Consider the following 72,089-nt stretch of genomic DNA (forward strand, 5'->3'; position numbering starts at 1 on the left):
TTGGTCGACCCGCGCCTTCAGCTTTCAGGACATTGCGAGTCATACGGATATTGTACTAAAACTATGCCTAATTTAAATCATGTTTCTACTTAGGTAGACGAATAATGATACTGGATACGCGTAGCTATATACCTAAGTATCTACTTATGATGGTCAGAAAATTAGTCAGTCCCAAATAAAATAAAATTGCTCGCCTGCCCCCTTCTTTTATTTTTCCTTAATCTTTTAATGTTTTGGAGTAGGGCATGCAAAAGTCTGTATAAGTATTTTTTATTTCCATTTCTTATTTAATCTTATTTCCTATGATATCTAGTCTATAGTGGTTATTTGTCCAACATGCGAGCTTTTTCTTAAATCCTTTTTAAAGTTGCCTGCTAGGCAGAAACATTTTTTAGGCTTTAAGATGCAATCAAATTAAATACTTACAAGTATGTGAAATGACTTAGGACTAACTAACTTTACGTGGCCTAAGTATTCACTAGCAATAAAACTTGTAGGTGGTATGCCATTTTCCCCTCCAACTAAACGTAAAGCTTGTGCTAGGACTAGGTAGGTTATAGATACAACAATAGTGCAACGAGTGGGGTTCAGTTTTCAGTGGGACCTCTCAAGAAGTCCACATTGAGGCTCGATTAGTTGAGTGTCTATAGCGCAAATATGACTTGCAAGCGCTTTCTAGTGGACTCTTAACTTTAGATCATGGATAATAGGCACTAGTATATCTAGTATAGAAATAGATATTTGCGCTAAACGTGTGCAAATGCTATTTCCTGAAACTGCATTATTTAAATCCATGTAGCCCGAATTCTACGCGGACATTAGGTAAACCACGGAACTACTCGTATGTATTAGGTACTTAAGTTAATTTAACTAATGGACTAATGGACGTAAATGCGCCACTAGGACATGTAAATCTGACATATCTCACCTTTCCCAGTAATGAGTCTATTAATCACACGATACGACCCCAGTCTCGTCTTAGTTTAAGTAGTTAATACTGGCTACAGTGGCTACACTCGCCTAAGAAGCTTAAGACCGGCATCTGTGCCAAAACTAACGACCTACGATTTAAAAACCCTTTAGAAGGGTGTATTTTCTAACTGATCGATACGGTTTGACGATTTAATATGTTGATTTCAATATTAAATTATCGTTTACCGATTGGTAAAGTAAGGGAAACCCCCAAACCCAGAGCAGAGATGTTTCTTAAACTGAGTCAAACATGTACCGAATTTGGAGTCTCTTTCTTGCATGACATTAGTCAAATCCGTCCGTTATAGTGGACAAATCCGTCCAGTGGTTTTTGCGTGAAGGAGTAACAAACATACACACACACACACACATACAAACTTTCGCCTTGTGATTTTATATAAGTCCTTAAGCATAGCTTAGGTTACAAAGTAAAGTATGAGCCATAGAAAGTTGATGCCCGAGTGACTATTTATAAACATTTTTCGAATGAAATGAATTTTATCATATTGCTAGCGTGCGACAAAATAACTTTGTACCGAACCACATTTTACAGAGCGATTGCAAAATATGCCCCGTTCCGAAAATTGTGTAACTGAACCAACTGCATTGAAAGCAGGAAGGGCCGCGTCAAAAATTACTATTATGCCCCCAGCACATAATTAATGAACTGCTTATTCAAATACTTTTAAAACTATTATTCATGCCGTTTACGTTTGAAACGTTCCGACGATTCCTATGAAAGGGCTCCTTTCGCTTGTTCATTAAAAAATGTTACCTTATGCGATTTTTAAATGGCTCTCGTGTGAGGCGGAACGGATCTGAAGTATAAATATTTTTTGTGCCAAAATTCTTCATCATTAATTAGGTTAACATTATAAAGATTCTTGATTTGGTTTTATTAATACGTCTTCTCTACTCTTGATAGAGAAGCTGTAAAGTTGAAAGTGTAAGGCCCAATTGTACAAGGACACCTGAACTGATTAAGTTAATTTTTGCTAATGCTTTTTGGCAACTGCTCTATATGCTCTTACCAAAATCAAAAAGTATTATAAATGTTAACTAAATCAGATGCAAATGGGCCTAAATTCAGTTTTTGAAAAGCAACGCCAGTTTACCTACTCTGGCTTAGGTAGGTACATAAATTATGGTATTGTGCTTATCCAATATGGTAAATTCAGTTCACAAAAACCATAATCACAATAATTTATCTTCAACGATCCTGTCTTTTGTATTTTTGTGTATACTTACAGATAATTATTATCACATAAAATATTACATTTAAGTAGGTACATCACCCTGCCATTAATAAATTACTTTTCTACTGCTATCTGTTCTTACAACTTATTACTACGAGTACATAGACGAAAGCAATAATAGGTACTTATAGGTACATGAGTGGTTATTGTCCTCAGAGGCTCGTCTCGGAACTCATAATATTGCAGTATCCATATCGAAATCCCATTGCAACATTGCACAGCGAACTTTTAATCAAGTCCTGGAGAAACGATTTACTATACCCCTAGAGCTACGAACTTCGTAGACAGGTTACGAGAAATTTTGTTTAGGTTAAATTATTACGTCCATGTTTTTTAATCTGTTTCATCAAAAAAAGAAATATTTTGCTATATACTTACTTATTTAAGAAATCATTTTAGGGTTACTCACCAAATGATGCTAACCCTATTACTGAGGCTTCACTCTCCGTTCGTCCGTCCGTCCGTCCGTCCATCCAGCTCACGTTTTCTGATCCGGTTGTGTGGCTGTATCTTGTTGACTGTAATAGGTTGAGAGTTGAAATTTTTACAGAAAGTGCATCTTTATTGCCGCTATAACAACTAATAATAAAAATTCCAAAATGAAAATGAAGATCATGAAAATTTTAAAATGTTAAAAAGTGTTATTTCTTGTGCGATCTATTTTATTTGCGGCTTTAATCGATTCTTGTGTCTATAGCCCGAGCACGCCCGCAGTCGTCGGCGCCCGTAGGCAGCGCACCATTAATCACTAGTTTTAGCTGCAGCTATACCCTGCTCTGACTATACTGTCTATACAATAATATTTCTACATGTAGGTTGTGGATTAATACCTAAGCTAACTTTTGTTACGATACCAAGAGAAATATTGTTTACGGCAAATAAATAGGTGGATTTCTTCCTTCTCTTAAGTTAATGTTAAAAATCTAAAATCTAATCGTAACTACACCCAAAATGTATTTAGAGATGTCAGAAGTTTTGTAAAGTTAACATGTGCAGTTTCGAGTGTGTCGATTTCAATGTGAAAGGTGTTTAGTTCTATTGTAAAAATCTGGAAAATGTGATCTTAATGTTTTTCCAATTTATTTGTTTGCTAATAGCGCACAATCACTGAATATCCTAATCGAGCTATAATACCTAATATTTGTAAGTAGGTATGTTTTTTAGGTTAGATATTCCTTCACGCCGCTATAACAGAACCGCTTTGGCTGAAAAGAATGGAAATTACTTATACGTTGAATACATACCTACATACACTTCTTTTTATCCCGGAAAATTACAAAGCTCCCACATGATTTATAAGTAAAACGTTAGCCCACGTGAACGCATTCGCGTTGTAAAAACTATTATTTTTATTTACGTACACTTAGTAGGTAAAGCAGTAGACGTATTCTTTCATATTGTTCGAACCCTCATAGAATATTTCACGACAATTGGTACCAACTGATTGGGTACGAACTACGAAGCACAAAGCTCAATAACATTACAAGGGTTGGTGCTGAGTCATGTTCGTGCGGGAATTGAAGGCCAATCTAACAGTAGCCAACAGTTGCTGCTTGTGAACCATATGGGGTTCATTACAATACAACGATCGGTAGATATAGCCTATAGTAAGCACTTTATTGACACACTATTTTAGGTGGATTCTATGGATGTTTGATGATACACTATGTTAAGTGGAATCTATGAATTTTCGATACTACCTACCTAATAAAGCCTCAATAGCTCAACGGTTAAAGAAGTGAACGAAAATCCGAAAGTCACCGGTTCAAACCCCACCTATTGCACTATAATTATTGTCGTACCTACTTCTAGTACAAGCTTTACGCTTAGTGGGAGGGGAAAAGGGGAATATTAGTCATCATGATAAACTTGACTAATATTCTTAAAAAAGAAAAAAGAAAACAAAAAAATTGAAATAGAAAGATTTTTATTCAAATACATTGGTACAAGTCCTTTTGAATCGTCAAATGAATCTAGCACTGGGTTGGAATACCTTCCTACCCTTTTTACTCGAGAAAAACCCGCAAGGAACTCGGCGGTTGCTCTTTCCAAATAATTACCTAGTTATACCCATGGATAAACTTTTTAGTTCGATAATAAGTTAGCCCTTGACTTCGATCACTTGAGCAGACTAAAGCAAGTGACATTAACTAAGTGTACTTTATTGTGTCTAATAATTTTATGTGTGATTGATTACGAGAGTCACTCTTATATTAATAGGTACCTATATAATAGATAGTTATTCAACCTATCATCTAACTCGTAGAAACCTATTCAATATCTCGTCTATGAATAATTCACTTTTTAAGTTATGCCGCCTTTCCATGAGATGCAGTAATGCCTTGCATAGCTCTTGCCGGGGAGTTCTACAGAATTGCTCCGTAGTCCGCAATTTTCATAGTTATACCTATTACACGTAATATGCTAAATATTTCTATGGTGTAGCAAAAGGAGCGTAATTTTTAATAGGTATAGTGCGTTTCATCGAATAGTACCTATGGCGTTATGTTGGCTCCCCTGTCTGTCGAAGTCATTGGCACCATATTTGCATAAGAAGATGCAGATTTTGTTTATTTTCATTTGATTTTCCTGAATGAATGAAATGAAACGCTATTCGATGAAATGCACTCTACCGAAAAAGCGTATGACATTAGGTACCTACCTGTGAAATTCGTTCGCATGGATTACATCAAAGAAAATCTGATGAACTCAACTGAGCAACTGAGACGAAGTGGATCAACTGTTTTCAATTTCTTCTGTCGGTGGCCATTTTAGTGATAGTGCAGAACTGACCTTCAATTGGTCAGGTCATCTTGTTGGTAAGCTGTCTCATTCTCTTCCGTCCTCAGTGTTGCCTATAACAATCAGATTCTCTAGGCTATCATTCCCACGCTGAATGATGTACCCAAAATAAGAGAGCAGCCGTTGGTAACAAATGGAGGAAAGTCGAGTAGTTATGCGACAGTATAGACACATTTGTGTGCTTGGCCATCCACGTATTCAGAGCATACGTCTTTGTACAGCTTGCATGAACACAAATAAAATTACAAAAGAAGGAACAGTATCTTTATCAGGATTTGCAGTTGTAAATAGCTACTGATTTATTGCCTATACAACAATAACAACCCTTTTGCGAATTTTGTCTACTACCGTTTTAACTGTTACAATTTAAGTTGCATGGAGTAATTTATGGGGGTGTATTGGTGGTCTGCGACAGTGGCTAATGGTTCTGCAAGTCACTGGTCTTTGTAGGTCAGCTGCTGGTCGCTCCCTATATCGATATTGTAATGCTAGTCGATAAGCAGTGCTTCCCAAAGATTTTTTGTTGACAAAATATCACAGTTTATATCACACTTCACACTAATATTATAAAGGCGATGTGTGTATGTTTGTTACTCCTTCATGCAAAAACTACATGACGAGTAGATAATATCCTGGATTAGCACATAGGCTACTTTTTATCCCGGAAAATCAAAGAGTTCGGGATTTTGAAAAAGCTAAATCCACGCAAGCGAAGTCGCGGGCATCGGCTAGTTTACAAATATTTTAAATGCCAAAGTATGTCACTCTGTAAGCGCACGAGTAAATATCTGTTAGTCTATCTGCTAGCCTTTCACAGCTCATCCGTTTAACGAATTTCGACAAAAGATGCAGATGTAGCTTGTATTTCGGAGACAGGCATACTTAGCCTATTTTGTGTCCCGGAAAATGAAGGAGTTCCTTCAGGATTTTTAGAAACCCAAAAAAATATGGATGAAGTCACGGGCATCATCTATATTCTATGTGATACAAAGATAGCTTGCATCCCGGAGATGAACATAGCCTAGGTCCATTTTATCATAGAATTTTTAAAAACCTATATTCATGTGAGTGACGTCGCGGGCATCAGCTTCTGTAAAATAAAACAGTGGCATAACTTTTCAACTTTTCACAGCTTATCCGCTGAACCGATCTTTACACAGAGCGCTTGGAACTCGGATACGTAAAAGCCGACTTTTTATCCTTTTGTTGTTTTAGTCCCGCTAGTGACAGCTGATTTTTCATACCATATTTTTACCAATTAATTGTTGTTATATGCACTGTTGATTCCATGTAAGTAGTTTCATTTAAATGTGGGAAACTATGGGCCTAATTTACTTTGACCACTGGACATTCTGCATTACTTGTAAATATATTGACTAAAATATACCTATATGTTAAGAAGGTATAGGTATACCATGCCGTTAAATAATTAATTATTGTGTTAAGGAATAACTTTGAAAATTTAAAACTCCAACAGGAGCAATAAAGTTTGAGGGCCGCTGGCTTGAAGCTCGCTGGCATTTTGGACAATAGCTCACTAATGATCGTCTTAACATTCAAATCGCCCACGCACACCTTTTGTCTCCAAAAACACTGATTTTTTATTCGCACTGATTTTTTTCAAAACACGATGGCAAACACAAAACAAGTAGGTACCAACTTATAACGTGATTGAAGGATGTATGTAGGTCGTTAGGTTATTTTGCGAACGACCGAATTTATACTTACGCTAGCTTAAGCCCGCGACTTCATCCGCGTGGATAACACATGATATTTACCCCTTTAGGGGTGAATTTTCATAAATCCTTTCTTAGCGGCTGTGTATCGGATGATACTTAGATGTGCGTTGATATATACAGTCTATAAGTCAGTCGAGTTTTCCTTTTAAATATAGGTACATATTTACTTACTAGCTGTGCCCGCGACTTCGTTTGCGTGGAATAGCTCTCAGCGCGCTTTATATAGCCACGGACGCTCAGGCGCGAGGCGTGTAGTACGTACTCTGTACGTTAAAAATGTTCGCCGTGATTCTTTAAATTGACATAACTTTTTATTTATGAACCGATTGACATGAAATAAACACTAAATGTTAAGTGAAGCTTACTACAATATATTAGTGAAAACCGTATCTAAATCGAATAAGCCGTTTCTGATATTAGCGTGCACAAACACACAGACAAACAGACAAAAAAAAATTAATTACAATTTCGGGTTCGGCATCGATATAATAACAACCCCTGCTACTTTTTTTTTATATATTTCCATTGTACAGACACCACTTTTCTACAATTTTATTATATGTATAGATTTACAGAAGGCTAAAGCTAAGTACTTAATATAGTTTTGTATATCAGTTTTGTATCTTCGTCGTCTTAACCAATCCCATGTCCACCGTAGAACATAAATCTCTTGAAGGGATTTTCACTCCTTGTGATGCTTGTGTCCAGCGACTTCCTAATCAGTTTAATGCTTATTTCATCATCATATTTTCTAAGCCTTTCCCAAAGAGAATCCTCAAGTGATGACTTTACGATATATTATCTATTTGTACAACTCCCCATTGCAGAAGACTTACGTGTTACTTTAAAAAAAATCAACTTTCACATAATGTTAAGATAACATGTGTTATATGCGAGCGGGAGTTTCATTTCTGCAGACGAAAACCATTCTTTAATCTGGCATTACTTTGTAAATTAAATAAAACATTAAATAAAGTTTAATCTTTTAACTTATATATTCGTATTTTCATGCTTAGAATAAATGTCGCCGAAGCCACATGACACGCGAAACTATTAATCACAAACTCAAACTGTGTTGGCTTACGAAGAGAACCTAAATATAATTAGAATTACGAAATACCGCGTTGTATTGCCTCATTGACAACAGTTTTTTTTTAATATTCTCTAAAAATATAACATTATGTAGGTATTCAAAACGGAAACACGACGTGTCAAAACCTTGAAATAATGACTTATAATTTAATGGAAACTAAAATAATGAAAATGTTTTATGTTGTCATGTATCTCATTGGTAAAACAGTCCATAAACTGGCCTTACCGAGGTTACGCACCAGGAATAAGTAGCTTCTTACACTCAGTGCAAACTGCAACCTATCAACCCGTCCTATGAAACTACGCAAAATACCTTCAAGGCAAAAGTGAATAGTATTTTCTAGACAAACGAACTCCAACTTAGACCTGATCATTACTTTTTATTGTCGTCAAGCGCAAGCCTATCTCGTAATAAAAGTTTATTGTTTCCAATTTCCATTGAAGACTTATTAATATTTCTTGAGTAAAACGAATCAAAGATAAAGAGATAAACTTTAGAACAAATACCTATATCGCTATCAATTAAAAAATATCATCAATATTGCACAAAAATATTGCTTTTGGCTAGAAACACTTCCAAAGGTAAACACATGAGTAACAAATCCACCAAACAATACATCGTTAAAAACTTCCAAAAAGCTCTCCTGAGAATAAACGTCAGCGCAATCATTAACAACAGCCATCTAAACTGAATTGTATTGTTGGTGTGAAAATGGAAAAATCCTCGGCCCATGTGCAAGAATGTATTGAATTGAATTGAACGATTTCACGCGCCATAAAATGCGTGCCGTTTGAAAAATTTCACGAACGAAAAATACGAGGAACGAAATCAAACTGTTGGCAGCCATGGCGAATAAAATTAATTGATTTGTTTTTTGGAACGTTTATATTTTTGTATTTCTTTTTTTTACCGTCTTAAAAGTCCATCAATAAAAGTACAGTTCCAAACTTGACATTTTATCAATAAGTAAACTCAATAAGCATCTCTACGAATGCTTGTGATTTGGTTTCATTTATTTTTGACGGTTGCTTTTTTCCCAGTCCCTTCCCTTTTATCTTATCACAAAAAAAAACCAGATTAAAAAAAAAACTTCGTCTCTGCGTGGATTTAGGTTTGTACCTCTATCGAGAACTCTTTAATTTTCCGGTATTGTATTATATTTATTGTTATATTTACTGTTTATATTAAAACGAGCTACTGCTTGTCCTCTCCATGTCTTAAGGTCCATATCCATGCAAATCTATTGCTCCATTGCGACGTGATATAAGGACAAACAAATACACTTTCACATGAGTAATTCCTTGTTATATACATTTGAGATTGAATCTTCTATACCTATGTAGGATATGTAGTTGAAAACAAAGGCCAAACTACAAATGTTGGATGCAGAAATCAATAATTTTGTCCGGTTTCCTTTCAACAATAACTAAGCTCAGCTGAAACGCGTTAATTCTGCAAATCCCAAGGCGAAGTGGTCATCAGGCCCTCTGTAATCCAGTGCGCCGGACCAATCAACACAGCCATCAAAAGGCCTCGAGGGCCGGAGGGCCGAAGGGTCGACTGCATTGGGGGAAAGAGGGATCGCATGTGTCACGAGAAACTTTATAGATGTTAGAAAATTATCCTGTACTCCAATATTTGGTGTATGGATTAGGTACCTACGAAGCAAATAAGAATTCAAGGGTAATAATATTTATTTTCTAATTTTTGGTGTATCCTTTACAACGTACCTATAAAATTAACTTTTATAGCTAAAAAAAAACTTCTTCCTTCATTTATTCACAAAGAATTCAAAAACTCCTTTTGGAAATTGGTTAAAATATACGAATCACGTGTGGAATTGTTTTGGTAAGTCGGTCTGCTGTTTAGCAAGGAATTTTTATTCAGAAATTATTTTGGAACAATGGAAATAATAATAAGGACTTCTTTTAATAATACTTTTTTAAGGACCTGTCATCCCGTCTTGTGGAGTCCACGGTTGACCGGAAATCTGGCAGTTACCTTGGTCAGCATATTAGTCTGGCCAAAGTGGCCATTCAACGAGGTAACGCAGCCAGCGTTCTGGGCACCCTGCCTCGTTACAGTGATTTGAATGATATTTTTGTTTTATAATTTTTATATTTAAGTACTTATTTTTAATAATTGTGAAAATCTGTATTATTACTTTCTAAAATAATAATTAATTACAAGTAATTAATTAAGTCACGTTGTCATCAACTTGGGTTTTCGAAAACAACAATAATATTTTGTCATTTCTAATTCACTCCTATTCTATTATTGTAATGAAAATGAAATAGGTAACATTAGATAGTAATGGATAGAGTTAGAAAATTAATACTTGTCCAATTAAAAGCAACTTTCAACTTTTGCTACCATCATACACTATGAAAGTCACGAAGGGTGTTACAAACTTTTGATCAAGGTATTAATTAATTGTTATAGTTCCAAGGGAATACCTTTGTAGTCCATTAACTGAAGGCTTTTGGGAAGGGAATTGCTCCACCCTCTGAATAAAATTCCCCAATGTCCGGCCCAACTGACCATTGACAAGAGACTAGGGAAAGTAACAGCATATATCCTGAGCTAAGGTTCTCCTATGAGTGGTCATTTGAACCATGTCTTTTGTTTTATTCAATGGGGTATCGTTTGTGAGAGGTGGTCCATTTGATCAAAGGTTGTTGATAAGGGCTTTTAATTCGTACATTGGTCGTTGACATTTGGATAAGGGATGTTTATTGATCTTTGCTTCTATCCCAACATCCGGTCATAACATGCGCACCTATAAAATATGTTCATTGTTCATATTTAACTAGATGATGTCCGCGACTTCATCCGCGTGTATTTAAGTTTTTAAAAATTCCAATCCCAGCTCTTAGATTGTTTGGGATAAAAAGTACCTAGCCTATATATCCGTATATGGATGCAAGCTATCACTATTAAACCAAATAAATGAATATGTGGAATAAGATTTTTAAATATCCTGTGGGAACTCTTTGTTTTAATAGGACATAAATTTTGTCAAAATCAGTTAAACGGATGGGCCACAAAAAGCTAGCAAACAGACAGACCACACACTTTCGCATATTTTATAATAAGTATGGATTAAAAACGCACTTTGTCTTGTAAATCCGTTACGAAGATTAGGCTTCAGATTGGAAATTAATACTTTATCAAAGGTCACGCCTTTCACACCTCGCGATATGAACTAGTTCTACTTCGTTGGAAAAAATTGTGCTGAACGGAAACCGTGCGAGCACAAATCTAAAATTAAATGTTGAGAAGCTTACAGACCTACCCAACTATTTTATTTCAAGTTATTTTGTAATTCGACTTTAAATTTTCTCGTATATTAAAAGGTGAGATATTAATTATAGGTTTTTAATGAACCCTTTGTTTTTTTTTCATCACAACGTTGCTAAAATAAAGCATATTTCTGCTCTACTCTACTCCACTCCACTCCACTCCACTCCATTCCACTCTATTCTATTATATTCTAACTCCACTCCATTCCACTCTACTCTACTTGATTCTATTTTATTCTACTCTGTTCTATTTTATTCTATTCTACTAGCTATACCCGTGTCTAATACTCTTATTAATATCTAGTGTAAGTACCTAGGTGGGTTAAAAATTCTATGCAAAATCAACGAATTTATAAGTGTAAAAGCATCTTTAGCTGTCTTCGCACACCTTAACCTACACTAAAACCGTCAATCATAATGATTAAAGCGCTGAATGGCATAACTCGTTTATAACTACTGTATGATTTCGGTACAGTTAAAAAAATCGATTCATAACAAGCGCAACGCTGTATCTACCTCGTAAGCTTTGATTGCTAAGTCAGAGTGAATGGTGAAAATTCGCACAAAACGGACTGAGAGAAAAATAAGGCGATTTCCACCAGTGAAATTTTAGATGCCATTAAAATGCGACAAATATCCTCAGCTTGCACTGGCTAAAATTTGGAATAAATTCAAATTCAAAATATTTTTATTCATATAAACTTTTACAAGTGCTTTTGAATCGTCAAAATAATCTATCACTGGTTCGAAATACCGTTCCTACCGAGATGAACAAGCAAGAAACTCGGCGGTTGCTCTTTTCAAGTGTTCAATTTACAATAATATGCCATAAAGATAGCTCCTAGATACCCTGAATTATTACCTAAGCTACTTTTATACCGTAGAAGAGTTTCCGCGGAATTTACTCTATTTCATCATCTTCTTAGTTCAGAAATACTTTTACTGTAGTAATTATAAATGTACATATAATATAATAAGTGTAGGTACCTATATTGTGCATTATTTAGTAATCAAACGATATTCTATACAAATTATTATACTGCCATCAAACAATGTAATTCGTACTTAGGTACCTACGTATTCAGCTCTCTACCACTTTGGTTCTACGTTATACTCCATCAACTGGGCTAGATTGTGAAACTTGAATTTAAGGCTTAGTATTATATACGGATTGTGTTTCAATACACAATGTATTTACCAATCCGGTGCCGGCTCTCCGGGCGGCATGTCAAACAGCGGGGGTCGCCGGTTAAATTGAAAAACAATCTCCCACCATTTTCGCCGGCGAACGTAATAAATCTATGTACAAAAATTCTACACGTTATTTATGAAATCTATCCAGCGATGCCGATCTATCCGATTACAACGTTGGCCATTTGAATTGCAACCTCGAGTTTTATATTTTAAAATTTCTGGTTACAAGTCTTATGCGTCGTCTTTACTGCTGGGCTGATTACTACACTTACTAAAATGGTTACATCTGACGTTTAGTGTGCGCGAAGTAAAAACTACACAAAACTGGCTCATTTCTGATTCTTACAAAAAATATAATAAAAATACCTTCTCCCTAATACCAGAAAGTTGTAGAGTATGGTTTTCTGTTCACCGCTAAATCCTCAAAAACACGTTTCAAAAAGGATATCTAACTATGGAGTAAGTCGAAGAGTTCCAATGAAACTTGAGTATAACTAATTAAAAATAAAAAACCTGTCAACTGCGAGTCTGACTTATTCAGGAAAAGTTCCATAACATTGTACAAAAAATTATACTTTTAATTTTTACGGTGATACTAAATAGGTACACGGTTTTCAGATTTTTCCCTTTAGGCCCTTACTTGTGCTATAAGACCTTCCTATCTGCCAAAGTTCATGATTCTAGGTCAACGGGAAGTAGGTACCCTATAGGTTTAATCACTTTGACGTCACACATCATAGTGATCAAAACCTACACTTAATAGGGTACGACAGACAGACAGGCAACGACATTTACCCTTTTGAGGTACAGAAACAATGACTTAGAAGGTCATTGTACAGAAAAGAAAATTTTAGTTTCTAACTTTTTGGTAATATTAGATGAATCCATATTTTAGGGCCTACAGTGTAACTACGTATAACCGATGTGGCTATTGTGGAATTAATTGCATTAATCATAGCCAGTGACAGCTATTACATTTTTGGTGCTCGACTTTTGCTTGTCCCGGCCTGAAACACGACAATTTCATTTCGACTAAACAATACGACTAAGTTAAATTTTCATACCTAGTACGAATAAAGTGCTTTTAAAAAATTAACGTTTTTTTCAACTTTTTAATCTTATAACAACATGAATATTTTCGGAAAATTAACCCAAGTTAGGTTTAAAAGTGACCCACTACATAGCCAAGGCTAAGCCGTCCTTTTTTAACCAAGATGTAGTTTGTAGAATCAGCTGAGCTTGTAAGTAGAGTCATTTGTTATTTATTGTTATAAATCTGATACAGTCAAAAGCTCTTAAGAACTATATACTTTGGACTTGGATAGGTCCCATGGGTAGCACAAATCTAAGCTCAGCTAGGGGCTTGGCTCTACTAGAGATCTCATAACTTTTTAACATTATGAACTTGTGAGTCTTGGCAACCTTTACATGAAATGTTTTTAGTGGGATCGGTCTTAAACTGGAGTGATCCGCTAATTCAATGGTCAACACTGAACTATAGCCACCGAGCACATTCAACATTTTATTTTTTAGTATATTAAGTTAAGGGTTTTCTACGAAAAAATAATTTTAATACAACTCAGTGAAGCAGCAATATAGAACCAACCGATGTCAAATTATGCCTTACTTCTTAATCATTAGGCTATCACCACTTTTTCGTTATATTATTTATAGTTTTAAAATTTTAGTTTTAGCAGAAATAAGTTGTGCAGGTTTAGTGCAAAGTTTCATAGAAAATTGTACAATTTTGCAATGGCGTAGACAGAACAGACAGACAAAAGAACCAAGCCGTTCGAACTAGTGTCAGAAAGTGCGTAAATGCAGTGAATGTGTAATAGTTTGGGCTACTTTATTTTTATCTAGGTCACAATTATTAACATAGTGAACTGTAAGCATATTAAAATAAACTAAGGACAGTTATTGGACTGTAAATTAGGTTTAGAAATTATTCATAAGTAGAAGTTTAAGCTAGAATAATATTACTTATTAGCCCATAGGCTAGATGGTAGGAGCAATAAAGCTGCCATTATACAATGGAACTTTATGGAAAGAAAGAAAAAGCAGAAATAAGTTGTGTCGGTTTACTGCAAAGTTTCATAGAATTGTACAATTTTGCAGTGGCGTAGACCATCAATGTAAAGATGTATACTTTACCTTTAACATTCTGCTAAGATATAAAATTTATCAAGACCTACACTTTTTGTCACACACTATGACATTACATTATATATTTTGTGCCATCACATCATCACTTTTGCATGTAGGTACGAGTACCCTAACGTTAAAGTAATCTTGGGTTACAAGCGCCAGCAGTTTTTATGATCAAAAAGTAAACGCATTATAGTGACTTAAAGAAAATTAAGTCTTCATCTACTTACATTGAAATTTTAGACATAGATAAGTTTGTTTGTACAAAAAGAACGTAAGTTTTATTTATTACAATATTTAATGTAAGTAGGTATATACAAGTTATAGGTAACAAATGTTAATACTAACGACCGCTGCCACGTGAATTTCGAAAAATATTCCATGTTTATATTATAAAAAGGAACTTCCGTGCATGATTGGGCTAGGCATGAGTCAGTCAGTAAGTCAGACTCTTCTTTTTATAAGTACATATAATTTACTAAGTATTACCTATAGGTAAATTATATGGCAGCTGCAGATTGTGGTTATTTTGTATAAAAACTATTCGTAATAAAAATGTGCTTGAAATAATAAAACTAAAGAAATCCTACCACTCTACAATAATACCGTGTCTGCCTGTTTTTTATTTTTTCTCGGCTTAGGCAGAGCAAAATAATTTAACTTGCACTCTCCACACTTGTATCTATCTTATATTCTGAACATAGGTACTTTATAGATAAGACTAAAGCCTCGATAGCTCAACGGTTGAGGAGCGGACTGAATTCCGGAAGGTCAGCGGTTCAAACCCCACCCATTGCACTATTGTCGTACCCGCTCCTGGCACAAAATTTACGCTTAATTGGAGGGGAAAGGGGAGTATTAGTCATGATTAGCATGGCTAATATTCTTTTTTTTAAAAAGAAAAAGGTTTACGCTGGAAAAATTTGTTAGTCCAATTGGGTAGGTATATAATCTCGAACAATGGGGGCTGCGTAGAAGAAGTAAAGCGGCGTATGGCGATAGCGAGAACTGCAATGGACAAGCTAAAGAAAATATGGAAAAACAAAAACATCACAAAAGCTACGAAGATCAGGCTCGTTCGGACACTTGTTTTTCCCATTTTTCTATACGCTGCGGAGACGTGGACTTTGCGAACAGTCGAGAAGAAGAAGATTGATGCTCTGGAGATGTGGTGCTGGAGGCGAATGCTAGGAGTCTCATGGACTGAATTCGCACCAACGTCTCTATACTCCAAGAACTCGGCATTAAACAACGTCTTTCGGCGTTAGTACAGGGTCGCATACTAAAGTTCTTCGGACATGTCTCCCGGCGTGAGAGTGACTCCATTGAGCGTCTTGTGGTGCAGGGCAAGGTGGAGGGTACCAGAGGGCGAGGAAGGTCGCCTACGCGATGGACCGACCAAATTAAGTCCGCTGTGGGCGGTGCCGTGCACGAGTGTACCAGAATGTCAACCAGCAGGGAGAAGTGGCGAATGCTCGTGAGGCGTGTAACATTTGCCCCCCAAAACGTCACTTCATGATGACCACGACCGCTCTGCCAAGAGTGTAACGACAAAGAAGATAAAAATTGCATGTGAATGAAGTCACGGGTAATGCTAGTTTCATGTAAAACATAGAGTAAAAACTGTAGTGCAGAAACTGCAATAAAAAAGTGATCTCATGAAGATCGATTAACTTTTAAAAGCGTTTATCCATTACACTGATGGCGCTACAACTTCATTACCTACCACCATTATTTAGATTGCTCAGGAAAATTGAAAATGACATGTTTTTGCTACGCGTAACTATGAACCTGTCATTAAATTGTGTAAAACTCTATCATTAATAATATCAATATTATAGGCTATTAAATTAGTAGTCAAGAAGGGCCAAAGTAATTTGTGGACCTAATAGAAATCAAGTCAAAATAATTATAGCCTGATAAAATGACTTTTAGGTAGATAAGTAGCTAAAAGTTATTGAAGTAGAATAAAATAATGCAGTTATTAACTGACTGACCCACCCAAGCTTCGTCCGGGTAGAATTTTTGAAACCTTTCCTAATAAGGGCAAAGTAGGTACCTACCGAAAAACTACAAGGAAATTTTCAGTTTCTGGACCTAGCGATTTGAGTTGTAATTAGGTTGATTCTTTTTATTTTATAGGTTACTACTTACCTATCTAGATTAATTTTTTGTCGTAGCTTCTGGTCTAGATAATATCTAGGAGATTTTTTTGCATAATACATATTATCATTACCTAGGTACGTCGGTAATTATACTAATTATGTGATATGAAATTCCTGGTATCTATGATCTTAGATCGTCGCTATCTATCAATATAGTAATATATATTCTATAAATTATTATTAATTAATTTAGTAAGAATAATGTTCCTACTCCGGAAAGTAGTACAACGCTTTTCAATAGGTACCTATCCAAACTTCGAGTAAGGCAAGGCAATGCGCCGGCGCACGGGATTGGTTTCACCACGATCATTTATAACGGCCGATTGTAAAGGAGATCAAAGCCGCCGTCTGCGCAACTCGCGCGTAAATTATAATACTTTGGGTTGCATAAATTTTTGATTTTATTAAGCCTCTTGTGCTATCGGAGCCCTGCTTTGCATGGGCGCGCAAACAATGAAAGCGGATATAGGTACCTACTTATGTAGTTACGGATTATTATCATAATAGGTACATATCATGAGAGTTTAAGACGTCGACCTTCTGAACAGATCGGAGGTTCCATCTCGGGAGAGCGAGCACCTCTAATTTTCCAGATTTAGGTAGGTATGTGCGTTTAAAGTGTTAACCTTGCTTTGACGGTGGAGGAAAACACCGTGAGGAAATCTTCATACCTGAAATTTCTCCATAATGTTCTCAAAAGTTGTGTGAAGTCTGCCAATCTGCACTGGACCAGCGCGGCGTGGCAGACGTTTGCCTAATAATGGCCTAAAAACCTAAATGCCTAAAAACATGGCCTGTTGTTTACTCATATAGGTACCTACTTATCTACTGCAGGAAACTCGTGAAATCTGCAAAGCACTGGTTTCTCAAGAAATACCTACGAGTACGAACAAGGTAATGCGCTTGCGCGCCGTATTGGTTTCGCCGCTGATCATCAATTACTGCCGATTGTAACGGAGATCAAAGTTACCGCTTACACAACTCACGTGTAAACTACCCATATTATAAATGCGAAAGTGTGTTTGTTTGTTAGTTTGTCCCTCAATCACGTCACAACAGAACAACCGATCGACGTGATTTTTGTATGGTTAGGTATATCTAAAGACCTGGAACATAGACTAATTTTTATCTCAGAAAATCAATAAGTTCCTAGGGGATTTATAAAACCTAAGTCCACGAGGACGAAGTCGCGGGCACCAACTAGTAAGAAGTATTTTACGTTGCATTTTAGATTTTCAATATGCCTGAATGAAAGCTGAATTTCTCATATACAATGATATGGTACCTACCTTATGTCTACAGTGATAACGGCAGTGTCCGTCGACGCTGCTGTTTTATTCAGCGTTGTTTTGCAATAATATTATGTACCTACTTAGGTATTCGTATACCTGACCAATATAGATACGCGACTGGTTTCTTTTCTACATCAGAACACTTCAAGCAGCGTCAGTGCAAACACTTACTTTAAGTTTACTTACTTGAAGCTTTACTTTATTTACTTAGTACTCACTTAATATTACCTACATTGTAGATAACTGGTATGTACATACCTACCACGATTAATTAAGTGATATCAACTGCCGATATTTCGACTCAGTTGCATGAGACGGGACTGCAGTGCTGCGAGAGAAGTTCGAGCTGTCATGGGCTGTACCGATTTACACTTACTTACCTAATGTCAAAAGTTCACATAACGCCTATTGTATGTTATATGTAATTCTTTTCAAACTCTTTTTTTACAGTTTAAGTTTTCATAATCATAATCATTTATTTGCTCAAAATATGTAGGTTAGCATAAATTTTACAATTTATTTTAGTGTCACTACACTTGGCATGTAATGGCGGTAATGGCGTGCAAATATTTTACATAAGCAATGTACATTTCTATCTCAAACATCCTAAAAAAGATTGAACTACGGGAAATAATTTACTTTTTAGTAAGCATATCTAAGGACATAACTTAAAAATAACCCATTTTATGTCCGTCAAAGGTGTTAACAATAGGTATACCTATTAGAATCGTTTAATCTGAAGTAATTTACAAAACAAAAGCACAGACAAAGGCTATACAAGCCGATCGTGAGGCACCAAGCTGATTCGATAAATTCTATACTGCAGAATCGTGTTTCCAGCTACGTAAAGAACGTTCTTTGATTTATTAACTGTCGATGCACATACCGAGTAAGTGAAGCAATATTAAATTAAATTTCGATATATTCTCCAAGCGATTTTGCTCCTTATAACGAAATAGAAACAGGGGTTTTTATCGCGTAGTGAAAAAAGTTACATATCTGCATCCTGCGCATCCGACCGAATTTTCACAGCATCCTCATTCCATTTTCGAATAGCTAGTGATAAATATATAACAGTTTTTCGAAAACACGCGTTAATTGATTAGCTGAATTGCGATAATGACAGGTAATAAATTCCGCTTTGGACACGTGTTTTCGTTGGTGAATGATTGATTTATTATATTTTCGTGGCGTGTGTACGTACGCAGCAACTGCTCGCGTTACCCGTTTCCAGTATTATAATAAACATCGAAACTGACCGATTTAAATGGTAGCTTATCGTAAAATTATTGTAATTTATTCCTTATTTTTGATACTGCGTGCCGTAAAATAGGTCATGTTTATGTTGCTACAACTGAATTATCGCTAACAGAAAATACCTTCGGTATCCAATATTTTTTATGGTAGAGCCTTATGGATACAAATATAATTAATTATCAAGGTATTATTAAGGTAAGTAAACAATTATTATGTACTTATTTTATACTTGCCTTATGAAAAAAGTCGGCCAAGTGCGATTCAGACTCGCACATGAAGGGTTCTGTACCATTGTATAAAAAATAACAATTTTTAATTTTTAATGCTAAACTGCATAATGTCATGATTCTAGGTCAACGAGAAATGCCTTATAGGTGTTTTAACAGATACGACAGACAGACATAGAACAAACCATTTTTTTGTATCTAAAAAAGGAAATTCGCCCTCGCTGCGCTCAGGACCTGATTTGGTATTTACTTAGGTATAACTTACTTTCAATTTTTTTCTGTTTTTTTTTCAATAGGCTAAAACGAATAGATATGTGGGTAAAATAGACCTTGATACCAAAATGTTATCCAAGAACAGTTAGGTAGGTAGACCCCAGCTTTACCAGCAACTGGCCAATAATCTAGCAACCGAAATAAATTGCCTATAGAAAACAAAAAGCATGAAAGGTTTTTTTAATTCGTCACTTGACCTACTGACCAGAGCCTTATCAAGCAAACGGCTTGTTTACAAACATCCTAACCTAGGCTAATGATGAACGACAGGGCAAGGTGATCAGCGGGCCGTTGACCCGTGGCTGGTAATGACTGCCCGATGACGCTGCACGTCAGCACGTGCCTTGGAGTTTTTTCAGTGTGACAGATGTATGGCTGTGGTTTTTATCATTAGTAATCAATGTTACGGGTTATCCTCGAATAATGTTACTAGATCGTTTAGGTGTGGATTAATGACAAGTTGCTTATCTTTCTCTTTTATCCCACAACTACAAACTGCATTGTAGAAAATAGTGGTTAAATGTGTTAGCAACACGACAGAAACAATACTTAGTTAACAGGGCTCTCTCCGTCACTCGTTTCATACAATCGTAGTTCCAATTTCATTTGAATATTAAGCAACCAAAGTCCATGAAATTTTGCAGACATATTCTAGAAACTAATATCTGTGTCTGTGGTGTTTTAAATTTTTCTAAAAATATGTAGTTTTAAAATTACGAGGGCTCAAAGATTTGTATGTAAATTTTTAAGACCGCGTAACTTGGAAACTGAATATTTTAACAGAAATCTGGAAAACCACAGACATAGATATTAGTTTCTAGAATATGTATGCATATGTTATATGAAGCGAGTGACGGAGAGATCCCTCTTAAGAAGGCTCTCTCGGCTGAAGGAAGGTAAATATTTTAAATATTTACAGTGAAAAAGCAGACATCTAGATATGTATTTCTCTTCCAGGGTTGTTTCAGGTTGCAATCTTAATATGATTTCTATTTTTAACCCCCGACCCAAAAAGAGGGGTGTTATAAGTTTGATGTGTGTATCTGTGTGTCTGTGTATCTGTGTATCTGTCTGTGGCATCGTAGCGCCTAAACGAATGAACCGATTTTAATTTACTTTTTTTTGTTTGAAAGGTGGCTTGATCGAGAATGTTCTTAGCTATAATCCAAAAAAATTGGTTCAGCCGTTTAAAAGTTATCAGCTATTTTCTAGTTTTCTTGTAGAAAAGAAGGTTAGATAACCCTTAGATTCATAATATTCAAGTGTCAATTGACAAATGTCAAGTTGTCAAGATGGACGTTGCCTAGATATACATAATTATTTATTTGAAAATGATTTGTCGGGGGTGTTGAAAATTTTTAATTTACACTTGTGAACTATTTTAAATAATTAATTGGTGATTTGAAGGTTGGTAGTCCTCTACAATCCACCAACATTTTGTTTAGTGTCGCTTTTATAATACAAGCGATTTAAAAAGTCAAGTTAGAATTATGACGATAAAGTAATACCTAGGTATTTTTTTTTTTTTAATTTAATATTTAAATAAAAAAAATTGCCTAATAGAAATACAATTTTTGTCTTAAGACGCATCTTCATTTTTATTCTAAAGTCAAATTTTCATCTCAATTACCATATCAAGTCAGCAATCGTCAGATTTCTGGTGCTGCTGCTATACCAACAAACATTGAGACCAGCGTTGCCAGAATGTTACTTTTGTAACATTTTACGTTACTTTTGACCCCCTCATGTTTCCTCTATGTTACACGACTCAAAATGTTACTTTACGTTACTTTTAGGACTTCATAAAAATATTCAAATTTTTCCCAGCAAACCAAAAATAATCGTGAAACGGAACGCATCCAAAACAGTTTTCGTTTGTCGTAATTGGCCCATTTGTTAGTTTATTTCACTTTCTCTAAGTTATTGGTCTAAGTTCACTTTGTTTTGTAATTACTCTGTGATTAAAAAAGTGTTTTGTTTGTTTTTCTCTGTGACTCAACTTTGTTTTGGCCAAGTTTTGGCTAATAAAGTTATTCGTGGACTTCGTCTGTGGTGGCGTTTGCTGGCGCGCGTGTTGTGACTTTTTGGAGTGTTTTTTTGTTAGAAGTGGCCGGTTTTTGTGTTCTGCTAGTGTTTATTGGTGGTGGAACTGACCAAGGAACTGACTGGGAAGCACTCTAAAGGGGCGCCGCGTGTATGTTGGCGGGCGCCGGTACAGACGAAGTCCATTCTTATACATATAGTTTTCCTAACTTGTAAATAACTACAAACTTGACATTGGCTAATCAGTATAAAGCCAGTCGAGAGAAAAAAAAAAAAGTTATTCGTTGCGGGGTAGTGATATTGTAGGTAGTTAGGTATCTAAGTACAAAAAAAAATTGTATCTTTATTTCGTCAAAATTCGAAAGTGATTGGTTTGTTCGTTATCCTTATCGACTGTGTATATGTGTTGCTAACACTACTTGCTTGGTAAGTAAATGTTGTATACAATGTAGTTTTAAGTAAATAAGTAAGTAGTTAACTAATTAGGGAATCAGTAATGCAAAAACAAAGTTATAGTATTTGCAACTGAAAGCAGTTCGTTTTTGTATTGACTGTCATCTTATTATTAAGTCACATTAGTTTCCAGAAGTTCATTTAGCTATTTACTACTTAGTTATTGTTGTAGGTAACTTCGGTTTTCTTTACAGGAATGAGAGCGAGCTGAGTAGATACCGGCCGGCGTAACCTAAAATTTGAGTTTTGCTATCGAATCTATCGATCTCTTTGCTGAGACCAAGGTAAGTAGTTAGGTACCTATCTAGTATTGTTCAGTTAACAAAACGAATTTGAAATTCCCGCGTAATTTTCTTCACTGCGTACCTACCTAGTGCGGTTTTTTTTATTCTCTCGTCTGGCTTTACAAAGATTAACCAATGTCAAGTTTGAAGATATTTTTAGGTTAGGGAAACTATATAAGTAAGGACATCGTCTGTGCCGGCGCTCGCCGACATACGCACGGCACCCCTTTAGAGCGCTTCCCAATTAGTTCCAGCATGGTTCTAGCACCAAAAACGCCAGTGAAACACAAAAACCAGCCACTTTTAACAAAAAAAAAAAAAAACGCTCCAAAAAGGCACCACACGCGCGCCATCAAACGCTACACAGACAAAGTCCACCTAGTGCGTAGCCTCTCAAACTCAAACAGTCCTGTGTTGCCAGATCGCCCGATATAAGACGATTTTAATCTTTTTAACCCCCGATCCAAAAAGAGGGGTGTTATAAGTTTGACGTGTGTATCTGTGTATGGCATCGTAGCTCTCAAACTAATGAACCGATTTTAATTTAGTTGTAATTTAGTGGCTTGATGGAGAGTGTTCTTAGCTATAATCAAAGAAAATCGGTTCAGCCGTTTGAAAGTTATCAGCTCTTTTCTAGTTAATGTAACCTTCACTTGTTGGGGTGATATAAATTTTTAATTTAAGTACACTTGTATTATAAATTGATTAACAAAATAAGTTATAGCTATTCAAAGACATTTCTAAATCCATTGGTATATTATTATTTTACATATTGATTTGTTTTTCTTTTTCAGGATCAGCAGTCAATTTATTCAATCAACAATTATTATTACGATTCTTTTTAAGCTTAACTAATGGGACAAGAAAACTGTTTAAATTTTTGTATAATAAAGTGCCATATTAACCTGTGTACCTTATTACTTTTATTTTCCACGAAAAATAAGGAAATGTTACTTTTCTCGTGAAAATGTTACATTTTGAGATGTCTCGTGTTACAATTGACTATCTGCCACTGGCAACACTGATTGAGACGTCAAATGAATGAAGACTAATACTTTTTAGCGTGACTTTCAAAAAGAAAGTGCTACGCAAATTGGATAAAGTGCACATGATGAGCTTATGAAGGATAATAAATATCTTCATTGCTTGTACGCTTGCATACTTACACAGTTTATTTAAATATATAAAAGGAAAAGGTGACTGATTGATTGACTGATCTATCAAACTCTCAAAGTACCTACTTACTAGATGGATCGAGCTGGGCATGCAGATTGCAGATATAGGCTATTATGACGTAGACATTCGCTAACAAAGGATTTTTGAATTGTAAAATAGAAGTTTGAAATTTATGTGGTCCGAACGTGCGGGTACAAGCTACTAATAAGAATGTAATGATACCTAAATAAGTACAGCTCAAAATAATTGAATTAATTTTATTCCCATATGTGAAAATCACTAGAGATCCTACGGTCTACTTACCTAGGATTCAATTTACGCAAAAAAATTGGAAGATATTACCTAATGGCTACGTGGCAGACATTAAACTGTATATGTATAGCCACAGGTATAGGGTGGTTTATTCGTACGTAAGAAGCGTGAAAATTACTGCATGAATTTTATCAGCCACATAAAAATCTCTGGATATAAGTACCTACCTAATTCATTAAAAGTAGGTGAATTCATTAAAATTTCAGGAAAATTACTGGATGCCTCCTATTCAGGTAGTTCAGGGTTCGATTCTGGGCACACACTTCTTAACTATTCTTAGTCATATGCGTTTAAAGTAATTAAATATGATTTGATTTAATGGAGAGGGATAACATCATGAGGGAATAGCGAGCTGGCGATGATATTATAGGTGATACATAATATTATGTACCTACATATTTTAGTATCAAAGTATTATCACATATTCGAGGTTCGTTGACAGTGACTATACATTAGTAGTTACTGGCACAAATTGACATGTCCATCTTCATAACGGGAGCCGTCGCATCGGATGGAGTCCATTCCAGCCAGTCACTACATGATATTTCAAAGACCTTTTTTAACCCATTACAGTGAACAGACGATACTTTATATTCTTATTTGGCTTAAAGCTTAGGTTCACTTACCGCCTATTTTAACTTTAGCCTCGAAATTTTGACAGCTATAAGTAGGTACAATGTGACGATTACAAACACTTCTGATTGACTTCGACACTCTGCTATTGGGTAAATGCACAGTTTTATCAGAGTCATACAAAGTCAACCAATAACAATAATTGTGGGCCGTTTGTGAGATGGCTTTGCTAAGTACCAACCTGATACATTTGGATTCTGTGGATCGTTGCACTAGAAGAATCATTGGTGATATATTAAGCTTCAAAGCTTGGAACATCAGCACAAAGTATAGCGGTTTTCTATAGGATATACTACGGAGAGTGTGCCTAAGAACTTTTCGATCAGGTTCCTTCTTCGTCTTCTGTTGTACCGCAAGACATCCGCGTCCAAGTCTGCATCCGTACGTTGTCGAAATTTCTACGATACGTGTCAGTGAAGTGATTTGCTTCCTCGTTCCCAATTCAAACCTCTAGGATATAGACCCTTCCACCTTCAGTTTTCCCTTCTACTTTTAATACATGTACCTACCTAGATACTTACCTACTTTTGAATCAAGAGTGAATAGGCATATTTTAAGCAAGCGCGTTCCACCTTAGGCTGCATCACCAGTTGCCAGTAAATTTTATTACGGTCAAGCATTAGTTTATTATAAACAACATTAGGTATATAACAATTTATAACCATGCACGTGAGTACGAGAGCAACAGACCGTGATATTTAAAGTTCGTCTTAGCATTGATCAGAAAAGCAACTAGGCACATAATATAAGGTATAGTGACTTTGTATTGTTGTTCTTACCTTAAAACCTATGTCGCTAAGTTCTTCCGTATCAGCTTTTAAATGCCAAGGTAAAATAAAACAAGTATTACCATAACATAATACATTTTTTAATTCCTCCAAGTAGGTAAGGTAACTTATCTACGATCAGTTTTTTACAATTTCAATGTCATCTTAATACCAAAATAAGCATTATCGCAATCCCATATTCTAAGAACCATACGTAAACGATGACTAGCATTAGAAAAGTGGAACATAATCGGATATCAAGCGGTGCGACTGACATGTAAATCGTGATCAAACTGAGACTCGAACCCGCTACCACAAACTACCGGTGCCACTGCGCTGAGTCAGCACTTTTCTGAACACCTGCCGTCTTTATAACCAGCATTATAAACAGCTTATACTACTCTAGCATCATAGAATTTTCACCTTTGCATTGTCAAGTAAACGGACCATTTTCCCACTTTACCACCAGAGCTTAAGTTCTTTAGGTTTCGGTACTGTAGAGTTTTAGATAACAATACGATGTTTTTGTCAATTACAGATTCGATAAACTTGTTATAAACAGATGCTTCTATTTTAACAATTAGTTGATCTTGTTACTGACTAGGTATGTGACAATCAGTTTAATTACCTGTTTTTATAGCCTTCTGGAAAACTGCTGATTTAACTCTCATTTTCTTAGGTTCTGCTGTTATATAGAGCCTCGTGTATTGAAGGTACAGTGTGGTTATTCTACCTACAACGCGTTCTTACTTTCAGGATGTTTTCATTCTTTGAGCCTACATACTTAAAGATCTTGTTTTTGTTTTTCTGCTCGAGTTCCCGTGTGAATTCTAACTTTATGGATAGGTATATAAGTACATATATATTTAAACTAACATCATGTTTAAAACTTAGACTCACTCCAGGTAAAAATCACAATACATAGTCAAAGCATAGCCGTCTACCTTCGTCAAAACTTTATCTAACGCATCCATATAATCATATTCGTTCTCTTTTTTCCCAAGAAATATAATTCCTTGATCCCTAATGCTAAAAAAAGTAAAGATGTTTTTAATCTACCATTTGAGAGATTGACAGGTCGGTTCCCGCCGCGGCGAAGGATCAGGTAAAAACCTTGATTAAAAATATTTCAGCGAAAGCTTCTCAGATGTTATCGCATTTTATATTTTTATGTTCATAATAATAATAAAGTTTCTTAGGTACTTTTCAGTTATTTTTCAACAGTTGTATCAGAGTGGATTATGCTTGTATGGGGCTTGAATTTGACGTAGCTTTCACATGTTTTCAAGAGTAATTTTTAGTTATTGTTAGTTGCTAAGTATTCACTTACTCGTAGGTAGTAGGTATATATTCTCCATGGATCTTCTTATTCTGTGACGGTTTATTTAACGTGACGTTGTAAGAAATATTTCAGCGAAAGCTTCTCAGATGTTATCGCATTTTACATTTTTATGTTCATAATGATAAAGTTTGTTATTAACTTTGTTATGGTAGCTTTCAGCTGTTGGGTACTTTTCATGGCGCATGAATTTTATGTAGCTTTCACCCCTTATTACAGTCGGGTTCGTTTTGACTTGGTTTTGAGAATATTTATATTCGCCACAAGAGAGGTATTCTGACTCTGCGACGATTTCCTATAACGTGGCATCTAATTCTAAACGTAGTTTTTAGATAACATACTACGCTAACATACTGGCAAGCGGCGTTAGGTCCTTAGTATTTACCTATGGTATTTACATACTTATCTTCACGTTTTTTTCAATAGAGAATAGGTAGATATAACATAAATAACTCGTATCAACCTGTCATTGTTGCCGACGTCTCCACTAGCGAATGCACCCTAAAACATCCATTTCTCAAATTGCATGGCCGGCGTATTCAACAGAAGCGCGGTCGAGGACCCTCAGAAAAAATATCGAAGTAAAACCATCCCCTAAAATTATTTTAGTGAAAAGAAAGGAACTTAATACACCCCACCATGCCTCCCTATAGGCGCACCCCTTTGGTCTGCTAGTGTGAGTATGACGTATGTACGTGTGTGTGAGTGCCCTCCGAACCAAGCAGCTGACAGCCGGATATTGAAACGCGAAAGTTTTGTTCATAACTTTATTATGTTTCTCATTATTCTGTGAAAATCCGTAGGGACCACACTTAATAATATTATGAATGCGAATGTGTCTGTCTGTCCGTCAGCTTTTCACGGTCCATCCGTTAAAACGATTTTGACGAATACGGTACGGAGATAGCTTTCGTCATCCCGGAAAAAGACATATGCTACTTTTTACCCCGGCAAATCAAATAGTGGGAAAAGTACTCCTTATTACAATACAAACTATTCATACTTTTTAAAATTAATTTTTCATAATAACAACCTTTTATTTTTCCAGAATGTAGTAGGTACATACTTATGCAACATAATATTGTTAATCCAAATTTTCATTAAAATCAAAAATTTATAAAATAAAATTAATAAAATTTACATACTTATTAAAAGTAAAGCATCTTACTAAAGCATCTTATTATTTTTCGAAAATCCTGCAAGTATGAAAAACGTAATACCCAATTTTTAAAACTTAAAACTTCCTTTCTACCCCACACCCAGAACCGTACCGGGCGCGGCGTTGTCGTGAAATCAACACACACACACACGTCAACGAACCCCACCGAAGGGCACAAAGCTTGCTGGGAGTTGGGACTACCGAGCCAAGATATGAGCTATGTCGTGATGTTCAGTGTATAGTATAGGTACATATAGGTAGGTACTATATACCTAAGCATGCGAAGGGTGATTTTGTACTGGGTGAATTTTTAAAACGAAAGAATTGGTAGTCATTTTATGTTAAGATTTTGACTACATATACTACCTAACTCACTTTTTTGCAACAAAAAATGCTTTTCTGGCCATAATTTTCAAGTAAGGAAAATATTTGGTTTACTTATTTAAACAAGTGTAAATTAAAAATTTATAACACCACCGACAAGTGAAGGTTACATTAACTAGAAAAGAGCTGATAACTTTCAAACGGCTGAACCGATTTTCTTGGATTATAGCTAAGAACACTCTCGATCAAGCCACTTTTCATACAAAAAAAACTAAATTAAAATCGGATCATTAATTTGGGAGCTATGATGCCACAGACAGAAACACAGATACACACGTAAAACTTATAACACCCCTCTTTTTGGGTCGGGGGTTAAAAATTATTACCTACCTACCTAAAAAGAGTACCTAAATAGAGTAATTATAGATAATACGATCAATAAAATTACTCTACATTTTAGGAATACATAATATGCTTTCTTTTATTTGCAACCAAGTGAAATATAATACAACACAATTTATATCGCTAAGCCTGCGATCGAAACATTACAATCCACTCCAGATATTATCCCCTCCTTGTTGTCATCTCACGTATCTGCAGTTCTCAAATCGACTCTACGGATTACAACCTCCTGACGACGCTCGCTACCCCAAGTAAATAAGGGTCGAGTCTAAGATATAAGAATACTAGAGGATGCCCGCGGCTTCGCCCGTGTGGATTTCGGTTTTTTAAAATCCCGCAGGAACTCTTTGATTTCCCGGGATAAAAAGTAGCCTATGTCCTTCCCCGGGATGTAGCCCATGTCTGTACCTAAATCCATCAAAATCGGCTCAGCGGCTGGGCCGTGAAAACGTAGCAGACAGACAGACAGACACACATTTTTCTTTTCAACACAGATTTTCTTATTTTTTATCCGACTATACGGCAAAGTCAAAAGGAAGGGTGATGATTTTACCAGTCTATGTATGGATGTTCTATGATTGTACATATATTATGTTTGTATTCATGTAGGTATGCTCTAAACTACTGAGCCAATTTTGATGAATGAGCTGGTGTCAACCGATTTGTTATTATGGTCTGGGTTACACAAGCTACATTTTTACCCGACTACGGCAAAGCAAAAAGGAAGGGTTGATTTTAGCAGTCTATATGTACCTATGTATGTATGTAGGTTTGTATTTGTGTGTTCCACCGTAGCACCTAAACTACTGGGCCAATTTTTATGACTGAGGTGTCAAAAGATTCGTTAGTATAGTCCGGGTGACATAGGCTACATTTTGTACCAAAAAAGACCGGACGGATGTCACATCCAGAAAAGTGGGAGTCTCCAAATTTTTTTTTGATATTGTGGAATATCAAATTAAAGACGAGAAAATTCTGAACTCATGTATTTAAATGTACAATAATATTAAAATATACCAAGCGACAGAAAAACAATTTTTCTCTAATATTTCAGCGTTTATCGCAGTCGGGTTTTAGTTTTCAACTTTATCTTGTTTATCGTATCGATTGAAATGTCAAACGAAAGAGGAAAAGTCATCATTGTTTTTACTGTACTCATGTTGAATCTCGCTATAAGCTTGTCGTTTGACAGGTACATCATGTAGGTACAGAAAAGTTACAGGAAAACGTTCCAATGTTTGTAGGTACAAAGTTTTATTAATTCAGATTTTCTTTGGAGATGCTTTTCTCATGAACTTTTTTACTTAAGTAATAGATACTTACCTACTTACCAGGTACTTCATCCATCCATCCATCAGCCTGTATGCGTCCACTGCTGGAAAAAGGCCATTTGAAGAGCGCCCCACTAAACACTGCTTGAGTACCTACCTTCTTACTTGTTTTTTTACCCAGCTGCGGCAAAGCCAAAAGGAACGCTAAAAAAGAGTTTTTGAAAATTCAAGTTCTAAGGGGGTAAAATAGAGGTTTCGAGAGATCATATCGCGGGTATAAATTAGTAGATATATATTTTTAGGGTTCTTTTAAAATATTATTCAAAAGATACCGCTATCTGGGCAACGTTAGATGCAAGTCATCAGCCACTTCCTTTACCAGTCCCTCGGGAGCCTAGCCGGGAACTCACCTGCCGATTGAAACCTTTCTACTCACCGCTACGTTGTTTCACCATTTTATTTTAGGGAATCTTTAGGGAAAATATCCATTCACACTGCCGATATTGAAGAATAAGAATGCTGTGGTAAGTGCACTGCTTTAGTTAAGAACACATAGATATTATGTACAAGTTCTTTTTGTGTGACCAGACAAAAATAATATTATTTTACTTGTAAATAAATGGTGACCAAATAAAAGAAAACCATTTCAAATTAACTTACAGAAAACAACAGTACAATTAGCACTTAATTACTTTATGTATTACAAAGAGCTTGCTGACATCATATCTCTGACTTGATGGAATACATCAGAGGACAGAGATATCAAGCAACCAGTTTGTTGCACTTTAATTGAGTGTACCTAATCATGTAATGACCAACAAATGACATGCGAGTTAACAATATGATGTATCTAGCTGCACTAACACAACTCAGTTTACATCCTAAAATATATATTTTTTTAAGAATTTAACGAAAGTATGATTTGAATTACCTTCCTGCTTAATAATATAATCTGTGATACCAATAGGTAATTTGGTAAAGCGGTTTTAATATCAAGGAAACGCAGGATATCAACATCAAAAGATATCAGTATAATTATAAGCAGTTAAGTATTTTTTTCATCCCAGCTAATCAATTGTGCTAATCTAATCATTACTTAGTTATCAAATATTGTATAACCTAGTAAATATATTTATTATCTTGGCATATATATATTATATATAATTTGATATTGTATATCTCTGGGTTTTATTTAGTTTCACCAAGAAATATTAAAAATATCCCAAACAGAGGCAGTGCAAACTTTTTATAACAGCTCCCAATCTTTAAAAAGCTACCGTTAACTACTTACTTATAACATCCCTTAGGGACTCATGGACAACAAACTTTGAACAAAAAATATCCACAATAAATCCATCAAACGGAGACGGTAGCATAATCCTGTTATTTGCATACAAATCTCCTTACAATAAACCCTTTTGTTTATTTTCGGAAATCTGCAAGAAATAACCCTTTTAACGCTTTGGCGCGCCGATACGGACGATGCAAAAACCCTTTGTCACTAAGGACGTCTTGAAAACCTTTTGAAAACTATCCAATTTGCCAATCTTTTTTTTTTTTTGTAAACAGGATATCAACTTTCAAATATGTAGTAATATTGACATCCCACTCCTTATCTACAAGATGTAATTAATCATCTTTACATAAATTAGGTAGGCACGTTCAGCTCTGCCAATACGCACTTGGCAAGCGTGTGGTCTGTGGCCAAAACTTTTTTGATTCTGAAAGGAGACCCATGTCCGAGGTTGTGATTTCTTCGTCAGCCTCAAGCTCAAGGTCCAACCTACGTGTGCGGGCACTCGTTCAAGACATGCTCAACTGTTTGCTTGGTATATCTGAGGAGCGAAAGCATCCGAATGTGGCGCGGTGCTTGAAGCGGTGAAGATGTTAGCATGTCCACCGTGTCCAGTCTGCACTTGAGGTTGGCGTAGGAAGACCTCCTGGAAGCCATGCCACGATACGCCAACCTTCCCTACAGTAGGTAGATACAGTAGGTACTACAGTAGTAGATACAGTAACGGTACAAATAACGTAGATAAAAACAATTTGATCATTTTGCCGTGCCAGGTTTTCAGTCTGCTAGGCGTGAGTTCAAGTTGCTATCAAAAATGATACGGGCCATAGACACTATTCAGGGCTCCACTCCACTCCAGCCAGTTGCTTTTCTTAAACATAGGTAGGTGAGAGAGAATGGGCAAGATTTGTACTGCAGGTAATAATTAGATAACGCTGTAGCTTTAGAAACCTAATGTGGTAAAGGACGATAAAGCATAAAATTGTAGAAAAAAAGCAACAGTGAACCTTTTATTTAATTTAACACTAGATAGGCCCACTCCGCTCGCCTGGATTTAGATGTTTTGAAAATCTCGAAGAATTCTTTGACTTTTTATGTCTGTAACAAAACGTTTCATCTCTGTAACAAACGTTAACGTGGGAACTCTTTTATTTTCTAAAAAAGCTAGTAGACAGACAGACACGCTTTCGCATTTATATATTGTTAGTATGGATCATTTTAAGACCAAAACAAAATCGAAACTACATTGGCTTTGTATCAGAATGATAAAAGTACGCGTCAAGGCCCGTGTAAGCGCAAGTACGGGTGGAAGATACGTAGCGTGCCGACTCCGGCCACACAATGAGGGGACGACGTTGATTGATGACTTCACATCGAAGGAATACATTACGATTTTTGCTTTCATTTCGTTTGATTCGAATAGCGCAAGGTTACGATATGATACGATTGACTGCTCAAAGGATGCTATTGCAGTACAAAAACCTTTTAAGAAAACTTGGCGAAATTGTTATAGAAAAGATAGTTGTAAAATAAAGTGACAATAGATATAAATTATATCACACTAGCTAATGCCCGCGAAATCGTCCTCTGGGATTTAGTTTTATGAAAATCCCGTGGAAACTCTTTGATTTTCCGGTATAAAAAGTATACCCATGCAAAAAATCAAGTCAATCCGGAACTCCGTTGCGGCGTGATTAGAAGAGAAACCAATAAACCGAAGGAACAAATACAGTTTCGCATTTATAATGTTTATTGATAGAGGAAGCCGCGGAAAAAGCTAGTGATAAAAAAAATATAAAGCCGTATAAATCTCTCGTAAGTATGTAAGTAGAATGAGAGACCAATCAACTGAATCAAAAGTTGGGAGCATTTTGTAAAAATAATCCCAGTGATACTTTTCTTGGAGAGTAAGTAAGTATGGAAATAAGAAACAGTGCGTAATTTTGTATTTAGACTATATTATTTTATTGGTTTTATATTCACATTTTTTTCACAATAATCGTAGTTACAAAACAATGTTTCCGTTAAAAATTATACTTTTTATTTTGTACTTAAGCCTAAGTCATTGTCTAAATCACATTTTAGCTAGTACATATAAAAATGTTATTATCTCTAAGGAGTAGTAAAGTGTAGATTCATGATTAATAAACAAAAGGCAAAATGAACACAAATTGTACTTGATTAAAGGCAACAATGATAGAGAGAAATGAGAAATAGAGTTATTACTAAGAATAAATATTACTAACTACAGTATCCCAAATCGCTGACATTGGACATTTTTTTATAAAAAATAGGTAGAATTTCAGAAAAGGAGAATAATCTTCTTGATCATTCAAGGAAAAGAAGAATCTTTTTATTCGTTCACTCTAGGTAGAGTAGTCGTGGTTATGAGTTATCTTTTATTGCTGCGGTTCTAGCGATCAGAATCAACAAAAGTCTCTAAAGAGATTCAAAGATTTCTGTTGCTGGCATTACATGCATGATACACAGTCGGAGATAGACGAATTTGTTGAGGAAAGTTGTCTACTGGGGAAAGTTTGACCTATATTTTTAAACTAACAGGTATTTATTCTTGTTGACAAAATTAACAAAATTATAGCAATTTAGACAATTTAAACAGACACAAAATATGATGTAATATCCTTAGGTTATTTATACCAGTTCAGGCATGTCATACTCTGACTCTGTATTGTATGTAATACTTAAATGCTACATTTTTCAAATGAAATCCAAAATACTTAAATAACAAACATATTTTGTAGGCAATTGTTAGGTATATTTTTGCATAACTATCAATCATATCCCTACGTATCGGTAACTGATTTATTTTACATCTGTAGAATATTTTTATTTTTTATTTTTAACAGTTATTGTAACTTAGTTGACAATGACTTAATGAATAAAGTACAAATCCAACACTCAGCCCAAATGTCTTTCCTATCCTAAAATAATCACACTTTTGACATTGTAAAGTTTTCCACTTAACATTATCCAAACATCCAAAATCATGACTGGTATACACTATTATTACTTACACAACTTAAATTAACTTAATTTACTGTATAATCATCAATTTATAACACTTTTTTAACGCGTAGGAATGGTAAGAATTTATTCAAAGTCCATCAATGAAAATATAGCATCTCCTTTAAATACTAAAGATTATAAGGCGGTAAGACCATAGTCTGATTTTATAACTGGTGTGTTTCCTGTACCAATACCTGTCCCACAGCTAGTGTTGCCAACTGGTGACCCATGGGCTGATAAGTTCGCAACAAGGGACGGATCCATGCCTGCATGAAGTCCCATCATATGCAAGTGATGCGCCGTCATAGAATGGCCTGGATTCATTTGACTGCCTGGATGCGACATAGGACTGATCGCAGGATCATGCGACATGTTCTGCTGCGCTCCAACACAATGTAGTTCATTCATAATATTATCCGTTACATTTTCTATGCTATCAGGCCGTCCATTATTATTCGATTTCTTCTTATCATTATTATTGGTATTCTTATTCGATCTACTCTTTGGTGCACCCTTAGTTGTGGTCGTTGTGACGCCAGCCGGATTAGTTTTTCTTCTAACATTTTTGGTATTCGGTAATTTATTATCTTTTTTCCATTTCATCCGTCTATTTTGAAACCATATTTTGATTTGCCTCTCGGATAGGACTAGAGTATGAGCTATTTCTATTCTTCTTCTTCTCGTTAGGTACCGATTGTAATGGAATTCTTTCTCCAGTTCTAATATTTGGTGCCTCGTGTACGCCGTCCGCTGTCTTTTGGGTTCCATTCCCGGTTGATAGGTCCCATTAGCTGTAAAAAAATAAAACATTTTAATTTTCTAATTAAAAATATGTACCTAACCTTAAATTCTACGTCGGTAAGCGACACTAAGCGCTGATAACTTAGTGGTTAAAAAGTCGGCTTTCTATTCGGGACCTCTAATTATGTACTTTAAGAGTTACAAGTTGCGTTTTGAACACATGGTGAAGGAAAACATCGTGAGGAAATCTGCATGCCTGAGAGTTCTCCATAACGTTCCCAATGGTGTGTGAAATCTGACAATCTGCACTTGGCCAGTGGACTTGGCAGATTATGGCAGAACCCTTCTCATTCTAAAAGGAAACTTGTCCTCAGTAGTAGGTCGGCGATGGGTTGTCGATCATTATGAAGAGACACTAGATAATAACACTATCCTTGCCAAAATTGGTCTTTAAAATTGCTCTTCGAAGTATCTACTCTTTTATACTCCTGAACGTAAATATATTTGCTAAACATGACACCGTGAACAAAATGTTCTGATTACGAAAAAAACCAACTAGAGATTAATGGCTATAAAATGAAATAGTGGGTATTTTGTAAATATCTAACTAGATATAATTTATCGTGTACTTCATATAAAGCAGTGTTGCGTGCCAGGGACGTTACTGAATAATGTATGTGGTAACAACCTCTCGGGGCACAGTTAATTAATGTGCATAATAATTACACGTGTACATGGGCTTCCTTTTCGCTTTTGATTAATTGCGTTTTAGCAAATTAGTTTATATAACAAGCAGGCAAGTAGACTACACTTGCGTGGACTTTGTCTTTCGATTAGTTTAAGATTATAAAATGTTGGCACGTAGGTTCCTACTTGTAAAAAGTACAATTAAAACCTAATGCTAATCGCTATAATTATGTGCAATAGCAATGGGAACTTGCAAAAGTTGTTGTCATTGTCATGTCAATGTCATGTTCCACAATTAATTATACCTACTTGACAAAACTAAGCTAAAATTACCAACTGCTGTGCAAGAGATAGCAATTGACTTGCCAGAGCAAGTTTCTGTATATTTTATTGCCAGTGGACATTTGGCCTAACACTACAAATGAAACTCAAAATGAAATTCAATTATCATAAAAGTCAAGTGGATCCTGTTACTGAAATAAATATAGCTCCCTACTTTAATATTTTTATTACCCAACCTTGAACCTTAGAATTTGGTAAGATATTGATTTAATTTGATTTGATTTTATGTTATCCCTAAAATATTTAGGTACTTTAGAGTCGCTATAATATGGTACATTATATAATATAGGTATGTAGATTTACTATTAATAATTACCTAAATACATAATTTCTATTTACTAAAAATACCTACTTTCTATTACAAATGTAAAGAACCATATATTACGAACAATATAACCATTGTCATCAAAGTTTTGTTCCCTTTATATGCATACTTCAGTAAAATAACAAAGGACTTTTGTCATACGAATACGAAGGTATGGAACTCGTAACATAAAAATATATAAAGACATTTTTCAAATTTCATACAGCCCCTCTATCAAAAGCCTAGTTCTAATTAATCACAAAGGGTTTGTGACCTTAAATATTTATAATAGAATTCAGCACAATAGTTACTTAGTAAAGAATCAGCGAAGGCATTGTATGAAAATTCTTAATTTCCTTTCTAGTAAATTGCTTTTGTACCAAACTTAAAAGCACCTTCATGGAACAGCTTTTTTATGAAAAGCTTTATTTAATAGGTACATGCGAAAAATGTAAAGGAGGTAAAACTCAATTTATTTTGCTTGTCTAAGATCTAAGTAAAGAAAATTAATATCTAGACCCTTAGGTTGAAATCTATCAAGAATCTATGAACAAAGCTCAATCATCCAGCGGGATGATTGAGCTTTCTTCTTCTAAATTTAAAAAAACTTCTTCTAAAAAACTGACTTACTTACTTATATATCAACGCACAGCTCAAACTACTGGACGGATTGGGCCGAAATTCAGCATGCAGACAGCTATCATGTGCATATGCTATATTATGACGTAAACATCCGCTAAGAAAGGATTTTTGATAATTCAGCCCCTAAGGGGGTAAAATATGGGTTTGAGATTTGTGTCGTTTACGCGGACGAAGTCGCGGGAATAGGCTAGTTAATATTTAATAAGCTCAAAGTTAGCGATCATGTCTTGGAATCAGATGCATTATGGCAACACGCACTGTTCGAAGACTTTGGTCTTCAAGCACTGAGGAATTTTGTATACCTAAGTACCTACTTAGGAATAGTTGATTGGTTATTCTTGCATTACGAAGTTATTGGCAAAGCGTTTTGGACGAATAAGATGACGGAAAGAGCGATGAATACTTAGAACTGATTGCTATAGTGGCGACAAATTTGTTACATAAATGTGGTAGGCCATTGGCGAACAGCCACTTATATTTCAGCGATTCTATAAATAGAGATTGAAACATATTCTTTAAAATAAGTATATCGGGCGTTTTGTTTAGAAAGATATTTTACCGCTAAACTGCAACTGTAACTGTTTATTTATGTATCAAGTATATTTTCTATCTTCAGTAGCAATAACTTAATGATATGTTGTTTGCATTTGCCCACTGAGATTTAACCTAGCTTTGACAACATAGATTAAAAGCACTAGATACTACACAACAACACAACGACTACAACAAGTACAAGTAGGTACAAGTAGGTACACACTTGTTTAGTGTTTATCTCTAAGGATTAAAAGTATATCATGCATTAGTACTACTTAACATTAAGAGGGGTCTCTCCGTCACTCGCTCCATACAAACGCAGTTCCAATTTCATTTGAATATTAAGCAACCAAAGTCCATGAAATTTTGCAGACATATTCTAGAAACTAATATCTATGCCTGTAGTTTTCCAGATTTCCGTTAAAATATTCGGTTTCAAAGTTACGCGGTCTTAAAAATTCAAATACAAATCTTTGAGCCCCTGTAATTTTAAAACTACATAGGTATTTAAAAAAAATCTAAAAACAGATATTAGTTTCTAGAATATGTCTACAAAATTTCATGGACTTTGGTTGCTTAATATTCAAATGAAACGGGAACTACGATTGTATGGAGTAGGTAAGTCCTGTTAAAATAACTTTTAAGAACTTTAAAATTCAAGTATAAATTAGTAAAATAAGCACTTCTGAAATGAAAGCAATATGACATTTCATATACCTACCTACCTACTTAATAATTATACCTAAACGACTTTTTTTATATACCTACTCTTTTAAAATTGTTGCATCCTAAGGTTTACAAAAGCAGAAATGAAGTCGGTTAGTATAATACTTAAGGTTAAAATGACTGAGAAAATCCTACTTTTGCAAAAGTATACCTAGTAAGTAGGTAAGTATTTGATGAAATAAATAGAAGTTTATTCCAAGAAACAATACTGACACTAAAGACATTATTCTGAATATTATTAGATAGTAAAATAAAATAAACTAAACTTATGAAACTTTCACTGCATGGTTTCTATACAAGCTGTAATTCAAAGACATGAATTTACTGTAATTTCAAATGGACGCAAGCTGTAAAAATAATATATGTGCGTCAGAATCGTGAACCACAAGCACCTAAAGTTCAAATAACCAAGCAATAAATTCAGAAATTATTTTGCAGAGGTTTGATCTTAGTCTTCGAAATTAACCACTATGGTCAGGAATGATATTATGTACCTACGTTTAAATTAGTTTTAGGTCTTGCACTGAAAAATGGGCTAGAATTTGATTTAAAAACAATGAAGTAGGTAGTTAGGTACTTTGTAGATACACAGTTTTTTGGATTTTCAGCTAACCATAGGTCAGATTTCGAAGTAAATAGTCCCTATTGAAAGATATTTTTGCCTACCAATTTTTGAACAAGGTCAAAATGACTAAGCAATAATACAGAAATCATTTTCAGACGATTGCTTTAAATCCGTATTATAAAGAATTCTTCGAAACTGACTGCAAAGGTAAATGATAATGTACCTGTGTAGACGGCCTATTAAATTAAATTTACCCATAAAAGTGAACTGTAATAACTATTGAGTTTTATGTTTTCTAATAAAAATACACTTTTGTGTTTTCAAATCAGGTAGAGATAGGGAGGCTTTTTTTATTGACAGCCAGAATATGGATTTAAAAGTTCATATGAACTCATCCTATTGAAAGATACTTGCCTCAAAATCATTAGACAAGGTCGAAATGACTAAGCAATAATTCAGGATTGCTTTTGCAAAGGGATACAAAACCAGCAAAGAATTCTTGGAGACTGACCGCAGAGTGGAATGGTATGTGCGGTTGGCGGCTGGCCTCTGAGATTGCACCTACCCGTGACAGGGGATGGACAAATATAGATTGAAAGCGATACACACAAATATTTTTAACCCCCGACCCAAAAAGAGGGGTGTCTTAAGTTTGACGTGTGTATCTGTGTATCTGTCTGTGGCATCGTAGCTCCAAAACTAATGAACCGATTTTTATTTAGTTTTTTTTTTGTTTGAAAGTTAACTTGATAGAGAGTGTTCTATAATCCAAGAAAATTGGTTCAGCCATTTGAAAGTTATCAGCTCTTTTCTAGTTACTGTAACCTTCACTTGTCGGGGGTGTTATTTAATTTACACTTGTTGTATGAAGAAAAATGGCGTTCAGCTTTTCACGTCCAGTTTAAGAGGCACATCAGATGCAAACAAAATGCGCTACAAATCCTATGTAGCCAGTGTAAGTCTGCATGTAGGTACATAACTACGCAATGCAGTTTACAGCACTGTGGACGTGCATTCGTAAAACACGCGTAGACTGCGTCTGAAAATCGACGCCTGCAAGGAAGAATATTAATTGTATCTTAGATTTTAGCGATATCGAGTTTTACACTTTTTTAATTAGATTAATATTTAATCTAAATATAGGTATTAATAGTCCAAGTAGAGCAACATTTTAACAACTGGCTATTTTAAAGCTGTAGTAGGTAAATCAAAATATAACATAATAATATGGTCCTATTTCCATGATCCTATTCCACAATTTTAAGAAAAAAAATATATCAAGAAAATAAAAAGTGAAAATTAGTTATTTAACCCAGCACAATCTTCAAGACAGCTTGCAATCTGAAGGATACAATTTCATTGAAATATTATGTTAGCCACTCAACTTGAAAAACCGGCCAAGTGCGAGTCAGACTCGCGCACTGAGGGTTCAAATCAAAAACAATCATACATAAAAATAAATAAAAAGCTGTTTTAGAATGTATACGTAAAGCCCTTTCATATGATACCCCACTTGGTATCTTACTTTGAAAATTGAAACACATTTTTTTTTTAAATGATGTAACCACAAATTCACAGTTTTCAGATTTATTCCTGTACTTGTGCTATAAGACCTACCTACCTGCCAAATTTCATGATTCTAGGTCAACGGGAAGTACCCTATAGGTTTCTTGACAGACAGACAGACAGACAGACAGACAGACAACAAAGTGATCCTATAAGGGTTCCGTTTTTCCTTTTGAGTTACGGAACCCTAAAAAAGCTTAGAAGCTTTTTCAAGTCGAGTTACGACGCGGTTCACACACACATACACATTACACACACTCACCGATAGATAGAGCATTTGTATTTGGAGGCTTTAATTAATTTTTAGAATTTAGATCAAAGCTCAGACTCACCTCTTCACTTAAACGTGAAGTAAAGCAAAAACAAAAAAAAAAAAAAAACTGTCTATTTCTGCAATTTTAATTATAATTTATGATCTACACACAGCAACTGGTAATTAGTTAACAATTATGCTAATAACGGAATCCAGCGCTGTAATGAACCTCAAGTGGGGTACCTATAGCTTTAATTACTTATTGTTTACAACGCTAAAATTGAAACCCGTTAGGCTACCGGGCACCGGACGCAAGTACCTAGTAGGTACTCGATCTTCGCTTCGTTAGCCACTATCACGTCATCGGACGATGACAATCTGAATTGAATTACGGACTACCTGCGAGCGTGTGGTCTCATAAGAGATCTTTTAATCTCAGGCCCATCTCGCGACGTACCCTATCAAACCCACTCGGTGGTCCTTCATTACGGCCAGCTTACCATCTTGTACCACCATTATGGAGTGAAAAATGTTGCTGCAATGACAGGTGTCGATAAGGAGTGCACCACGATTTTGTATTGCGAATGATCTTATATTATTGAACACTAGTTTTACTCTCTGACTTCATCGGGTCCCATTTATTTATATCCTCTTGTAACAAACCATCTTGAGCTCTAGCGAGTCACGTGATAAACCTGCATACACCATAGACTTATTACCATACGCAGAAAGTACATTTGACTGTATGTGTTGTAGTAGTAGGTAGGTACTATGACTACTATGCTATGCAGCTATGTCACGAATGTTACTTACTAATGACCAAGATGATTTGCATAGATTTTATTGATTTTCAGTACAGTTGACATACGAGTAACTAGTACCTATTTGTTGATAAAAAAAATTAATTTAAGAACTAACAAGTGTAAATTAAAAATTTATAACATCCCCGACAAGTGAAGGTTACAGTAACTAAGTAGAAAAGAGCTGATAACTTTCAAACGGCTGAATCAATTTTCTTGGATTATAACTAAGAACACTCTCGATCAAACCACTTTTCAAACAAAAAAAAAATTAAAATCGGTTCATTAGTTTAGGAGCTACGATGTCACGGACAGATACACACGTCAAACTTATAACACCCTTCTTTTTGGGTCGGGAGTTAAAAAGAACATTTTTGCACTTAAAATATTAAGAAGATTGATAAGCTAAATCATTTTATAACTTACTTAAGTAGGATATAAGTTAAAAAAAATCCCTATTGTTTTCCCTATTGTTTTGTTGTTATAGAAAATTGTCTCTTATTTGAGAGGAAGAGTATGAAAAACCTTCTAAAAGTTTCCTAGAGAAATTGTGCCATTTCATACTTAATATTAAGCGCTCTATTCTATATCCCTATTAATAATTAGTACCAAATAAATCTGTAGTAGGTAAGTACCGACTATCATACACATTACAATATTGTGATAACTATTTAAGATAATAATTAAGATTAAATCTTTCACTATCATCGGCTTAGAAAAGTTTCTTGTGTGGCATGCATGGCATCTCTATGTGTCGTAGTAACTTGCACAGTAGCAAAAGTGCTAGGTCATTGGCCATTGCTATTGAAATAAACTAGTTGAGTAGGTTCCTATAGATCCTAAGCAACAAGTGTTATTTAAAGCTCATAAGAAAACTCTATCTATATCCAATATCCATACTATACTAATACCTATTATATAGGTTAATGGGAAAGTGTGTCTGTCTGTCTGCTAGCTTTCCACGCCACAACAGCAACAGTTCAATCGATTTTGAGGTAAGTACAGAATTAGCTTGCATCCCGGGGACGGACATAGGCTACTTTTTATCTCGGAAAATTAAAGAATTCCCACAGTATTCTTAAAGGCCTATCCGTTTAACCGATTTGGTAATTTGGTAGGTAAATAGGTATAGCTTGCGTCCTGGAAATTGATATAAGCAACTTTTTATCCCGGGATTTAAAAAACTTAATTCCACGCGGACGAAGTCGCGGGCATCTTCTAGTTTAAAATAAGTTAGAGCGCGCAGCACTATTACAAGCACAAAATATTTCACAAGCAGACGACAATCATCTCTACATAGTACCTATACCTAAAATAAAGTCGCTTCCCACCGTCTGTCCGTGTGACGCTTAGACCTTTTAAACTAGGCAACGAATTTTAATGCTATTTTCATCAATAAATAGAATAGGAAGGTTTATAGGTAGGTATAATCTCATAAGTTTCTCTACATAGTATTAAAAAACCGGCTTCCAAAATCACCCTAAAAACTAGAAATCAAAGCGTCAAACTCGACTTCAACATACATACTTAGTACACGTGTAGAAACACAAATTATTTTTTTACTTTGTAGTTAGTGGTTTGGAAGTCGGTTTTTAAATATTTTTTTTAAAGTTTTTTAGTGTAGGTAGTATTTGCTTGGTACCTAAAATATCAATTCACCAGCAAGACTTTCTGAATCCACACGGATTAGCAGTTCACTACCTTGCAGCATCAAGCTTGAAGATTTGGGACTTAGAATTCAATGACAAAGTTTTATGCTCGGTATTTACAATATTATTTCACCACAAACAGTTCCTGAAGCTCTATGGTTTAGGAGTGCTGTACCCTGTATCATCAGATTTGAAGAGTTTAGACTTGGAATGTGAACATAAAGCCGTTGCTTGATACCTAAAATATCAATTCACCATCAGAAATTCCTGAATCCCCCCGAATTAGGAGTTCAGTACCTTGCAGCATCAGGATTGAAGAGTTGGGATCCGAAGTTCAATGATGAAGTCTAAGTGATGAAGTTTGGTACCTAAAATAATATTGCACCATCCGCAGTTCCTAAATCATTAGGTATAGTTTAAGAGTGCTGTACCCTGCATCATCAGGGTTGAGGAGTTGAGACTTAGAGTCCAAGCATGAAGTCGTTGCTTGGTGCCTACAACATTAATTCACTATGAATACTTCCTGGATCTTGATAACTTAGGCAGGCAGTAACCCTGCAGCATCAGGATTAAGAAGTTGGATTCAGAATTTTTTGCATATCGGTCCAAAAACTTAGATAAGATCGGTGTACGTACATTTAAAAAAAAAAAACGGGCCGGATGCCTATAGAATCGCCTCTTTTTTGGAAGTCGGTTAAAAGCAGTCGCTTCCCGCCGACTATCCCTATGTACATATATTTTAATTTAATTTACACCTTTGAAAGATATTTACACTTAAAAATTTATAGATAGCATATGTTTTTCATACGATAGTGATAAAAAAAGACTGTAGGTAGGTACTTACTACTTGCCCAACAGTGCCTTAGATACCTCTCATAATATTAAAATCTAATGGTGCGCTTACATGGGCAATTTTTTAAGCAATTTTTGCTGGGCTCGGCGGCATATGGATCGATCTGGAGCGATAAGTGGAGCAATCTGGAGCAATTATTTCGCATAGCATTGCTGAAATGTTCAGGTATTGCAGTAAATTGCTCTATATGGCCGTGACTAAATTGCCTGGAATTGCGGAATTTCAATTGCCCGTGTAAGCGTACCTTAAGGTGAGCAAGATAAACATGTCACATGACCTTGCAGGTCAAGTTACAAAAAGCTGAACACAATACGTATAATTTAGACACGAGAATCTTTGGAGAAGCTGTCAACAATGTATGGTAATGCCTTGCGTGACGAATACATCTTGAATATGATATCATACTGAGACATTCATCATACAAATGGGTTTCTCGATTATGTAAAAACTTGTAAGGTTAAGGAATTTATACCTAATGTGAAACAAATAGGAATTGCAGAATATAAATTTATTTCAGCAGATCTTACCTATCCGTAAAACCTTTTGGAAAAAGTAGTTAGTACTGGCAATATAGTTTACTGGTAAGTAGGTACCTACTACAGAGTGTTGAAAGTATTACTGGCATGAATTAAGTAATAACTTGATAGAAAGAACCTGGACTTGTTATCAAAAAACGGGTTATCTTCAGAGGAGACAAAGATCGTAGAGAAAACGTTCCACTGAGCCGCAGGATGACCGTTTTTAGTGAGGGAAATGGAAGAGTACCTACCCACAAGGACCTCAAAAAGAGCCTAGTTCTTTGTAGGTGCTTCTTGTACCTACAGAGAGCTCAAGTTAGCCTATGGATTATGAGGAGGAGACTCCTGGTTGCCAATATTACATAAGAGCTGGGGCCACTAAACAACTTCCTGAGCATCGAAATGCCTGTTTGAACTTTTCATCAAAATTGAATTGAATTGAATTTGAAGAAAGTATGCATCCTGAACACAATTGAAATGGAGTAGATATGTGTACCTTTCTCTTATCAAGAATACCTGGTGTAGCTTCTAGACCGCCATATTAATATTCGTATTGTTATTCATATGACCCTATAATTTTGAAATATATCTATATATTCAATTTAGCAGGAAAGCAGCTGCAAGGTATCACACAATAAAAAAAAAATATAGTCCTGGATGAACAACGTTTCGCAGAAGAGATTCTTTCAAATAGTGGTTCTGGTGGCACCTAAAATAAGACCTATCAGTACACTGTACAAGCTATTATTTTCTTGTAGTTAGAGTTGATTGCATTCAGCTGATTTCAATATTAACAATTGAAACAACACGATGACTTGAGGATATTTTTAAAAACATATCAACGATATACCAATCCTCAAGAGGATTCAACATTGATTCGGTATAACTAAAACACAAAAGAGAAATTCTAAAATGCTTCAACAATTTAGTATTTTAATGACACATACAACGCCCATAAAAAGCTCACTAGAATCCAATACGGGCGATAATCTTCACAGCGGATTCCAGACCGCAACCTCTATTTAAAAGATATAAAAATAAACGAGGCTCATTACCATGCTTAGGGTCTATTGTACCACAACAAAGGTCCTGGCGTCTCGAAGGACCTTTCTAATGACACCACATTAGTAAACTGTCAAAACAAATCAAAAGACACTACTAAAAAATCTCAAGTATTTGTAAACTGCGGGATTATTGATTGGTGGCAATTTGTTAATTCTTTCAAGTGTGATACCGCAAACATCGGGGTTCTTAAAAGCCTATTTTGCACTCATGTTGGAGAGACAACAATGGACGAATCAAGCGGCAAAGGCAATATTAATGTGGCACGATTAATCTCTAAGCTTTTTTCGTAAGGCAGTTCAGAATTGATTTAAATTGCATCTAAGGTAGGTACTCGTACCTATAAGTAATTTGAAATTCCTTATGTTGAAATAAAAGTTCTTGCAGTGCATGCCGCTCACGTGTTTCGTTGTGCCTTTCAAATATGAGAGAACTTCGTTGATGTTCTTAAAGTTATCTTTTTTTATGGAGTTACCTTTTTACATTTTTATAATGACCACCATTCTATGAATGCAATTAAGTACCTACCTAGATATTTTTATTGGGTTTATGGTAAAGTTGTAATGAATATACGCATATTCGCCTAACTTATTTAAGATTAAGATATTTTACCACTATTATGTCATGAATTAGTATAACATTTAAATCCAACAGAAACAGTTCATTATTTTTTAATGTAGTTAGGTAACATTTTTAAATAACCTGTAATTTTACCAAAACCAAACCGGTGTCATTCATAAAAATCTATAAGTGATCTTACCTACCTAAGCAACTTTGAAGTCCACGCAAGGGTTTATTGTAATATATAAAGATTACCTAGTAGTACGGAGTACCAGCTAAACCTGCCTAATAAAAATTTGTAGGAACACTAAAAATTTATTGTGTCTGTGTTTCGTCAGATTTCTGTAATAATATGTAATAATATGTTTGATTCTTAATGTATATATTCAAATAAGAATCAAACGTCGTTTGTATGGAGCATGTATCGAATACACTTCTCTTAATCCATACCTAATTCACTAAGTATTCTTAATTAAAAAAAACTATAATACTTACAAGCGCCAGCAACATGAATTTTCTTCATCCACGGATAGATAACCCTATCCGTGTTATCAGAACATATCGATGAATCATCGTCTTCAACGGGTGGACTATCTAGAAGTAATCTCTCATCATCCATCTCCGATACAGGGGAACCTTCTCGACCTAGGGCCTGAAGTTTCCTTGCAGCTGGTGCAGCTTCTTCTATATGCCTTTCTAATCTTAAGCCTAGCTCGGCCAGGCCTGGGGCGCTGTCATTGTGAGGGATGTAGCCGTGGTCGGCGTCTGACGGATGCGATGGCTCGGGTGGTCTCGGAGGAGGTGCCACAGGTGGGTGCTGAGGCAACGGATGGTAATACCCTCCGTAGCCGTATCCTGTACCAATTTGTACTGGGTATTGATGTTGGTAGCCATACTGTAGGTGTTGGTGCTGGTAGTACTCTCCAGGTGGTATGTAGTCCGCTTGGCTGTACTCTTCCGAGGGTGGGAACTTCGGGTCGGGCTGTGGCTGGTATCCGCCGTTCATGAGGAAGGAGCTCATTGTGGGCGTGGTCGATTCGGCGCATCACATCCCAACACGCCTGTTAATATGGCCGCCACTCAACTAACGGGAGCATTTTTTTCCTTATATCCCCTGTAAAGAATGCTGATCCCTGTATAAGTAATTCTAGTAAAAGTAGCCGGAGTTATGGAGGCACCTATACTAATTGTAAAGTTTTCAAACAGATTAGGAATCTTTTTTTAATGAGAAAGTATGGATGTAGAGCATGAATGTAGAGATGTAATTCTCCGATTAGTTTAAAAAACTTAAGTAGGTAGGTAGGTACCTAGGTGTAGTACAGGCGTTGAGATGTTTTAAGGAGGTACCTAATGTAAATTTTAAAGAATTGCTCTGGTGTAATGTGAATTAAATGAAGTGATACCATGTAAAAATAGGCACCCAAAATGGTCATGGGTTCCTAAATATACTTAGTAGACCTACCTATAGGTAGCAATCTAGTGGGTAAACCTGAATATGATATAGGCAACTATTAGATTTGTTATCCCTGCAATTACTTGGAACCTCCTTGATGTTCACAAAACTTTATTTACACATTATGAAGAACCTTCATACTCCGTTACTTATGCTAAAATTACAAACTCTTAAATTCATGAAACCACTTACAATTTGAACAGTCCACAAAAAGTAAATCACTCACACACAAGGGTTCTAAAACAAACATCAAATCCACTAATTGGTAAAGTATTATCAATAATATTGCAAAGTCATTTGATTTATCACTTTTTGATAATAAACAATGGATGCTGAAGCGCGCACGCTCGCGACATTTTGAGACAATATACACTGCCCAACACGCCAGCACACTCTGTCACTTTAAGGACTCCTATACATGTTCATCAATTTTTACATACCACCTTCCATTTTTAAGGCGGAGCTGTTCTTCGATTCTCTTATACAATACCGCTTTCAGCAATAGAAGCCTTATTTTCAACGCCATACAGTTTACTTCTGAAAAACTTTGCTTTTGGAGCTTTAAACCATGACTACCATTCTCTACTTTACACACGCAAGCTGCTCTGCCCGTTCGAGAGGGACAGAAATATCGATAAACATTTTAGCATCACGAGCAAAAGTATACCTGCTCCGTTCTGTCAGACGCGTTTTTGAATCAGTGAGAGAGAGAAGAAAAATTGAGTCAATGCCATTGAAAAGTAGAGATTAAGAAGCTGTTTAATAATAATACAGAATGAACATGGTCTCCGTTCGCTACAACACGCCGCTTTTAAATATTTAATTTGCAATTTCCTTTATTTTTAAATGAAACCAAACGTTTGTTTTATAGGCGTAAAATTAAATGTACATACTTAATTTGTATTTTATATTTGTAGAATGTAGAGCTAACTAGTTTAAGAAAATTTAGGTATCTATATTAAGTACGGTCGTTGCATCATAATACTTACTTAGTAAGTAGCCATATCGAGGAAATTATAATATTGATTATGTTAATGATAACTAAATATCCAGAAGTTATTATTATTAATAACTACATACCAGCTATATCACAATTAGGTAGTACATACCTACTAAGTAATCGCAAGAAGATTCCCGTGCAAATTAAAAATAAGTACCTACCTAAGTAGAAACAATGAAGAATTTATACTTAGGTAACTTAAGAGAACTCTACCTCGAAGGTACCTACTAAGTAACCTTTGAGATAGTTGGATATCTATGAAGGTAATATAAAACCATAGGTAAATCAATAGATATCACACAAAACACACAAAAACTACAAACAAATATTTATTTTAAAGTAGCAACATCATCTGACAACTTCACTAATACCAAATCAACTACCAATAAAAACAAAGCACAGTCACGCACGAAAGCCTATCATGTGCCTTAAGCCGCTAATACAACACTAACCGCCGACAAAGCTGGTACAAATAAACAAAAATGTCCAGTGATTTTATTGAATTAGACGATCACAATGGTAGTATCAGGCGAAACTGCAAAGTCATGACGGCTTCCAACCAACAAAAGGTGGGAACACCCGTTCAATGGAAGTTTGATCAGTAGGAACGGCACCTTAGATGCTGGAGGCGATCGTATGATGTGATTTTGAAACATAATCTTGGAGCTTTACTTTTTGTTTTGTCATAAAAATTAGAGTCAATGATAAAAAAATTATCGTTTGGTGAATGTAAAGCAGATTTTGATAGACTCAAGGCTGTACAGAATAAAATCTTTAGCTACCTTCCGACTTACTGACCACCCAGGTAGGCTGATGGTCTAGTAGGACACGAGGGTGTTATAGAAGTAAAGTGCCCTTTTACAGCTGCAAATGAAAAAATATGCCCAGAAAAATTTACTACATTGAATTAATTATGTGAGAAAAGTGATGAGTGGCGATAAGAAGGAACCACGACTAGGTACTGTTATCAAGTACAGGGGTAGTTAACTCTTAAGAGTTCTGACCTTCATCCAAATATTTAAAAAAAGTTCTGACTCACTCACAGAGTGACTCCCAAAAACTTGGATCTAAAAAGCTGAAATTTTACACAGAGATGTGTTAGCTTGACAAGGAGTAAGACTAGATTTTCGAAATTCCCACGGAAACGATCACTAGTAAGTAAGTAAATTACAAATATCAGTGGTATATTTAAAGATGACTGATGGTTACCATGGTGTTAAGGTTTGGTCAGTAGTCAACACTGTCTACAAATATACAAACTTTAAAGCAATCGCTGAAAATAGGTGACGAGACAATTTTAACTGACAGTCTCCTCATTCTGCCCATGACCTGTGAAATATTTTCAGCGTTCGAAATTATAAAAATAACTAATAATATACTTAGTTAACAAATGATAGGTACAAATTTTAAAACCCTTGACTAACTACATTTTTAAAACAAAAGAAACGTTAATGCTTGCTTAGAAACATAATAGGTGCTTTAACCTTATTTCACAGTCCTATTTATTCAGCATCCTTAAAGGGAGAGTCCCTTAACGTACAAACTTTCTTTCGGAGTTACGGACGACGTACTTACCTACTTTTGTTTTTCTCCTGAACCTAACTTGACGCCGGCTCGTTCTATCCAGCGCCAACTTAATCCAAGTTTAATGAACAATACGACAGGCCTTTAATCAAACTTTGAAATTTCAAAGCTCGCGGCTATACGAATGTAAACTCTATCAATGAGTGATAAGATTGTTGTTATGTTGTTTCCTTTGTCCAACAAAAGTCCTTTCCATCGTATCCAAACGAGAACTGAAGAAAAACCTATTTAGCCGACTTTGATCGTATTATTTGTTTCTTGTTTTGCTTTGAATACGAAGTTTTAGATTAATTAACTCGAGATTTTCAGAGACATAACTTTATAGATTCAGATTTAGTCTCATGTGGAATTCATCTGCCTGTGTAGATTTAAATGGCTACTCAATATCTCTGACTTACATTTTAGCTTCTATTTGATATCTAGTAAGTAGCAGGAAGTCAATATCTAGGTAATGTGATAAGTATAGTGCGTTTCATCGAATAGTACCTATGGCGTTATGTTGGCTCCCCTGTCTGTCCAAGTCATTGGCACCATATTTCCATAAGAAGACGCAGATTTTGTTTATTTTCATTTGATTTTCCTGAATGAATGAAATGAAAATCAAATGAAAATAAACAAAATCTGTGTCTTCTCATGCCAATATGGTGCCAATGACCACCCAACAGACAGGGGAGCCAACATAACGCCATAGGTACCTACTATTCGATGAAACGCACTATAGGTAGGTATACTTATCTTAGTATTCATAAGTTTGGATATTTGGGTGTTTGTTGTCACGATGACGGAACCGATTTCGCTGATACTTAGCTTATAAGTATTTACCCTGAATTAGCACTTAAGCTTTTTATCCAAGAAAATCAAAGAGTTCCTACGGGATTTAAAAAAAATCAATAGCCACGCGGATGAAGTCGCGGGCATCATCTAGTAAAGTACTTAACTGAGTCAGTAAATTAAGTATATTTTATCTTATTTTAAAATCCAATTTTTAAAATTCATTTGATAAATATATTGGGTTTTCAAATGCGATTGGATATTTAAATTACTCTCATTCCGCTTTTTGGATAGGGGATCGGATAGCCAATTTTCTGTAATGCCGGGTTGCGTTTCCTATCTTTGTTGGGCGAAGTGCCGACATTTTTTGCAATCTCGCCCCTCCTATACCGAGGGCTGGGTTGGATGCCAAAATGGGATGTGTGTATCCAATTTAATAGGTACCTACCTACTTATATTTTTCCCTTTATAGTTCAGCTAATTAACAGTTGTAATATTTTTGCACATGGTGTCTCTTAGAGCTTTCTTCTTTTTCATTATTCATTGCTTTCGTAATATTATGAGTCACATAAAAATTTATTTCTTGAAAGTTAAGTATTTCCAAATCCCTTAGATGTACCTACAGATATCTGTGGGATTTTGCCAAACGAAGAAAGTAGATAGGTAGGTAGGTACATGATATTATTATAATATTCATCACCGTAAAAGCCTTACCGACCGAAGCTCCTTAAAAACCAAGCACAAGTTTAGACGTGAAAATGTCATCGCACGTCAATCGTTTGACGGGAACTTTGTGCCCCTTTCCCCCCTTTGTCGTGGGATGACGTCACAGAAGAAAATGGAGGGTACCCCGTCACCTCATCCCGTCCGCGTCACTTTAATAATTTTCGATGGCTAATCAAAGTTTCAACGTTGAAATATTGATGCCTGTTATCTACAAAGAAGTACTTACTTACTTAGTTACGGAATTGGCTTTGTATTTTTGCTATTTTCCGAAAAATAGCAAATATTTAAAAGGAGTTTGTATTGAGACATTTTGCTTTTCATTGTACCTAAATATTTACTTAAGTACTTTAAAATTTACTTTGCAATGTTTTTATTGACCTAAAATATTAGTGTTTGAACTAGGAGTTAGTGCAAAGACCTAAGTGACGAAATTCTTCTTAGACTCCTCCAGACTCGAGTACTATAGCTCTCTCTAGAGCTCAAGACCTACCTACTATAATGCTACCTACCTCTACTTTTTATTTAATAAAAATTTCGAGTTTTCAATGTAATCCATGATATTGCAGAGCAAATTGCTAAAGCTAATAATCCCATATTTTGCCATTTCATACATACGTATGTCGCACAAAAACGTCAAATGTTACAGCGTTGAGGGGAGACGTTTGGTATACTTGACGAGATTGAAGATTGTGATACGTATAGCATTCTCAAAGTACAGGAAAATTGAACTCTATTTTGAATTCAATAAGGCTATAATTTGTTTGAGGTTATAGGTATTCTTAAGGTTGTTTCCAGTTCAATGAGTGGAAGTTTCATTAATCAACAAGCAGTCGCGACAGTGCAGCGTCGCCTGGCGTCGTGGCTCGATTTTTTTCCTCTTTCGCCCTTACGTATATCGTACGCGATTTCCTGGGATTCTCAGGAACTGGGTGGTCGGTTTCTATCAATAGAAAAGTAGGTAAATATATAATTATTACTCTCTCATGCTCAAGAGATAATACGGGTTTATATCCCACGCCTTATCTGTGTGCCTAATTATATTTCACTGCGATATCTTGGTACGTCTATCTTTCATTAATGGACCATTGGTATCGTAAATAGCACGTTTTGATTAGTTATCTATCTAATATATACATATAAGTAGGTACAATAATTTAACAAGATCAGTTGCTTGCAAAGTCTCAACTTCTCAAGCTTTGGTTCGACTCTTACTAGCTTAGGTACTCTCTAGCACACAAGGACGCAGCGTCGATTTCAGTTTCATAATTGAATTGAAGAATTGCAGACAAATTAATAGTATATTTAAACATCGCTATAAAGCTAAGTGCGCAATTATAATAAAGATAAACCTTCCAGCTTAATCACAGAGCGGTCCAGAAGTAGGTAGACTTACTCACTAAGGACCTACTTATCAGTTTATAAGCATACTTAACTAGGTAAGTACAAGAAGAGTACTTAGTTCAATAACTAGTGTGAAATTAAAATATATTGTACCTACTTACCTGCTTAGATGTCAAATCTATAAAAAGTCCAAAGTTAATAAAAAAATAGCATTTAGTTCTACAGTTTAGTTTCAAGCAATATTTTTGGATAAAATAGTGGGTGAGTAGTTACCTACCTACTACTAACACAACCACGTTTTAAAAGAAGGTGTATAGGTAGTAGAAAGCTTTTATAACATAATACAGCTATATTCTAAAAGTATTTTTTAATCAAATAAGTATACAACCCAACAGTGCTTATCCAAACCCTAGTGGATGAGGGTGCGAAAATTTACATTTCAATGCATAATTTATCCCATGTACAGTGTCGAGGTGTAGCGTTCTCCGCTCCAAATAAATATTGCTTTTATCTGCCTCCGCCCTCAGTCACTCTTCGCACTTTATCCCGCGAATAATCCCTCCGGGAGTGAGGATGGCTGTAACTCGTTTTTTCATTTATATTTTTTCTGTTCGGTATGTATACCTACTGTTTGTCATATAGTATAATTATGATTTTGAACCTGTCTACACAAAACAAATAAAATATGAATACATAAATCGAATCTCTTTGTCCATCGTAGGTTACTAAGGATCGTGATGTCTTTCGATAAATTGTATACCTAATGGTAGAAGTCTCTTGGAATAATAACGCGGTGGTTTCCCAGATCCTTAAGTAGGTAGGTACATTCGCCAGATCCTTCCGCATAGCTTACAACTTGCTAATAAAGTGAAATTCCAACAGACTTTATAGGTACAAGCTCCCAGGGAATTCTCCTACATCTACCTTCTATCTTCTCATTGCTGCACTGTATGTTTAGAAATTACTTAGGTAATATAAAGAAATGAAAATAGAAAGTATCCAACTAAAATAATGTCGTGGGTATTGAACGGTAGGTACCATTTACTATTGAATGCAGAACACAGATCGCAATATTTACGACGCAATTTTTTGTCCAATCAATCTTGTTGACTGTTACATTACTTCTAAATCAACTCCAATTTCACGCGTCTACTATATCACGCGTCCCACTTTCTAGCCAGTGCCAGTGGCAAACTGATCGATTGCGCGGAAAATCGCACTGAACCACCGTAAATATTTTGACGTGTTCGAGCATCGTATTACGAAACAATCGCTTTCCAAATAACGAAGTATCTGTAGGGAGCGTTCAAAGACATCATACGAACCGAGAGTTTTGATAGATCGGTCCCGGGGGCCTGGAATCCAAACGGTAGCTTCTTGGCTAACAATGGTCCGATCAGAAAGAATTACGTCGCTTGGGAGAGCCGTAGTTTATTTGTTGTGAAAGTTAGGTGTCGCTTTTAAAACTATGATATCGTTGTTTCCATTTCTATTAAAATATTCATAGATGAGTTAAGCGATTAAACGAATGTCAGTAAGGAGGAAGGTACTTTCTCATTAGAAAGATAGTAGGTAGTTCTGATGCTATGTAAGAAATTGTTTTCAAACAGATTAAAATTTAGGAGTGATTGATTTGCTTACTGTAAGAAATTACTCAACAGGCGATATACCTACACCTGCGATCTTAGAAAATTGGAGGACGTGTAAACGTCAAAAACTCTATTACTTACTTAAGCATTAAACAATTAAGGCACCTAACTATTTTTTTTTTTTTTTGCTTACCAAAATGTGTAAACGAATTTATCCACCGCAACTCGCAAGCGTCATGTGCCCTGTGTGAGCTGTTTATTTAAATTTTATCATTTTTCAAGCTTTGCCTGTTCTTCCTGGATTAAAACTGCAGTGTATTTTCAAATGCAAAATACGCCAGAGATTCCCAACTGCAGCAAAACGGGCCGCAAAAAGCACCGCTCGGAGCGGTCTCCGCAATGACAAATGATGTGGCGAAACGCGAGGATTTCAAAAATACCACTACGTTACGATCGTAGACAATGATTGAAATTTGGAAAATAATTAACTGGAGGAAGCTTTATAAAAGCCGACTAAATTTTTGGGTTATAGGTACCTGAGTAACAAAAAAAAACAGATTTGTTTTCTCTTTAGATCCAAACTTCTTGAGTCTGAGAAATGTGTAAAGTATTTTGGCGATACCATTACTGGCGTAGTAAAATAATTTAACATCCGAAATGCATTTTCTTATAATATTTCTATATAAAATTAATTTAATTTATGTACTGATCATATAATATTATATTCTATCTACACATTTTGGAGTTTTGGAGCGACACCCCCGAACAAAAGCCCGGTAGATAGGTACCTAACCGATCCTCGCTGAGAAAAATAGTAGGAAAACCATTAATAACTGTCGCGCGGCTCCTTGTTAAATGCATACAATACTTGAAGCTTTTTAAACTCTTACAATAGCGACTTGGCTAAATTAAAAGTTTTTCGATACAGACGCGACATTGCACGGAACTTGAGAATGGGTAATTATACGCCAGTGGTACTGACAGCAAAACCATTCTAATTAATACATAATATTTATTTAAGTTTACCTACTAATCAGTTTTTTCAGTCTAACCGAAATACTTACCATTAAATGTCCTATTTGTATAAAAAAACTAGCAGATGCCCGCGATTTCGTCCGCGTGGATTTAGGTTTTTCGAAATCCCGTAGGAACTCTTTGATTTTCCGGGATAAAAAGTAGCCTATGTGCTAATCCAGGGTATTATCTATCTCCATTTCAAATTTCAGCCAAATTAGTCTAGTAGTTTTGTGTGAAGGAGTAACAAACATACACACAAATTTTCACCCTTATAATATTAGTGTGATTATGATAAATATAAAATAAGAATAAATTGAGAAGTCGGATACCTATCGTATCGATAGGTATCAAAATTTAATTAGATACCTAACTAAGTTTATTTTGAAGTCTATTCATACCTAAGTAGATACTAAACTTTATTTACCTTAGAATTGTTTTGATCTTTGATTTAAATGTTAACCTAGCTAAACACAATAAATAACACTATGGATACAACAATTCATTTTGTTTTCAAATACTAATAAATTTCGATCAATCAGTTTCATTAGATACTTGTTATTATTGAAGTCATCCTTGAACAGTAAATTTAATGTTTAGTTTCCATGAAATATTATGCAGGTGCAGAATGAATAAGTGCCTACAAATACCTAGATCCTTGTTTGATTTTGAGTTACTAGAATGTTCATTTAACGCAGTATTCATAATTCATAACTAGGTATACTCGTATTGAATATTATAAAACGAACGACTTGATAAATGAAGCCATCAATTCCGAACTAACTGTTGTGCTGCGCAGCTTTGATTTACCTATTTTGACCTATTTGAACTGGCCGAATATGTCCTAACATAGATGGGTACAATACCTAGATAGGTAGGTATGTGAATAATAAATTGAATGATGATTATGATGATATATATTTACTTGAAATGTAAAGGTAGGCATAAAGTTTTCTACTTACTTATAGGTATTATTGTGTGGAGATATACCTACTTAGATACTACGAACCTACGACAGGTCGATCCCGGGCACGCACTTTTGTAGTTTTGTCAAAATGTTCTATCTTCCTTTCGCACGTCGCGGCGCTACAGACACTATGTATTTATACAGTTACTAGCTGATGCCCGCGAGTTCAATCGCGTGGACATAAGTTTTTAAATCCCGTGAGAACTCTTTTATTTCCCGGGATAAAAAGTAGCCTATGTGTTAATCCAGTGTATAAATCTATCTCCATCTTAAATTTTAGCCCAATCCGTCCTGTAGTTTTTGCGTAAAAAAGTAACAAACATACACACATACACATAGGTACAAACTCTCGGCTTTATAATATTAGTGTGATTTGTTGAGAAGCTTTTCAAGAAAACAAGCTTCAAACAATAAGAGATAGGTACTAAATATTATTCAGATTTTTGTCTACAGTACCAAGGCGTAGTAGGTAGGTATAGGTAGGTACATGTCAACTGGCACAGGTTTGTAAAGACACATTTGAGTAAAAAATCAAAATTAATGATATCAGTGGCAGCCAGTAGGGCACATGGCTGAATACGCTTCCATGGTGAATACCTAGGTACCTATACTACTGCGTTATTTTATTTTGTGAATATTTTCAGTCAAGAAAAAAATTGTTCCGGAACGATTTCATAGAAGGTTCGTATGATTGGGTTTAAGTACATCCCTAATTATTTAATTTATATAGTTACTTACTTAAAATAAGCATAAAGTACCTGCCTATAAAAGTTAAATTTTTCAATTTGCAGAAAACATTTTCACTTAGAGAAGTGAACTTCTTTGAATAAGCTCCTATTAAAATAAATGAAGTATGTAGGTAGGTACTTAACAGACAAACTTTCAGATCTATATTTGATAGATAATATATTATGATGGTACCTAAGTATATGGGAGATAACACTTATTTGAAATACGAAAGTGTGATCCTCTGTCTAAGTAGATAAGTAACTACTTATCTGCTAGGTTTTCACGGCCCATCCATTCACCTAACCGATTTTGATGAAAGGCTTACCAACAGATTTAGCTTAAATTCTGAGGATGGACATAGGTTACTTTTTATCCCCCTAAAACAAAAAAGTTTCCACGGGTTTTTCAAAAGCCACCTTCCATTTCATTTTTCGAATTTTGTTGAAATTTGGTACAGAGACAGCTTGCATACCGGAGATGTAGGTATACCTATAGGCTACTTTTATATAGAGTTCCCGCGAGATTTTTAAGAAACCTATAGGCACCTACTTATTCACACGAACGAAGTCGCGGATATCATCTAGTTATATACACATTGCCTTTGTATCTTGCCTTACACAATACAAACTCTACTTAAGTAAGTAGGTACTTACCTACTAAGGCACAAAGATTGCTCAGCTACTTATAACGATTCGAAAAGTATCAGCCTCACAAAGGCGAAAGAATCGTTGTTAATATATATATTGTATAAAGTGATACAATATAGGTATCTACCTACTCATATACCTACTAAACCGATAATCTGTATCCCACGGCCGGGCTTCTTGATTGATTTATCAGCCCGATCAGCTCCAAGTTTACGGGGGCGCTGTTCCAATCATCATACGATACCATCTTCAGGCTTCGACGTGTTTCCTTGTCAATATTATGACGCATGGATATGCAGACCAACATACTTAGTTAAAACCAATGTAGGTACAAAATATGCATTATTCAAATTGAAGTTAATGACCATCTGACGATTTGGATGTAGGTAATTATTTTGAGGTATCTTTAGAATACTTACATCATCCTGAGTGATATTGGTAATTTTTTTTTTTTAAATCAACATCACCATTTGATTGTTAACCGATAGACGTCTATTGCTGGACACATAGGTCTTTTCTCTTATAGGGACTTCCACCTGGGTCTGGAAAGACCACTAGGGTCTACTAGGGTCTTACTACTAGGCCGCCGCCTGAACCCTGCGACTCATAAATTATGATAACGTCTGTCCACCTAATGGGGAAATTGTCATTTTAGTACCTTGGGACTTCAATGTCATCGATTTTTCGAACTAAGTAGGTATGTGCCCTGCCCATTGCCAGTTTAGCTTTGCAACCGGTTGAGCTATGTCGGTTACTCTGGTTCACCTACGAATCTCCTCATTTCTATCCTCTAATACGAATCTTTCATTTGATCACATAGAGTATCATATAAATATTTATACAAAATTACACTTTTTAATGCGTTTTTTTTATTTTTTTATTTTACAACTTGATGTCCACTCATACTTAGGTACTTACCTACATAATAATTTGTAGGTACTTACAGCTTTATAGCTAACACGATTTTCGTTTGTAATAGCCCTTCTAATAATAGTTAGATAGACCTACTAATAATTTAGTTCAATGCTCTTGAACAATACGTAATAACAATATGAATTCGATATCGATTTTGGAATTTTAATTATGAAGTGCCTCGAAGTAATCAAGGGAAGACCCCGTGACCCATTTTAAAACTTTGATATGGACGATCGGAGAGGCGCAAACGAGGGGAGTGATAAATGGATGGCATCAATCAGATGAGTTTAGATGTTGCAAATTTACACCGGCCCTGATATTAGCACAACCCTTTTTGTTTTGTTTAGGGAGAGATAAGATAATTGCAAGGAATCAAGTTTATTAACATTGAAAGGAAGTCTTTGAGTAAGTACTTTATTACTAAATAGACAAAGAATAAGGTTGGATTTACTAACGGTATTCCAAAAGCCTCTAAATAAAAGAATAAAAAAAGGCATTCCCACGGCAGCGAGCTAATGATATTAATGCGGAAGTATGGCTATAATTTATTTGATTTTAGTATGAAAATCTATTTATCAATTATATACATTTTTTACTCATACTTACATTCATTAATAATACTTATAGGTACCTTTTCACGTCTAAACTGCTGAAATGAACTTGACGAAACTTATTCTAGACACATGAAGTCATGTACCTACAGAAGATGGGTTTGTGAAGATTTTAGAAAGTAGCTTTTACTCTGAATATAATATACCTAAACTTACCTAAACCCCATTTTTAGCAGAATTTCATTTTCGTTAAATATTAACGCCATTCCTGGTATAAGTGATCTAAAATATTGTTTTAATTAGGTATGCATCTTAATTAGGTATTAGGTACGTACCTACTTATTATAAAAATATTTAAAGCATTCTACATAAGTTTTTATCAACGATCACCTCATTACACCCTCGCGGCTGCACTGTAGGTCCGATTAGAGACAGTTTTAGGTAACTATTAAAAAATACTCTGTCATAAGCTATTAATCAATGTTCGATAAGCAACTCAAAATGGGCGGGCTGTTGTAGGCCAGGTGATTTATTTTATACCTCCATAACGACCAGTATACGTTGAACTGCCGTTTTATAAGAAGCCTATTTTATTGTATGGCTTTATTAAGTAGGGTAAAACAAGATAGGTCTTTGAAACTGGATATCGGTGATGGAAGATAATGTATGTTGTATAGACAATATCTGTAAGACAATAGGCAATAAGGTAATCTTATTGAACTGCCACATAATATTAGAGCGCAATTTATTTTATAAGCCATCAAGTAGACCTACAGAACAGAAAGTAGGTAGGTACCTGTACCTACCTGAAGAAGTAGGTAAGTATACTAAAAAAATTAAGACATGCCATATACATCAAAAGAGGTAGGCACGGTTTACTCGTAGCAAGGATAGGCTTTGTAAGTGTAAAAAAAGAAATTTCGAGAAATTTAAAGAAAGTAATATTAACCAAAAAAAATGTCAATTTTTTTTGGTTAATATTACTTACTTTAATTAATTACTTATTATACTATTAATTTAAATTATTTACCTACTTATATGTAAAAGGTAGTGGTAGCGCCATCTATACAAAAAACTTCGTCAGATAGGTATAAACTACCGCTTAATTTTAGGAACAAACCTTTCAGAGTAGACAACCAGCATACTGCTGAAAATACAAACAGCGCCATCTATTGTCGAGTAGCTTTCTTGTCTCATACATAAAAAATACATTATGATACTACTACCTAATCTAAAAGAAATACATAAAATTACACCTAATAAAATCGAAAAGAAACCTATCTATTAGGTACTTTCTACAAATAATAATTTATTTTAATTACGCGAGTTAGATAGGTTTAGCACACAATTTTATGTATTATCGCAGTACCTACTTACTTAGTTATATTTTGATAGGTTGATTCTGACATTTATCATTCAGAATGACGACATGAAAAAATATTTTGAAATAATAAAGACCTGAAGAATTATAGGTAGGTAAGAGGTAGGTATTGTTTTGCAAATGCAGACATCACACTAATAATATTATAAAGGAGAAAGTTTGTATTTGTGTGTGTGTGTGTGTGTGTGTGTGTATGTTTGTTACTCCTTCACGCAAAAACAACTGGACGGATTGCGCTGAAATTTAGAATGGCAATAGATTATACCCTGGATTAGCACATAGGCTACTTTTTATCCCGGAAAATCAAAGAGTTCCCACGGGAATTTTAGAAAACCTACATCCACGCGAACGAAGTTGCGGGTATCAGCTAGTTAAAAATATAATTAAGTAGGTATTCCGTGGAATCAGGTCACATGAGTAGGTAGATAGACATACCTACATAAGCACGGTTATCTCGTTAACATTGTACCTACCTACTAGGAGGTAGGTAGGGTATGTGGGTACCTACACCAACATATTGCATCTCTTGATCTCTCCAATGCCTAAGGCAGTCATAAATCGAAAGCTTAACAATACCTAACTACATTATGTTTACGGTTAGATACCACATGTGCAATAAAGTACCTAAGTACCTTTATACCTATCACCTATTCAGGTCCTACATTATAATATCAAACAACGCCGTACCTATTGAGATTGTGTAATGTGTATATTATTAATTAAATCGTAGGCATAAAATAACTACAATTGTATACGTTGTATCAGTTTTATAATATGTGCCATACATAAAATTACATAAAATAGACTTATATAGGACTCGTGTATATTATTAATTAAATCGTAGGCATCAAATAGCTACAACTGTATACGTTGTATCAGTTTTATAATATGTGCCATACATAAAATTACATAAAATAGACTTAGGTGTTTAAGACTCGTGCCATATTGTTAATTAAGTACTTAATTATAATGTATGTAGATAGGTGCTATCGAACTAAGAAAATAAACTAAGTAGGTACTTGAACAGAGCAGGTGTAAATAGCGAGTTATAGTAATTTACACTACCTATAGGTAATGATGGTGAATAACTACCTACTTATAGAATTGTTGCGGATAAAAACTTATGATGAACTTTTGATTGAATTTTATTTCCACCATGAGTAATAATGGTGGTTACTGGTACTTATATGGAATTGAAGCGAGAAAATCGCAAGTAGGTATAGTGCGCGACAGGTTGAGATGGCAACCGGGGTGGGGACGCCCCACACAACCCCCGCACTAACTCGCTGCAGGTGAGCGGGTGTGCAGGACGTCGCCCCGCCTCGTATTGATGCCATAGACAAGTACTTAATTAGACAATAGACATGATAACTATAAAACAGCGCCATAGACATTCTTATATGCTGCGCTAGCCCTTATCCTAACTTCATTAGGAGAGAAATTGAGTTTAATTCTATATTCCTTAAGCTAAAATTGCAGGTTTAACTAAATAAATTGCTATCCATTTCATAATGTTGCCTGCGGAAAAGGAATGCTAGATTTAGACCTTTCAATTTAGTTTAAAGCTTGTGTACAACAGAATTAGCTAAAAATAGAATCAATCTCAATTCTCAATTCAATCTCTTAACTAACCTGACAGATCTAAATCTAGCGCTATCCTTTTCCACAAGCAGCATTATGAAAGGGATGGTAATACAACTTTTCTCGAAAAAAACTACCGTTAACAGGGAAAATTAAAACCTATTTGTACCTACTGATTAATTTAACCGAGAGTAGGTACCTACCTACCGCAGTACCGAGGTAGAAGTTTCTATATACTTATGCCACTGGTTCAGATAATAATACTCACCCAATTAAGTTAGGTTGTAGTTAGGATTAATAAACAGACCTTGGTTAAAAATGTTTCAGTACGTAGGTACCTACCTACCATACGTCTGCTCGAAGACGACCGAAGATATTCATCAGGGAACATACCAGGGAAAATAATTGGAATGCAACAGTATTCAAAATCTTTATTTCATATTATTATTACCCACTAGGCCCACTACGGTGGTATTATTGTCCTAAAAATAAAAAAAATATGACACTCAAAATAATATGTAGGTAAGTAGATACCAACCAAGGAGAAAATGCAGTCAACCATTTTCTAAAAAGCGGCTAACCCCAAAAAGTATCCAGTTTTTGAGTTATCGCCAAAAAACATGAGAGTTTAGAAAAACTACATAGTATCAAACTAAAAACCTAGGTCCTAAGTAGCAAATTATTCTTTAGAACACCAGTTTTTGAAAATTACGTTGTCTTACAAAACGTTCGTTTTTGAATAGGTATTCCTATATTTTTTGGCGATGATTAAAAACTACTTTTTCGAGTTTAAAGTTAAAAGAAAGTTTTTGAGTTTTAGAAAAAGATCGGCAGGAGAAAAAATTAAATGATGTAGCCACACGCCTTTAGTTTAGCGAGTAGTCTACATATCGAATAACACGGACTGGCGTAAAATATTACATGGTAGGTACTCGTATGACTTACGTTGCATTACTTTGAAAAAGTCTATTAAGGTAACTCAAATTATAACACACACAAATCGTAAGTCTAAACCATAAGTTCGTACGGTATCAAATCACCTCTCTGGTGTCTGGGCAATGAGCAAGGACTACCTGCATTAGATCCCATTGGGTTTTTCCCCCGCAGCCAATGGGTGTGCTTTATTTAGGGCTACCGCTCTGCCGTTCCTTTACACTTCCCCTTCATTTATTTACGTTAACTTCAAAGATCTACCAGCCCCTTTAAAAAAAAGTAAAATCTAACTAATCTATTCTAGAAATTGAATTGCATGGTGTTACTAGTATGTAGTGGTGGTTAGTAATAGGTGGTGGTAGGTTTTCAGGAACAACTCGCTGTGAAGTTTTCACACGGCAAGAACCAAGAACCAGTGTCATAAGAATGTTTAAAAAAAAAAAAAACAAATAAAAAATGCGCATAGGCCTGATTTGCATCTACTCATATCAAAGAAAAAATCTGATTAAAGGAAAAAAAAATATTTTAAGTAGACTTGAAGTACACGAGAACTCTATTTATATCTTTTCTTTTATCAGTTTATTTTCCTTTAGGCAGTCATTAGACCTAATATCAGTATGTGATTTTAGATCGTGTGATATTATGTGATGATTTAGTTATTAGATTGAAAGATATCTAGAATATTTGTGATTGGTCACGAATCGAACTGATACAAGATTGATCATCTAATGGCTGCTAATGTTTGTGATAACTGAAATTTTGTGATAGTATAGGTTCTTAGTAATAACAATAATACACACTACTTATGCATGAATAATAAATATGGCAGAACTAGCTGATGCCCGCGACTTCGTTCACGTGGATGTAAGTTTTTTAAATCCAGTGGGGACTATGATTTTCCGGGGTAAAAAGTAGCCTATGTGCTAATCCAAGGTATAATCTATCTCCATTCTAAATTTCAGGCAAATCCGTCCTGTAGTTTTTGCGTGAAGGACTTACAAACATACACATACACACATACACACAAATTTTCGCCTTTACAATATTAGTATGAAGTGTGATGTAATTATACACCCCAAATTTTGTATTTAGCATAAAAATGCAGCTTTATCAGAGTTTAAAAATTTAAATCAAGTTTTAAAAAATATCCATAAAAATATCAATAAATTATTCGCGGAACACAAACAAATGGGAAGCCTGAATTTCTTTCCCAAAATAGTTGCGAGCTCTGACACCATTAGGCATGTACCTAAGTACAAATTGTACCGTCAAATTGTACTCGCCTGTTTTCTATGTGTTTTCAGATTTTCTACTAATTTTTCTGGTATACAATAGAACTATATCATTCATGTAGGTACAAGCAATGTACAAAACTTTACTTTTGTAGGACCATCACTATGTACTAGGTACCTACTCATACTACCCCTACTACAGGAAAACGATATGTTCCTACGGGATTCTCAACTTAATTTCACGCGAATGAAGTCGCGGGCATCAGCTAGTATTTAAATTAATGAATGAATCTTCTAATCGAGGACGTAGATCTAAGTAGCGAGGTCTTCCAGCCGTGAGATACCTGTAGAGACGAGCTTCTGATGTAAACCAAAGCTACAAAAGCCCGGATCTACAGGGTAGATCACGAATGTGCCAAGTATTATCTTCTTTATATCTTCTCTTCTTCTATCTTCTGTCTTCTGTAATGTAACTTCAGTAATCTTCTTTCATGTTCAGTCGGGATAACAGCATCTGAAATTTGAATTTTTTGTATTATAAATAAGGTGCGCTTCAATTTTAGGCAATTCTTCTTTAAAATAAGCCCAGAGTATACCTTAAGAAATGATCTAAAACTCCTAAAGATCGTAAACTTAATTTAAAACTTAATGTGATTAAACTTTTTTGAACTCACACCTATATATAGCACACGAGTATATAATATGGATATCTACTCGTGTGCCGATAGCACAGGTCCTATTACACCTACACAATAGTACAGTAGGCACCTACTTACTTATCAAGCAAGGAGAAATATTAGTTATGTTCAAAACAAACCTAATGACCTATAAATATTGAGTACCTATAAATAAATCTTTCCCCACAAAGTTTCAGACACAAGTCTACGTCCATAGCAAGCAAGCGGCAAGCGCCGTTTCATATGTAAATGATATTAATCTCCTGACAGCCAACATCAATCAGTCGCGGCTCATGCGAATTTGTGTAGTTATCCCAGGATTTATCGACGGATTTATGTTAATTGAAACCCCGATAGCTACATACATATACCTATCATAACCTACTTAACTGCCTTGTTGGTCTAGGTAGTCTTGTTCGACTGCACATGAAGTCCTAGGTTCGATTCCCGGGTCAGCCAAAAAATAGTTAGCTCGCGCAGTTTGTTAACGACTAATGCCAATTTAATTGAGGTTAAAAGCGTATAACGCCAAACGGTATCGTGAATGCCGTTGTACGTTAATGGTGGCTACATATATGTTTAACGAGAAACGCCGTTGAACATTTTTTTTTCGGTTTCGATGCCCGCGACTTTGTCCATGTGGATTGTGTTTTGAATATCCCATGGAAACTTTTTGATTTTTCGGGACCAGAAGTAGCCTATGTTCTTCCCCGAGATGCTAGTAACTCTGTACCCCTGGTAATCGGTAAGACTGATGAGTCATGAAAAGCTAGCAGACAGACAGACAGACAGCAGAGTGACATTAATAGGGTTCCATTTTACCATTTGGGTACGGAACCTTAAAATGCTAGGTGGTCCTATGCGTCTCAACCTCACAATTTCTGTCTGGATCTAATCTGTATTTGGGTAAAAAAAAGTAGAGAACTCTCGTCTAGATTCCTACCGCGTTCCATTTTCAAGTAGGTACTTTATTAAGCATTTTGTCATCAGATCAGCTAAGGGCGAAATCTGTCTAATAAAAATACCTATCACATTTCTCTCAGTAATGTTCTTCGTAAGATTCAATTTAGCATAAACTTTTCCCCCGATAGCATGACGAGGGATTACAAATCACACAAATCGGCCTCCGTGAATCTCGCAAAAAAAATAATCTCGGCATTTTCGCAAATCATTGCTACTATTGTGTACCGATAATGTAGTAGCGGCAAGCGCGCCGAACAAAAACCTTCGCTTAATTGCGTAGGGAAGCTCGCTGAAAGGCGGGCGGACATTGTTCTCCCGAGAGGCCTTTATACAAGCTCGCTCGATTCTCTGACTCATCAATTTCCCTGGATTGACGGACTTGAAACTATTGAAAACAAGAAATGACAAGTTTAGTTTGCTACAATCCGCTGTACCTATAGTTCGCGACATGTCGTCATGGCAATCGGGGTAAGAGGCGGGGAGACGCCCTGCACACCCGCACGTCACCCGCGCTATCCCGCACCGGGTTAGCGCGGAGGCTGTGCGGGTGTGTGGCGTGTCCCCATCCCGATTCACATCTCGACCTGTCGCGTACACTGCTACGACGTGTACATCACTTGCTAACGTTGCGCCCGCCGTCCCGTTACTAAATATGAAAATGATAAATATCTTTATTTTACAATTAACATTGCCTTAAAAATAAACAACGATAACAACTGCGTTAGTTAGGTACAAACTGTGTTGCAGTTGTTAACGCCCACCTCCAGATTAACAAAATATGGTACTAAAGACAAGAAAATATATATGTAACAATCTTAAAAATCAATGAATATTGTATTAAATTATGCATGTGTGTGTGTGTGTGTGCGTGTGTGTGTGTGTGTGTGTGTGTGTGTGTGTGTGTGTGTGTGTGTGTGTGTGTGTGTGTGTGTGTGTGTGTGTGTGTGTGTGTGTTGGTGGGTGTGTGTGTTCGTATGTGTGTTCGTATGTGTCTGCATGCGAGTGTGAATGGAATATGCAGGAAAAGCACCACACAGCCGCTCTAAAATAAACTCTATGTAAGTTTCACTCGGACACCGTATAATCCATAGACGTACAATTTTCGCTTCTTGGTATAATCCTCAATAAATACTGTCTCTACAATGTACACTTATAAAGAGTGATTTAAGAAAGAGGGAAAACATAAAATCCCTTTTCCCTCGTTTATCTGCCAGCCTTTACTAAACCTTATCATTCTTCAAAACAAGTATATAACTTATTATAAAGGTACGAGTAGATACTATATAAAATGGACATAATACACACGCTGGAAATGGTGTTCCACACATTTATGTACCTAATAAGAGCTTTCGTCGGTGCGTGTGGGAACAATTAGAAATACTTTTAAACATAATAATACTTAGAGGGTTTCAGTTATTAAAAGAACAAATTTTTATCAAATTCACAACTACTCAATTTGTATACAAGTGTAAATTAAAAATTTATAGCACCCCCGACAAGTGAGCTTGACAGCTTGACATTTGACAATTGACATAATATTATGAACCTAACGTTTATCTAACCTTCTTTTCTACGAGAAAACTAGAAAAGAGCTCATAACTCTTAAACGGCTGAACCAATTTTTTTGGATTATAGCTAAGAACACTCTCGATCAAGCCACCTGTCAAACAAAAAAAATTAAATTAAAATCGGTTCATTCGTTTAGGCGCTACGATGCCACAGACAGATACACAGATACACAGATACACAGATACACAGACACACAGATACACAGACACACAGATACACAGATACACACGTCAAACTTATAACACCCCTCTTTTTGGGTCGGGGGTTAAAAATTATCATGATCGTTACTTTGCTATTGTGCATTGTAAGGTCTACATAATTATGCTCGTCAGGAGATATAGAGTTGTAGACTGTAGAGCTTACAATGCACGCCTCCGGTGTCGGGGCGAAACTTGTGTCGAATGGTTTTGAGATTTGTGTGGTGATGCGTGGTGGTGGTGCGTATTGCTTGCTTGGTGCATGTTTAGCAGTGGGAGGGCGGATGGGGCATATTGCATGCTGCATGTTGCACCATACAGATTTGTCTGTTTCAGCGGATTATAGCAAATTAAGCTTTTGGTTCCGTGTATAAATGTAATTGTCATACCAAATGATAGTTACTTTTGTATCAATTTGAAGCGCCCTACCGAGCGTACAGGGAATTAAAATTGACAATTGTATCAATTGATGTTCATGTTGACACTTTGTTGACAGTTGTCTCATTACTGACATACGCTAGGTATATGACACTCACTACTGCTGTCAGGTAACGCCAAGATGGCAAAAATCTTGCGTCAAAAACGGGTCAGCAATCGCAAGTCCAGCGTACCTACTTGTATATTTAGAGGTCAGTGGGTAAATACTAAATACCTATTTCATAAAAAGCTAAAAATATGCAATGGAATGTTAAGGTTCATCGTTTACTTTACGAGAGCTAAGTTAGTGTAAGAGCGTGCTTAAATCCGCTCGCTACTTTCCGTTCGACCGAGAAATCCTCGATTGTACCTACTCAATCCCGCTGTCACGTGGCCATTTATCTAGCTTTCCCAAATAATGGGGTTCTAAAAATGCTATGAGAGCTCGTGCAAAATCTGATAGGTACGTAGGTAGGTATATTTATTTATATAAAAAATGAAAGTGAATAAAAAAAAAATTTTTGATCTATTTAGTACTAGGTACGTACACAGGCTAAAAAAAAAATAGAAGAATAAAAGTCTTCGCAAACAAACAGGTAAACAAAATTGAAGCCTTTAATCGAGCTATATGTCGGTTACTCTGGTACCTACTCCTATGGATCTCCTCATGTCTGGGTCCTTCTTTTTTACGATTTTTTAATCTTGCGATCGAGATACTACATATATGTTACATATATATACATTTCCTAAGTGTACTTTCTTTCTGTCTGTATTCGCAAATGATAATGACAGAGTAGCTGTTGCGTAAGCATCAGATTTACTCCTGAATAAAGCCCGTAATTGAGGCTCATTTATAAATTGTACAAGGTACCAGCATAGGTGCGAGACGGTGTGAATATTTACGTGCAATTAGGGCAAATACCAGTGGAGTGTTACTGTGCTCTGCGAGAGATTGTGCCGACATCCCCATTCCCCTCCCGGGGCCTGTGTATTGTCGTCCTGCCATCATTAATCTTGCACGACGGAGAGCAAACAACGTTCTCTTGGAACAACTTAGAGTCTAACAACAGTTCACGATCGATTACTTGGAAAATAAAATGACGTGTTGTTAGGAATTCTTCTTTGGTAGAAATTATTGCTGTTATTATTGAAAATCGAGAGATTTGAGGATAATAATTCGATTATTCTGACATAATGGCGAGCTAGCTTTTTCCTGCGTCCTCAACCGCGTGTATTATGGTTTTTTTTAATGATAAATTTCACAATTTTTTTTTTAATTGGGGGTGTATGTTACCTATAGAGAAAATCGATCGGAGTATCGATCAGCAGTTTGGTCATAGTGGCTTTGGGAGATATCAGGTAACAAAAGTATAAGAAATGTTACCTCAAAGTACAAGGTCTAATTTTTTTACTTTTTTTCCGGAATAGTACCTATCTATTAGGAATCACGTCATGCATTTCCAGAAACCTTAATATCGTGGCAACCCCCTGCCAGATACCCTTAAACTTTAACAATTTAATAAACTTTAAGAGCGGTCCCATTGGCACTCTCGCGTACGGAACCCGGAGAAGCTAAGTAAAAGGTACTAAATCTTACCTGAGTGAAATTGTTTTTCTGCACCAGCGCCGTATTCATATCGGCATGTTTTCCCCGGGGCCTGAAACATTCCGTCCCAAATGTTACATTTCAATATGCTGACTAAAACAAACATAACTCCGCCGTCCTATATTTTATGTAAAAGCAATATGTCTCCAGACGTGACGTGAAATGTTTCTTCCTCTTACTTATAATGTGTTTTTACTGTGCAGTTGAAAAGGTTTTTAGTACAAAAAATACATATACATCAATTTGGTGTAGGACCAACACGAAATTGAACTACATAATACTAGAGGATGCCCGCGACTTCGTCCATGTGGATTTAGGTTTTTAAAACTCCCGCGAGAACTCATTGCTTTTCGGAGATAAAAGTTGTTTATGTCAATTTCCGGGACGCAAACTACATCTGTAGTAGTAGGTACCTACCAAATTTCATAAAAATCGGATAAACGGATGAGCCTTTAATAATCCCGTGGGAACTTTTTGATTTTCCGTGATAAAAACTAGCCTATGTCCGTCCCCGGGATGTAAGTTGACTCTGTACCAAATTTCATTATCGGTCAATCTGTTGGGCCGTGAAAAGCTAGCAGACAGAAAAACAGACAGACAGACGGACACACTTTCGCATTTATAATATTAGTATGGATACCGTAAAAGAATATCTCTCGTAGAAGAAAACTCAAGATCATCCCCAAAAGGATAACGCCCATTCATTCTCGCATTAATTAAATTTTATGTTTGAACTCGACGAATTCATTTTCGTAGACAGTCTACAATGTCCTTAAAATAACAACGTAGATTAGGAATTCTTGAATTTTAATGATTGTTCAAATTTAATCAGAAGATTAAATTCTTAGCAAGACACGTAATCTAAAAATCCATAGATACAACAAATATGATTTCGAAATAGCTGCCTATTCTTAGGCTTATATACCCAAACACTGTTCTGAAAGTTTTTGGCTGTAAGTAGGTAGGTATATTTTTGCTCAACAGCTGAAATAATTTTGACGGAACATTAACAGCTCTAGCACTACTAGCACTAAGTAGGTACGTTAGGAGTGATGTAGGCTAATTTCTTCTCGTTTTTTTCCAGATACAAGTTAGCCCTTGACTGCAATCCCACCTGGTGGTAAGTGATGATGCAGTCGATAATAAAAGCGGTCTAACCTGGGAGAAGTTTAGCAGTTTTTAACCGACTTCAAAAAAAGGAGGAGGTTCTCAATTCGTCGGAATCTTTTTTACTAACCCATACCCCTTTGGTTTCTTCTCGGCATCGTACCGAAATGCTTAATTGCTTGGCGGTACGGCTTTGTCGGTAGTGTGATAACTAGCCACGGTCGCAGCCTCCCACCAGACCCTGACCAGACAAAATTTAGAAATTAATAAATTACACACTGCTTCTGCCGGGAATCGAACCCGAGTCTCCCACTAATAAGACCAAAACGCTCACCACTGCGCCAAGAAGTTCGTCAAAAGTCAGTTCATTCGAAGATATAATATTATACCTAAAGGTGCCCACGCACTCGAACTGCACTGCAGCGGAACTACGCGTCGCGTCAGCGCCCCGCACGTATTCTCTCCAGCCGCGCCGCGCTTACGTCACAGCCGCGCGGCGCGGCTGGAGAGAATACGTGCGGGGCGCTGACGCGACGCGCAGTTCCGCTGCAGTGCAGTTCAAGTGCGTGAACACCTTAATTATTATAGGTAGGTAAGTTGGTAAAATTATTAGGTAGGTATAGCTATCTGAAGAACGAAGTGAAGAAATATAATTTATAGGTATTCTATTTATTTTTAAAGTTTATGTACGTAAAGCATCTGTAATTTCTACACGTTTTCCCGAAAACTGACCATAAGTGTTACATAGCAAAGAAGTGTCTAGAGATTTAATACATTATTTCGTGCTATCCGACGTATACTCAACTTGTGGCCATTATACAAAAACTTTCCTCTTAATATTACAGCTAATGAGTTAACTTACGTTCTCCGGAGATTACCTATTTTCATGCTAATTTAAAGTCAGAATAATTCGTGAAAATTAGTCATTACTTAACGAAATTTTCAACAGGTTGTTTCCATTTATGTTCATATAGGCCCGTACGATTCGTTTATTTTGTTGGTTTACGGTATAGACTGAACCATCTTTATAAATTTGTAGTTGTGCGCTAACCTGTTATGGAAAAAGGTAAGAAAAGAAAAATCTAGGTATAAAAACGCAAACTGACGACTGACATAATATCTACGCACCTAC

General features: G+C 35.7%; 1 protein-coding gene across 1 annotated transcript; it reads right to left on the reverse strand.

Annotated features, from left to right (window-relative positions):
• Positions 1-33,446: 33,446 nt before the first annotated feature.
• LOC123868884 (homeobox protein Hox-C4) lies at positions 33,447-47,847 on the reverse strand. Its single transcript, XM_045911544.1, has 3 exons — positions 47,653-47,847; positions 46,503-47,121; positions 33,447-34,995 (listed from the first exon to the last, which is right to left on the reverse strand). The coding sequence occupies exons 2-3, from the start codon at positions 47,026-47,028 to the stop codon at positions 34,340-34,342; spliced, it is 1,182 nt and encodes a 393-aa protein (XP_045767500.1). The 5' UTR covers positions 47,029-47,121; positions 47,653-47,847; the 3' UTR covers positions 33,447-34,339.
• Positions 47,848-72,089: the final 24,242 nt, after the last annotated feature.

Source organism: Maniola jurtina, chromosome 10 (genome assembly GCF_905333055.1).
Source record: "Maniola jurtina chromosome 10, ilManJurt1.1, whole genome shotgun sequence".
Classification (NCBI taxonomy): domain Eukaryota; kingdom Metazoa; phylum Arthropoda; class Insecta; order Lepidoptera; family Nymphalidae; genus Maniola; species Maniola jurtina.

Bases quoted from the DNA above. Each gene is read 5' to 3' on its own strand.
- LOC123868884 (XM_045911544.1), bottom strand. From the start codon at position 47,028: ATGAGCTCCTTCCTCATGAACGGCGGATACCAGCCACAGCCCGACCCG. The intron at 34,996-46,502 runs GTAAGTATTATA...ATTTTTTTACAG, and splicing joins AATTCATGTTGCTGGCGCTT to CTAATGGGACCTATCAACCG.